Source organism: Megalops cyprinoides, chromosome 7, assembly GCF_013368585.1.
Source record: "Megalops cyprinoides isolate fMegCyp1 chromosome 7, fMegCyp1.pri, whole genome shotgun sequence".
In the NCBI taxonomy this organism is placed as follows: domain Eukaryota; kingdom Metazoa; phylum Chordata; class Actinopteri; order Elopiformes; family Megalopidae; genus Megalops; species Megalops cyprinoides.
In genome coordinates this window covers 39,791,677-39,863,765 of record NC_050589.1, presented here as the reverse complement: position 1 = coordinate 39,863,765, position 72,089 = coordinate 39,791,677, and the positions used below count along the sequence as shown (strand labels likewise).

Below are 72,089 nucleotides of genomic sequence, written 5' to 3'. Positions count from 1 at the left end.
GGACAGCGCCCGCAGGCGGCAAAAAGGGATGAGAAATTCACATGCAAAAGGAGGTGAGATATGTCAGTGTTAAGTTGCCCAAATTCAATAAGTTAAAAAGTTGTTTATAATCTATTATAATACATCAAATCATGTTTTCATTGCTAAAGGGGGTATACCTTTGGACAGATGATTAGATTTATAATAGATTATAATTAGCCAGTATATGTTAGTAAAAAGTTGTATTTAATGTAGAAAGGGACAGCAGCAGACAAAGGAGTCCAGAGTGAGTGCAACTGTATGCCGTCAGATTTATGTCAAAAGTCACAAGTGTATAAAACATTCTCGTGAGCACAGGAAATGCTGCGAGCTTATAAAACGTTCTTGTGAGTGCAGAAAACATTCTCGCGCACAAAGCAGCCACCACGCACGAGACTGTTTCTGCTTGGCGAGCACTGGAGGGCATACGCGCTCGAGCTGGTTAACTTTGCTCATGCGATGATGCCTGTTGTTTGCCCACTATTTGCACTTTTGTACGTCGCTTTGGATAAAAGTGTCTGCTAAATGAATAAATGTAAATGTAAAATAACAAGCCTCTGGCCAAACAGTGTCTGCCTGTTGTTCAGTTAATGGAAGCTGTCAATCAAGGTTCAATGAGGTTGTGTGGGTGTGATTGCGTTGAAAGTGACCAATCATAAGAGGGCCAGTGCCTCCCTTGGTTTCCGCCCCCAAATTGTCAAAACTCAGGTCGATTCGCGCGAGTAGAGTTAACCCGCGCGAGCGCGTATGCCCTCCAGCGCTCGCCAAGCAGAAATTCTCTCGCGCATGGTGGCTGCTTTGTGCACGAGAATGTTTTCTGCGCTCGCGACTTTTGACATAAATCTGACGCCATACAACTGCGTCAGGGAGTGTGTCTGCGTCAGAACAAATATAGGTAATTCTGACCATACACTAGAAAACTTTGACAAGACTCTGAAAAGAGTCTTGCCAAAAAAAAAATCATCTTGAGTGTCCTGGTTTTTCACAAATCAAAGATGGCAAACTTAGCTGTCAATAGGTAGCTAGTTAATAGTTGACATTAGCTATCACTAGCTCTTTAGCTAGATAACATTTTCACTGTTTGTCAACCAACGTTAGCTAGCTAGTATTGTCAAATAGCTATCAGTCAATCCAATATAGTGATGATATATTGAAGGCTTATTTTGTTGTTTAAAAGGGGAGGACCTATCCAATAAAAGTTTTTAAAATGGTAGCTAAATGACGGGAAATACTCCGTTAAATGAATCCCCGTCTGTTCTTCAAATTTAACATCGATCTAGCAAGTTGAACATTAAAAAATCAGAATGATTCAACTTTTTACGTTGTTGCTGGATATTTTTTGTTCAGATTATACCTCAAAGAAAGGCCAACGCTGCTTGTGACTAGCCACTATTAGGAACTATTCAAGCCTTTGGGACTTCATCCAAAAATCACCGGACTTAAATAGCATGGTGATTAACCTGTTTGCGTCCCAGAAAGGTTGTCGATGTGAGCTTCTCTTCAAATAAGGTAGGCCCAAGCCTATAGACCTCTCAAAAGACCATCACACGTTTCCTTTAGCTTTCCTGTCTACATATTGCCTCTCTCTCTTCTATAATGACCACTGTGTTTGCTGTGGTTACCAAATTGTTTTATTCGGGACATGATGTTTGACACAATGTCTTGCAAAATGGTTGTGATAAAAACAGTTGCAGTATCTATTGGCAGTCGTTACAGTTGGAACACCTTTTTTGTAGTGCATCCCTAGGTGGACCCTTTTCTGACATTGTAGGCTACATGACAGAGCATTCTGTTCTATCATGTAGCCTATCATTCCATCAGTCTTGCATATTTTGTTTTTGTTAAAAATGGCATGTGCTAATGTGTACAGAGAAATAGTCAAATGGTGTGTGTGTGTGTGAGAGAGAGAGAGAGAGAGAGAAAGACAGATACAGATACACATAAACATCTTCCTAAACACATCCCATAGAATGATCTAGCACTTGTGTTTGGATTGATAGACAATGAATTATTTACTTGAGGGTATGCATTGGGTGCCTAGAAGTTTGGAACTGAGTGACAACATGTTGCTATGAAAAATACGGAGTGTGTTGAGTTGCCTTACCCAGAATTCTGGTTAATTTGAGGGTATAAATTATTAAACTGTGGATATAGATTGGAACATTGAGGGCACAAATTACTACATCATGGCTACACTACATTTGTAGCAGCAATTTAACATTAGAATCTAATAATATTTGTTAAGTCGGGTGCCATTAAATGAAGGAGACAACAGCAGCATTAATGCTCAGGAACTGTTTACTCTGGAGAACTGGATAGCTTACATGCTTTAGTTTGTGTCAAGCAACAATGACATACTGTATATCTTGAACCTCTTGACTACAGTAGCCAGTATATATCACCTTTTAGAACACTGCGATTCTCGACTAACTATGGTGGCCGGCACATGCCATCTTTCAGAAAGACCCAATACATAACAATATTTAAACATCGAAATTATTATTCTGATACACCTGAACACCGCTAAGACATTTTTCAAGGTGATGACTGTAATTAAGTAATGTAATTGGTAGGCATCTTTTACATCTACATTTTCATCATTTACCCACCAGACACTTTCATCCAGAGTAAGGAGGGCAGTTTCAATGCTATGCTTTAAGTGTATTGAACAAATTGAAACTGAAATGTTTGAAAAGATTATATCTAAGAAGAACAGCACCTGTTTTGCAACCACTTTCTCTAAAATTTTACAAAGAAAAGGAAGCTAAAGGTAATATAGAGAATACAAGCTCTAATCTCATAATTTTTCATCAGATGATGAAATTGCACACTCCAGTGTCACAGGGAAATGCTGCCATGCTGCATGATTGGAGATCAACTTGGACAGACACACTTCTTTTCTCTTATGATGGAAGTCACTGTGGATAAAAGTGCCTGCTAAATGAATGTAATGTAATGTGATGTAATCAAAGAAAACAAAGAAACAAATGTCCATGAAGACTGCAAGATTGTAGAACCAGTCAACTCAGGTGAAACAAATCATTGATATAATTTTAAAACATGCTTACCTGGTTTGCATAATCTGGTCCTTTGTATAATCCATATTTTTACAAATTTAGTCGCCTCGAATTGACACACAATTCACACCCACACATGTCTGTGCTAAAAGCAAGGCTCCAGAGACATGTTTCTGCAGTACAAAAAACTCGTCTCCCAGTATTTACCATTCTAAAAGGATGCAATTTGGGCCATAGGCCTAGATTGCTTGTTTCCTGCAAAAAGCAGTAAACAAACACGAGAGTTTAGGGGAAACTCAAATTCAAGCCCTGAGTGGTCAATATAGACCCAATGACCTGAGAAGTGTAAGCTTCTATTTATGGCATTTTTTTCTAGGTGTCTTCCATATAAAGCATACAGACCACGTTGCTGTCCTTTTGAACTGGGAGCTCTCTCTCTCTCAAGTCAGCTGATTGTGACACTTTTGATAATTTCTGGCCATGCCCAATAAAATGTATTCGCTGTATGTAGTACTATTAGCTCTATAAATAATTTCTTTTCAAAACTTGTGTCTGCCATGTTCCCCGTTTGCTGCTCTAAGATTCATTTGTCATGCCAGAGATCTGGCACCTCTTGTGAGGTAAGCTTGTCAATATCTGGCATCATGTCTTGTTTGGAGGAAATCATCAGTGTAGAGTGTAGGTGGTATTCAATCAGTTGTGATCTCTGGGAAGATCTGTTGATCTTCATGAAAGAAAGCAGATGTTCACACATTTATGTGCTCCCACACATGAAGAGAATTTGAGCATCGTGAAGGTGGAGCTGTCGCACGGTAAAAGGGAGGAATAGGTAAAATTCTGCAACACCAGCTGTTTCAAATTTTGCATCGACAGCACTACTGCATTCCAGTTCAGTCAGACCCATTAGAATATTCTTTGCTTGAAATGGAATTGCTGTTTGCTGAAATAGGAAAACCGGCTTTAGAAATTCAGCATGTAGTGGGTTGAGTTTTGTAGTGAATGCTGTGCTTTAGACAGCTGAACTTGTGAACACTTTCTCACCTTTTGACAAGACAGGAAATGGGCAAGGTTCTCCTGTTGTGTGTCTTTATCTCCAATAAATGCAATTTTAGCTGAAATGCTGTCACTGCATCATATATCACAGTTACATCACAAGATACAGTTATATCACAAGATACAAACAAAATATATTTTAAAACAATATATTTTTAAGTGAAAGTTATGGAACCTCTTGTTATAAGGATTTCTAAAATAAATGACAAAACTCAGCTTTTAAAAAACAGATGCCCACATTCAGACTGTGCCCATGTTCTTTTCAGTGCAAGCCATAAATATGGTTAAACAAGATTGAAAACGTTTACTCCTTTTTGCGCCCCTGCTGTTCAGACAATATACTTAAAACTGAAGTGACTGCATTTATGGATTCTGTACAATTGTACACTGAATTAAGCACTTCAACTACATGTGCACATACAAGAGAACCTCCTTACAAGGACCTCACATTTCCCAGACAAATATCATAATATGAAAAGTTTACTTAGAGTTTTAAAACTGTAGCAAGGTGTGATGTTCTTATATTCTAACCTATGAGTAACATTTTTAAAAACATGTTTCTATTAATAACAGTACTATACATACTTTCTTAGCTTATATTGAAGAAATTTCAAATACTTGGCAAAGAAAATGTGGCATAATAATAATGTAGGTCTTTTTGTTAAAGGTTTAATTTACTTTACTGCAAGAATGAGAATAATGAGATCTGCATGTGGTATGGGAAAATTGGGTGCAGTGTAGGTGAGTTTAAATAAATGCATCATCTACACCATTCATATGTGTGTTGGAGTAATTTAAACTTTTAGCAAAGCAGTTGACAGTTCCATTGTTGTTGTTCAGTCAGGCAAACATTCTAAAATCCCCGTTGTTGAGACATGGCACACCCACATACAAGTGACCCTAAAATGTAATGACATAAAGAATTTAGTTTGAGTGCTTGAACCTTATCATAATACTCCAGATTTGAAAGGCTTGATACTAATTTGAACCGAGGTTGATTCTCCCATCACTCGGGCTGCCCACAGTGTGAAGGGTGGGAGGAATGGGCGGTGGGCTGCTCCTGGTGCAGGGGCAACCAGCAATAGATAAATGTGGGTCAGGAATGCACTACACGTAAATAATGATTAAAGATTTATGATCATCTCTGCTCTTAGTCCAACATTTTATTAAGGCTGTATTGAATGCTATTTTTTGCCATTCGAATTTTAGCCAACCTTTTTCGAATAAAGCTTCGAATGTCTGTGACATGATGTCATCGTTTTGGCCTGTTGTTTCGGCATTTCGTAAGTGACCAAATGAATGTAACAAACAGTTCTGTCTACGAAAGATCAACCAGCATTTGCTTTAGTGTACGGAATTATTACTGTGCGATTTCGTGACACATAATTCATTCCGTAAACTGCTGACTCACGAAACGTATTGGACCAAAGCCCTTTCGTGCACATCATACCTTCAGTAATATAGCCTATGAACGTAATTAATTTTGTACTTAAGCAAAACACTGATGCCTACGAAAGTTCAAGCAGCTTTTGCTTTCGTGGACGGAATGCCTTCTGTAACTGTGGAGTCACAGATTATATTTTGCTAAATTCAGATCATACTTTCAGTAATAGCCTATAGCAAAACAGTTAAGTGGACAAAATGAACATTCACAATGATGATGATAATGATGCGCATTCTGCATTTTGTGCCACAAAAGCATAAATGCTGGCCTAGGACATTACGTGGATAGAATTACTTTTGTCTACAAAATGAGTTTTTTTTTTTTTTTTGTCCACAAAAAGAAAAGCACAATGGTCAATTCAGTGCATGACTGGAATCATCCGTTTTGTTTTCTGTGCACGAAAGTATTGTGCTCTCTTCAGTATTTCGTGGACACAATGTTAACGCGTTTGTGTTTTTCGTGGACAAAACGTGTTACGGTGTTACATGGTTTCGTAATGAATTTATGCGTTTCGTAGCAGAGAAGGCATTCTGTCTACGAAAAAAGGTGTTACACTTGACGCCCCACCGTTTATTGGCTAAATTTCTTATATTACAGTAGCAATAACCTTAAAACTGCAACTGAGCACCCATCCTAATAATCGAATACTTAATTGCACAATCAAATGCCAATTAAATGAACGAAGCTACGAATTTTTCAGTACAGCCCTACATTTTATATGTACTTTTGTGAGTCCCTCTGGACAAGAGGCTTGGCCAAGGGGCTAAATGTAATGTAAATGTAATAAATCTGGGGTTCCCCTATTATAACAAAGCAGACCTTGGAATTTACCAAGCTGGAACTAAATCCAGACCTGGGGGGATGTGTAGCATTAATGATTAGACTAATTTTATCTAGCAAATGTAAACTCAACAACATCCTCATTTTGAATTACCATTAGCTTGCCACTAACATTAGCTTGAACATGAAAAGAACTGGACTGTTAGCTACTAGCCATAAGGTCAATTAACTTGTGAGTGACCTAAAACATTGTTTTCTATTTTGTTGTGTTTAACTATGAAAAGCCTTGACTACAAACTTTGTTGATCTAGCAAATGAAAGTATATGTAAAAACATTTAATTTAGCTCAGTAAATATTTTATCAGTTTTGTCATTGCAATAATTGAATCTTTTTTTATATTTGATCAAGTTTCAGTGCTGATGTGGCAAACTACTGGAATGTGAAATGATACAAACTCATTCCAAGGAGTGAGCTGGACAATTAGCTTCCTCACTTGTACTGGTTTGAGAAGACTGAATAAAATGATATTCCTGACATAATTATTGTTATTTTTTAAACTGAATTATGGGTGAACTGGTTACTTTATGAACTGAAACCTTACTCATTTTCAAAACCTGAGCTTATACTGATACATGGAATGTGCTGTGATATATGACCTTTATGGTGTTGTTAGTCACCTCCTGGAGGAGCGAAATGAGTTATTTTGACAAAGAGGCAGAACCGATATTTGTAGCAAAAGACAGGTAGGTTTATTTGCACAGCTGGCTGTGGGAACATCAGCATTGAGCAGAAGTTCAACTAGTATAACATTTCGTTCTTTTTTTATACAGTTAATAGCAGGCACATTTACATATGAGTTATGATGACCAGCGGGGGTGCTGTTTCTGATTGGTTTTGTGGAGCTGTGCATAGCTAATCATCTCCCTCTCTCATTGGGTATTTCCTGAGCCCTGTAACCTAATTGGCTCTGTAGGGTTCACAAGAACCGTTTGGCTCCGGTCGGATGTAGTGGCATCGCTTTGTATTCGAATTGTTACGGACAGGCCATTTCCTGTGAGATCTAAAATGACCCTTGAGAGTGCCAGGAGATCTTATTAGTCCCCAGATGAGCCTGTTATTATTATTGATACCCGTTTTGTCAGATTTATGAGTAAATTTCATTGTTAGTATTAGTGGGTCCCTAAAACACTTCGGCTTGCTTGGTACAATATGAAAAGAGGGTTGGCGTTGCTTAATTAATGAGTGGTTTGACCCTATCACCCGGGGCGATACGTGGAATGAGGCTATTTCCGGTGGGGTTGCGCATGCACCGGTGTGGCTGCCACTGTGGACCAATGTGGACTGCTGAAGCTGGCCTCCCGCGGGAAAACTGAATACCCTACTGCAGTTTATGACCGACCACTCTACCGCGACGTTTTCTATGTGTTAAGTCCTGGGAAGGCGACCAACCGAAGAGCGTTAACAAGCATAGCGCAACAGAAGTGAACGGGGACCTTTTAGATATTAAAACTGAACGACGCAAACGCAAGAAAGCCAGCGAACGCTACTCTCTCTTCGCTACACCAAGGCCGGGCTGTCCGTCGCGGGGCGACTGGTGCGAGCTGGCCACGGAAAGGGCGAAGCTTTGGCGTCCGTGTCCGAAACTGTAGGTAACGTCAATCTTTCATTTCTTTCTGTTGTATTTAAGCAAGCCGAATGTGTACTAGCTGCACGCCGCCCTGAGAGGTTTCGGGGATAGTGTGATAACCCCTTAAGACAACGACATTGCCTGGCGTATCTGTAGGAAGGTAGACCGCCAAGGCTGACAGGCTTGCAATATCCCTGCTCAGGGAGGGCGTGACAGAATACACATTGCTTGTCTCCAGCGTTTGTATTCGAATACACATCTCGTGGCTCCGGATCAAACGCTGTGCTGTTCCACAGAACTGTCTCCTAACAGTGGTCACTGAGTGTATATATGTCACTGTGACTTAACAGTGCCTTGAGCAGATAGCCAAGAGAGGTTGTACTACTAATCCACCAAGGTGATGAAGGCCTGGAGCTGTTTTTCGTTCAAGAGAAGTTAGGTGGGAGGCGGTTGGAATCTCAGGGATAAAGGTGCTCTGCAGGAGTCAGTAAATTGAATTGTGTCCACTCTTCTGTAGCTTTAGAGTACTGTATCTAGGTTGTCAAGGAAGCTGAAGTACAGCTATTCATAGAAACTAATGTTTCTAACCTCAGGGCAGAGCCAGCCCTGACCAATTTGGTGCCCTAGGCAAGATTTTAGCTGATGCCCCTTGCATCGCAGCCAGTTCCACCACCACAGTTAATCGTGGTTTTAAACTATTCTTTATGGTCAGAACATGACAAACACTTGCCAAACAGTGTTCACAAATCTGAGGTAGAACATTCAAAACAATTATAATGATGAAATCTTTTTCAACATCAAAATATGCATGAGTAAAATTAAGTAAAATCCTTTTTCAGTCCTTTTTCCTCAACAAAATAAATATCTTAATAGAAAAATTAAGTGCTGCAGTGCGATACAGCACACATGTAAGATGGTTCAGACTGCAAAGTTTAAAAGTGTTTTGAAGGATAATGTCAATAAAAAGACAAATAAATCTTAATTCTGGTCAGCAGGCCAAACCCTTTGTACAGACGGTTTGAAACATTTTGTAAGTGTTTTAGCTGACAATGTAAACAAAATAAATAGACAAAAGAAAAATCTCAACCGTGGTCAGTATCTACTGTACAAGTTTTAAACAAGCAAAGCCATTACCCCACAAGTTACGGACAAGAAAGACAAGTCTGTCTACAGTCTCAGGTTTTAAAGCTGCCCTGTGACAGCTGATAAACTTCTTGAATCCCTCATTTTCGACAGTGCAAATGGGAAGCATGTCTTTTGCAATGCAATATGCGATTGCATTTTTGATGTCGTTGGGTCTTTTCATTTTTTTTTTTTAGCCGTAAGGCACTGTGCTGGAAAATCCTGATACGATCGTTTGCTGCTAGGTAGTTGCACTGGGCACGGGCCTGGTGCTTGTCGAGGGTCCACTAACACTTGTTTGGGACTGTAATTTCTTACTTTCTGCATGTTCTAATGGGTGATATTTTTTCAAATGATGAAACAGGTTTGTGGTGTTGCCTGTGTTTGATGGCACGTGTCTTTGGCACAGTTTGCAGTGCCCACTGCTCTGTTGTTTGTCGGATTGTAAATAGCCAAAATATCTCCAAACTGTTGAAGTTGAGTGACCCTTCTTGTCAGCGATGTCTTCATCCTTCGAGCTGGTCATGGGCACTACTTTTTCTTCGGTGTCGCTCATTTTGCTTATTTTGATTATTCCGCTCCAACTATATGGAAATTAATTATATCGATTATATCGTTTTACAGTTCAGCCCTACGTTGCAACTATTAATTACAAAAGGGGATGGAAAAGGAAAAGCATTTTAATTCACTATTGCAAGCAGGGCTAACGTTGGCTGACTAGACGAAGATGTCAATAAAAACGTATGCCTGGTTTCTTGAGGCAGACAGTGGATGGTTTGTGCAGCACACTTAAAAGAAAAAGTGTATTTCTCAAAATTATGTTGTAGATTATTCCCCAAACACCTGAATAGTATTTCCAACTTTCCCTAATGAATTTAATTTAACTGCGTTCAAAGTAAGCTAGTAACACTCTGCTCCAGCGATAACTACTATGCAATGGATAAACTATTCATTCATTACATTACCTCTGTCTGCTTCCCATTTTTCCTCCTCTTCTTCTTTTTCTTCCCTAGGCACCAGAGGGCTTTGGTCTTTTGACATGATATATATATTTGAATTAGGCTACTGATGTTAATCGTATCATGTTTCACGGTCAGTGAAAGTCAGGTAGGTCTAACGGGGGTGGACGGTGCCCCTAGCATTCGCCTATACCACCTGTGTCACGGGCCAGCTCTGCCTCAGGGTGACTGTCAGTTCAATGTCAATGAAAAACTGAAATATGGGTTTGTAGATGGGGGCACAGAACTACACAGTTCTACACAGGGACAGTGATGTTTTTGAACATAAGAACATATGATGACGAGAACAGGCCATTCGGCCCAACTAAGCTCGCCATTTCTTAATTAAAGAGTATCCAAAACTGCATCAAGTCTAGACTTGAACACAGCAAGGGTCTCTGCCTCAACTACATGACCTGGCAACCTATTCCATGTATTGATAATTCTTTGTGTGAAATATTTCCTTATATCAGTGCGGAACTTACTCTTAACTAGTTTCCATTTATGTCCTCTTGTTTTACAGTCTGAACTCACCCTAAAGAATCTATTATAGTTAACCTTATTGATTCCTTATATAAATTTAAATACCTCAATTAAATCACCCCTAAGCCTCCTCTTGCTTAGTCTAAATAGGTTAAGTAACTTGAAGCTTTCCTCGTAGCTTTTATATTTCATGCCAGGAACTAATTTAGTTGCCCTTCTTTGAACCTTTTCAAGAACTTCGATATCTTTTTTATCGTGCGGTGCCCAGAACTGCACACAGTATTCCAAGTGAGGTCTGACTAAGGCATTGTATAATTTCAATATAACCTCTTTATATTTATACTCAATACTTTTGGCTATATATCCCAGCATCCTGTTGGCATTTTTTACTGCTACAGCACACTGCCTAGATCCTGTTAAGCTTGGGTCAACTATTACTCCCAAGTCTTTTTCAAATTGAGCACATTCTAGTTTTTTTTCCACCCATGAAGTAGTCTTGTCTAAGGTTCTTATTTCCCACATGCAAGACTTTACATTTATCTAAATTGAATGTCATCTGCCAGGTAACTGCCCACTTTTGGATGCTGTTTAGGTCTTCCTGTATTACCTTAGTTGATTCTATACTGTTGGCTAGACCCCCTAGTTTTGTGTCATCTGCAAATTTTACTATTTTACTACTAACCTCTGTATCAAGATCATTTATGTATATAAGAAATAGCAAAGGCCCCAACACCGATCCCTGCGGGACTCCACTTCGTACAGGACCCTGCTCTGACACAATTCCTCCCACAGTTACAGTCTGCTTTCTATTAGACAACCAACTTCGAACCCAGTCGGTGATAGCTCCTATAATTCCCGCAGATGTCATTTTCAATATGAGTCTCTCGTGCGGAACTTTGTCAAATGCCTTTTGAAAGTCCAAATAGATAATATCATAAGCTTGGTTTGAGTCCAGACATGCTGTAGCTTCCTCAAAGAAGTCCAGGAGGTTTGTTAAGAATGACCTCCCTCTGCGAAAACCGTGTTGGCTATCATTTAGAACACCATTTCATTCCAGGAATAATTCCAAATTATCCCTAATGATGGATTCCAGTATTTTGCATGCAATACAAGTTACGCTGACAGGCCTGTAATTTCCTGGTTCAGTCCGGTCTCCTTTCTTGTAGATAGGTACTACACTGCCATGTTTCCAGTCATCTGGCATTTCTCCAGTTTTAAGGGATTTCTTAAAAATAACTGTCAGAGGCTTGTAAACCACCTCTGCTAGTTCTCTGAGAACTCTTGGATATATTCCATCAGGGCCTGCTGCCTTATGTGTTTTAAGTTTTTGAAGTTTATCTAGTACTTCTGCATCATTTAAATCAATTTCCTCTATAAGTCTCTGAGAACTGACTGCACCTGAAGGCATATGCAATATAGTGAAACTCTCCACAAAGTAACTGTTTAGTGTATCAGCAATAGCTTTGTTATTGTAAACCATAACCCCATCCTTATTTTTTATACCTCTTATTTCATCCTTAACTATCCTTTTTTGACCATAATATTGAAAAAAAAAGAGTTGCTCTTTGCGTCTAGTGCAATCTGTCTTTCATAACACCTTTTGGCTACCCTTATTTTTTTTTAATTTGAGCTTGCATATTACTGTATTCAATCTTATTACTATCTGAGCTCTCCAACTTGTATTTTCTAAATAATTTCCTTTTTTGTTTTAAACTGTTCCGAAGCGACTTATTCATCCAATGTGGATGCTTCTTTTTCAGCTTCCCTTTTCTCACTTGCGGAATGAATTTACACTGTCCATCCAGAATAATCGTTTTAAATATGCACCACATTTCTTTCACAGTTTTACCTCCTAGAAGAGGTACCCAGTTTTTATTCCTTGTATAATCACGCATCTTAATAAAGTCAGCTTGCCTAAAGTTGAATACTCTAGCATTGGAGAATGCAGACTTAACTTGCCAAAAAGCTTCAAATGTAATTGAACTATGGTCACTTGTACCGAGTGGTTCCCCTACCTCAATACTGCCGATTCTATCAGGATTATTACACAGAACCAGATCTAGGATTGTGTTCTCTCTCGTGGGTTGAGTAACAGACTGTATCAAAAAACAGTCAATTACAAGATCCAAAAACTCTTCCTCACATTTACCTTGACCTGACACAGCTTCCCAATTAATTGAAGAGTAATTGAAGTCCCCCATTACTATTGTCTCACCCTCCTGACATGCTAGTTTAATGTTATCAAAGGGCATACTACTGACATTGCTGTCTGAGGCTGGTGGCCTATAGCATACTCCAACATTCACGCCTTTTTCATTTTCCCCCAATATCTTAATCCATATGTCTTCACTAACACCAGGGGGCTCCATTCCTGGTATTTCCTGAGTATTAAGATTATCCTTTACATACAGAGCTACGCCTCCTCCTCTTCTATTGATTCTATCTTTTCTTAGCAGCTTGTATCCCTCTACGTTGTACTCATCCCCATCCCCTGCACCAAGCCACGTTACCATGTTACATGGCCTCTCCTAGTGGCTTCCCTCCTCAAAAGCTGTAGATAGACTCCTTTGTCTTTGTATGACTTAGTCTTTATTGGACCAGACTGTCACTTGCACAGCTGCTGCTCTGCAGGCAAGCCCAGTTTAATGGCCCACTTGCTGAATGAGCCTGAGCAAGGAGCCCAAACTTTCAGTAGCAGGGAAAACAAGAGTCAGGATTTAGGTTATTAACAAAATTTTATTCAAACATGACAAGAAATAAATGCCAAATCCAAAATATGTAAACGCCATGAGCGAATTAAATAAAAAACTTAATATGGGTCTTTACTTTGATTTGCCATTTAGTTAATCCTTTACCTGTAATTCCATTACTGAAAATCAACAAATGTTTTCTTGTGAAAAAACATCCAGCCTACAAACTGGGTAATATATAAAAGTAAGCATATTAGTAAAAATTAGTAGAGAAAGGATTTTGAACAATTATGTAGCCTTTTCATTTCTTGTGGGTGTGTTACTAGTAACAGAGTTTCTTGACATAAGGATGTGAATAGTTTTAGTATTTTGGCTTCTTGAAATCTTCATTTTAGTTGAAGTTACTCAATTCTTATGTCACAGAAGTGATTTGATTAATAGCTAATGATAATATAACTAAAACTTGATTAGTATTTATTTGGATTTGGGCACCATCAGCCGGTGGTGTCTGTGGTAATATTTCAGGAGGCAAGGGTGCAATGAATGAAGGCATTTATTCAGCCATTGTGAAATGAACATGGAAAAGGTCTTTTAGCATATATTAAAAGAAACAGAAAACAAATATTGACAATACAACTCTCTACAAATTTGCAGAGCTAGATGGATCTTTAAGAAGATCCTGTCAGCCTGTCCTGAGATTGACCATGGCTGACACTCATCACACATACTGTTTCCATTGTACAGAAGCCCAGCAGCAACTGATGGCAGATTCAGCCACAAAAGCATTGGTAAAATGATACTGTATTTTTGCTTTTGTCTTTGTATACATTCATTCACTATAATATAGAAATGCCATAGAATATAAATGCACTGTGAATAATAGTGAAATCCTCTGAAAGTTGAAGTTGTCACAATCATTTGATAGGTAACATATTAGCTGAAAGTTAGTTCTCAGACTTATACTTCAACAGTTCTAATGCATTTTGGCTCCTATGGTATATGCCTCTATGACAGGTATATACACTCAGTGACCACTTTATTAGGTACACTTCTGTAATACTGGGTAGGACGCCCCTTGGCTCCCAGAACAGGCTGAATTCTTGGTGGCATGGATTCAACAGGGGGCTGGAAGCATTCCTTAGAGATTCTGCTCCATGTTGACATGAGAGCATCACACAGTTGCTGCAGATTTGTCGGCTGCACATTCATGCTGCGAATGTCCCAGTCCACCACATCCCAAAGGTGCTCTATTGGATTGACATCTGGTGACTGAGGAGGCCATTGGAGTACACTGAACTCATTGTTTTGTTCCTGGCACCAGCTGACATTACGTGTGCTTTGTGGCATGGCATGTTATCCTGCTGGAAGTAGCCATTAGAAGATGGGTAGACCGTGGTCATGAAGGGATGCACATGGTCAGCAACAATACTCAGGTAGGCTGTGGCATTTAAACGATGTTCATTTGGTATTAAGGTGCCTAATGTAATTTATTGTATTATTTTTCTCTGCGCATCTGTAACTCTGTTACCATGTAACTCCTTTATCGTTTTGGACCATCAGCATTTTCATCATGAAATAATACACTAAATGATACCAAACGTAGAGTGCATTTATTGTCTACTAAATGTTTTATCAGATGATATTTAAACTTAAAGGTTTGCAACCAAATGGATGTTATACAGGTTTGTTAACACACCTCAAACATAGATATGAAAAGGTTGTAACCCCATCAGAAGGCGCTGATCACTGATCACTGAGTTTTTTGGCATGAAAGGTAGATTTGAACAATTAGTAAACAATTAGCAAGTTTATTAAATGATGGCACTAACAACTACCTACAAATACATGTATAGGATTAAGGGTGTACTCTGTTTTCAAAAAAAGTTAAAGCCATTTTTAGTGGAAGTGCAACATCATCATAATGTATGTCACTAGGGTCAATGTGTCTCAGTTTTAGTGTGTCAGTGGGTCACAGGCTTTACAAATGAGTTCCTTGCATATCCTGTAAAATAGAGAAAAGGAGGCATTGAATTTAGTAAGACCAAGGAGGGAGAGAGGAAGGTGGGTTTGATGTATTTCACAAATGTTTATCATGTTGCAAACAATGTATGACAGTCTACATGTTGTGAGAATAAACTCAACTAAAAACACAGAATGATGTACCTGCATTGTCATGATGCATCACTCTAAGCTATTAGTCAGTTCAATTCCTAAGCTTCAAATTTAGGAATGTACTGAAGTAATTCATTCATTCATTGCTGTAACTAACCAAATTTAAAAAAAAATTGATAGTGAATAACTCTACACTTCCAAACTTTTGACACATTCAGACATTTATTTTTAAAACGTATGTCACACTTTGGTTTGGTGGAGGGTACAGGGACATGGAATCTGTTCAAATACCAAAGCCCATCAGCCAATCAGCAAATGCTATAGGCTGCACAATGCTATATTGCTAGGTTCCACAGTCTACCCAAGCCCACTCCTTTTGACATGTGCTCCCATTGGACATCAACTACATATATTTTTAAAAACACTTACCTGGCTCACCTGATCAATGGAGTGTAGAATATATTTCTGACAATGGAGTACAGCATCATGCACCGAGCAGAAAAGAAAAGCCTTTGTTACTTTTTCACTGAAGAATCCCCCTCTTTCCAGGTTTTCCACAACACAGTCTGTACAGAGAGAGAGATTGAGGATTTCCCCATTTTAGCTTCTCACTTGCCTGTTATGTTGAATGAACTGTAGTCTGTTGTCACTGTAGTCAATCTGATCTTGAAAGCTCTTGATGAAACCAATGCTGCATCAGTGTGTCACCTGGATCTGTTTACATGATTTCACAATAGATTTTCTTTGCGACCAGAAGGTTTTTTTTAATGTATAGTGCCATTCTGGAGATTATCCAAAACTATGAGGTGCCAAATGCAACATGAAATATGTTTGTTTTAACATGTATTTTACCCCACATGAGCTTAATATTATTTATATACAATTCTCCAAAAATGCATTTTTCCATTTTATAAATTAAATTCTGTAAAATATTACATTAAATATGCTATTTGTTTAATTTAGATTTAAATATTTACATTTTTAAAAATATGTATTTAAAAATATACATTTAAATGAAATGTATGTTTCATTTAAACATATTATCTAGTGCTTGTCAGCATTTAGTGAATTTATTAAATGTTCACATACACAGTGCCACCCATGTTTCTCCATAAATGCTGGATATACTGCATTTCTGTGTAAAAATGTACAAAATGGTATGCTTTGATCTGAATAGCATTGCGTGGAGCACAGAGGAAATTTACAAAAATAATGAATATGTGGAGCACATTTATTCACATCCCTGTAATATATGTATATTATATGTATATATATGTATCTGAAAATTAATGGGAGTCCATTGCACACAATTTCCAATTGCCTTCAATCTGCAGGGGTAGGGTGGATTATACTGGTCCCCAAGTCCCGCCACTCATCAGGACCAAAAGTAGCTCATAAGATGCCAGCTATTCACTCAACACCAGTGGAAATGCATCTGTTCTACTGTTGACATTTGCTGCATTGTGAGGTACTTTGGACCTAGCATGAAAAGCCTTAGCAATTAGTGAGTGTATCAAAGGACTAAGAAAAGTTGTATATTTCAATACGTTTTGTTCCATGTCTGGAATATTTAGTTAAGAACAGCCCTAAAAATTGCTACTTCAGAATTCTACCCTGGATTTATTGATGCTGAATAACTTCAGAGTAGTTTCAAGTTCTAATTATCTTTTCTCAGTAAATTTATGGAGAAAGTGCTCTGAAAGCAACTTGCTCTAGAGCTAATTACAGCACATAGAGTGCTGTAATAAAGGTAAACAAATGACCTTCATTTAACTGTTGATGCTCTTAATGTAGCTGTTTTTGTTGTATGGTGTAACTTCTCTGGTCTAACAGCAGCATTTGACACTATAAACCATAACATTTTAATTCATTCATTCATTTTTTAATTCATCATCTTGAGAATTCTTTCTCTAGCACTCTATTAAGCTGGTAGACAGTGCTTCATACCAAGCCAAATTACATGTGAATTTCCTCAGGGATCCACTTTATTTGGCCCTCTAGTTTTTTTTTGGCCCTTTGCATTCTACATGCTGCTCCTTGGCACAATTATTTGTAAACAGAATGCCAAAACAAGTCATTCATCAAGATAACTGGCAAAAGACATACAATTGGTGAACACTCACCCTGACACCCAGAAAAGAACACTTCCACACCCACCTCCCTGTAGTCATGTTGAATCTGAAGCGGCAACACACTAAGGTCAGTTGGAAAAAATGAATCACATCAAACAGAGCAACAGACCAACTGTCAGAGGAACAGACTGTCAGAATATATGACATGAATATATGGCTCTTACATTGCGCAGTGTTTTCACTCCCACAGTGTCCAAGAAGTTGACAGGACTCAGATCCAGGATGATGGCATGTGGAAAGGCTGGGTAAGGTTGAGGGTCCTCCTCCACCGTCATTTCATCTTTACACTTATTCTGTGGTGCCTCCGCCTAGACAGGGCACACAATATTGTAAACTATCAGCTGGAATTCAATATAAGGCTGTGAACTGTGTGTTTTATATTGTTAGCAAAAAATAGGTATACGTAATCCAAATAACAGAAATACAAACGCAAAAAATGTGTCCATTAGCATGCACAGGAATATAGACAGAGAGACACACAAAGACCCTCCCTCACTCCTCACTTTACTCCTCACCATTCCTCCACCTGCCTCTGGGCTTCTCTTACCTCTCTGCCCAGATTTTTGGCATCCTGATTCTCCTTCCTTAGCTTCTGGGCTTCTTTCTTCCTCTTGTGTGACAGCATCTTTGCAATGTCAATACCACTCTGCACCCCCCAGGCAAACAGTGGAGTGTGAGAACATTTCACCAAACATTACTTCTACCATACTATCCAGTACACAAAAACTCCAAGTCTTGGCTTACAATATGGTACACGCAAATCTAGTGGAACTATTTCGTTTAGTGGTCATTACATTTGCATTTTGTCATTAAACAGATGCTCATATCCAGAGTGACCCAGCGTGTACAAAAGCATGTACAAAAAGGTTAGCCTCAGAGCAGAGGTGATGTGTTGAATGTATGAATGTCTGAATCATGTTATCAAGGGTAATGGAGAGATCCTTGATGGGGGGCATTTGGCAAGATTGTGTCTGAGATGCAGCTGATCATTCAACTCAAATGTCATTGAGACAAGCTTTGATGTGTAAGACAATATGCACATCATGGGTGGGAAGGAGAAAAACAGATGTGTGTTAACCGCATAACAGTGATAGGAGAAGCCATGGGCTAAAATTATTGAGCCAAGTGATTCTACGTACAAGGAAATCCAGAGGGTTATAAGAGCATACCCCTAGGGGACTCCTGTGGTAAGGCTGTGGGACTTTGAGAGAGAAGCATGCCAAGTTTCTTGGCTTGCCTGAGCTGCACGGTTTTGACAAGGTTGCCAAAGGACCTGATGGTCAAGTATAGAATGCCACAAAGAAATCAATCAATGGGTATTTCTGTTACAGAGAGGAGAGCCATCGCACTTGATTGGCTGGCCTTAAAGGCAGACAATGTAGCACCTTTCATCCAACAATTGCTGCTCAGAGCACTTTACAAAAAATATATAAAATGAGAGAACACAATGAAAGTAACAGTGTATGGAACTATTTTGTTCAATGTGAATGATGTACATGACATAACATAACAACTTATCATACACACAAACATATCTCATCCCCCAACCACCTGCTTAACAACGCAGCATGCATCTAAAACACCAATCCCAGTTGCCACTTTTGTGGTGCACTGTGGGGGAAAATATACCTTTATTTGTGGGACTTCATTGTACTTTTCCTACTTCACAGATAATACCAGAATTATAGATTAACTTTTTAAAATTGTTTGCCTTATATGTAGCCTAAACATTGACTTACAGGTTTATTCACTATCACCTGCTACATTCAGCAAAAACTGGAACTGTGCTACCATATGGTCTAGAGTAATGTAGTGTAGTGTGATGTCATGTGGTGCAGTGCAGTGTGGCTTACTATAATGTAATGAACTGTTGTGTAGCATAGTGTGATGCAGCATTACCTTTTCTGCTAGGGCATCTGCATACATTTCAGCATTTGCAAAGTAGAGAGTAGCAGAAGACCGGAAAATGACCAAGCCTGGCACCTGTGTCACCTAGGGGAACACACATACCTTACCCATACCCTGCTACATGTGAAATATCCAAAACACCTCTTGCCAATACAAAGCTGCACCTGTGATAGTAGCACATATATATAATGTGTGTGTGTGTGTGTGTGAGTGTTGCCATGGTTACCTGTTTGTATCCTTCTACAGGTTTGTAGATATCAGTTCCTTGGACCTGTCCAAGGATGGAATACTGAGGCCTGAAGACAGACAGACATGGATTGCATGAGTTGATGAGTAGATTATTTTCTATTACAGATGTTTGGATCAAATGTGGAATCGAGGCTTATAAACAACACTGTCTGCAGATATGTAGACCTGCTTTTTGTGGGGATGGTGGGCAGGTATTTAGGTATTTAGAAATTTGCATTTCTGATTTGTTGTTTGTTGCCCCTGGGTAATTTCTGTTCTCACAGCTGAGTCCTGAAGATGACAGTGAAGATTGAGAAGGCAATGGAGGCAGCCAGGCCAAGGTCAGGGTTGAGTAGCAAAGTTACAATCAGAGTCACCACCCACACCAACTAGAGAGGAAGGAAAGTCTCTGCATTAGAAGTATATACAAAACACCTCCCTGACAACTCCTCTCCTTTTCAATCTTACTTTTTGCATTCCCTGCCTCCTCTCCCCTCCTACTCTCTCTTCATACTCCTCCTACTCTTTCTCAACATGTCTCCCATCACTTCTCACATCTCTTGCCCCTTCCTGCACCCTCACTCAAGACTTTTTCCCATCACCTCACCATGTACACTCAGTACTTTCTCTTCCTTACCATGTCCACTCGGTTACTCCTCCAGAGTAATCTGATGTCAGCAAACTGCTTCATCATCCCATGCAGGTTCACATAGATGATAGCTGCGAGCATAGCCTGGAAATAGACCACTTCCATCAGCATTTTCATGCAATTAGTATCCAATCAGATGATACATTACAGTAGGACATTTTACAGTCCTTTTGCACTGTATAGGCATATATAATAGACGTATAAGTTTTTCTCACCTGTGGCATTAATGAAAACATCTCAACCCACAAATTAAACAATTATTCAATTGCTTTCAATTTTGGCAACTCTATATGTTTTCATTTAGATGCTAAAATACTTATGGTACATTATTGATTGACAGAAATATTGATAGCTATCACAGAAGGGAATGCTTGTCTCCTCCCCTCAAGATACAGATATTACATTCATAGTACTAAGTACAGTTGTTTATGGTGCAAATTGAATTTCTTGTTTAGTGAATATATTTGTTTTTTTTTTTTTTTTTTTTTTTTTTTTTTTGACTACACTTTCTGTCTCTGGAAAGTTGTTTGGGCCATTTTGCCCAAAATTAAATGATATTGTGATGTTCAGCTTGCTAAGTATTTATTGTCTCAACATATTTCATGCCACTGACAAGTAGTAAATCTCTATTTGCAAAACAAATAGCATATGGAGAATCAACTAATCTTCTGCATCTGTGGACTTATCCATGATGAAAATTACACTGCCAGCAGACGATACAATCCCTTTTATTTACTTTCTGTGTGATTCGGTTGCTTTAGGTAAATGCTTCTTTCTCATGACAAACCATAGGAACTGCCCCAACATTACTGGCATGCTTATTCAGAAAAGCTTGAGGTTTTTGAGGTTTTTTCCAGTGAAGTATTTCTCTAAAAAGCATGAATTCAATAATTATGTTGATGTTCTGATTGGAATTTGGAGCACTTTTTTATCATATTATCAAGTGACTTTGACCTTGACCTTGTCCTTAGCGAGATACACCAGGCCACCGCTCCCATCAATCATCCTCACAAATCTGAGAGCCTATATAAGGTACTGTTCAGACTTTCGGGAGGCATCATTATTATGCTTTACGGAAAGCTGGTTACACTCTTCAGTGCCGGACTCCGCTTGTGAAATCGAGGGTTACACCCTGGCTGAAAACTTTCGCAGATGAGCTTGTACCTGTGTGGCAGCCTATTTTTCAGTGTTCTTTTGATGCTCACATAATTCCAGAAATGTGGAAGACTTCACATATAGTGCCTTTACCAAAGAAAACTTGTCCTAAGGAACCCGGTGATTATCGTCCCGTGGCCTTGACTTCTGTTCTTATGAAAACTTTAGAAAGAATCTTGGTTCAACATCTTACCCAGTCTATGGATGACAAACTGGACATTTTCCAGTTTGCGTATAAGAAAAATTGCAGCAGAGGATGCTGTTGTAGCATTAATACATCTAATTCTGAAACATCTATACAAGCTCAAATCTATAGCTAGGGCTCTCTTTTTGGATTTTACATCGGCATTCAACACAATAAAACCAGATCTCTTACTAACAAAGATGCTTCACTGGTACCATTCATTTCTTACAAAAAGAAAACAGTTAAAATTAATCAGACATTCTCGACTTCAATTGTTACTAATATAGGAGCACCACAGGGCTGTGTGAGCTCACCCTTACTTTTCACACTTCACACAAACACTCCGAACACATTTATTTTTAAATTGACACTACACTGTTTACTTTGTTAAACCCTGAAGACGATCCCACTATTCATCAGTGCCCTACTGACAGATTAGTGGAGTGGTGCAAAAATAATTCACTTATTATTAATCCAAAGAAAACAAAAGAAATGATTTTTGGTTTACCAGTGAACTCTTATCCACCAGTGGTCATTGTACAGAACACAGAGATTGAACAAGTCTCGGAGTATAAATATTTGGGCATTTATGTAGATACTTCTTTATCCTGGAGTGCACATATTGACTACATTTGTGGCAAGGTACAGCAATGTATTTATTTTCTTAGAAGATTACGGTCATTTGGAGCAAACAAACAGATTTTGTTATAATTTTTTCAGTCTATAATACAGAGTGTTGTGCAATATGGCATAAGTGCTTGGTATAGTTGTCTTTCTGTGCAGCTTAAAACCCAACTGGCTAGAATGCTGCGTATTTGTTCAAAGATTGTGGGTCAAACACTTGAGCCATATTTTCATGCAGCATATATCAAACAAATGCTGTCTCTGGCAAGTAATATTACATCTGACCCCTCCCATATTTTGTTTGAAGAATATCAGCTTCTGCCATCAAATAGAAGATTCAGACTGCCACAGGCTCGACTCAACAGACTGAGGAACTCTTTTGTTCCTCAGTCTGTAAAATTATTAAATCAGCATCTGGGCTATAAGTAAGCCGTAAGGTTCATGGATAGACTGAGCATGGGGTATTGAAGGTGAAAATTTTCATGAAATTGACCAAGTGATGCACTACAGCCACTTTAGGATGTTTTAATGTGGCAGTATTTGTTGTTGTTATGTTTAAATGTTATGTTTTTGTTATATATGTCTGTTATCTATGTCAAAGTTTTGATGCCATGGGATGCAAGGAGAATTTCTGAAATCTGACAATTAAGTGAAATCTTAATCTTAATCTTAATATGGACAAAAGTATTAGGACGCCTGACCATTACATTGTAATGACATTGTATTTAAATACATATACTTTAATATGAGTATGGTTTGAATCAGCTGTGTTGGAGCCGGGAGAGATCTAAAACATGCAGGACAAGGGGTCCTCCAGGAGAGGTTTGGGAAATGCTGCTTTAGGACATTACCTACCAGAAGGATGATCACAAACACTTCATGCATGCACACACATGATACCTGGCAATTGAAGTACCTTAGGCAGTTGCTGGAAGAGCTCCCCAATCTTCAACAAGATGACCAAAATAACCAGAGCTGAGAGGGCACTGGCCACCTAGAGAAACTCACAGACAGAAAAATATCATTAAAATACAATATTTGTTTTAATGTTTTAGACTATTTTAATTCAAATTGGAATAATGGCTTATTCTAAAAACTACATAATATATATATACATCTAGTATCTAGTATAACACTTCAAAATCTTCGGCATCTCCTAACTTGATAATATATGATCAAAAATGACTCCTTTTAGCAGATGGCCATGTTCTGTAGCTATACTGTAGGAATACTGAAAGAATAAAGAAAAAGCCACACCTGAGTTTTCCCACCAGTGCTTTCTTGGACCATACTGCGGGACATGGAGCAGCTTATAGCAAAGCACTGAAATATCCCCCCAACTGAGTTACTGAGGCCCAAAGCCAACAGTTCCTGGATTAGGGAGAGAGTACTCAAACAATTGGAATGGAAGGACAATTGACTCATGGCCTGGCATTCAATCACATACACAATCCTACTTAGACAGAAGTATCAACACATGGATAAAACACTTCATTTCCCACCTGATTGCTATCCACTTTGTAGCTGTATTTTAGGGCAAAAATTCGGCCCAAGGAGATGGCAATGCCATAGCCCACCACAGCCAGTGCAAATGCATCACCAAGCACATCTCCAAAAAGCGATACTGCAGGAAAGATGGGAGCCTGGAGGCTGAGGAAAAGACAGTTATGATATTTTGAATTTGTGCTGTTGCTTGGTTCTTTTGTCATGTAGGTGGGATCAGTCACAATGCTCTCACCCTGAAGGGATCTCTCCCACCACCTCCACACCATACTGTGAGTCCAGATTGAACTGCCAGGAAATAACTGTGGCTATGATGATCTGAGAAAACACACAAGCACTCCCATTCAGTTTCACTGTCTGCATTTTCTGAATAATATTTTATCATATTCATTTTACTCTAGCTAATGGATTTCCCACCCTTCCATTCCTTCCTGCTTCTATGTTTCGGTTTTGGTCAAATCAGGGTTGGTCATAATGTCAGACTCACAGCTAGTAGCTCAACAGGGATGGGGACAGGAAGCTTGCGGGTGAGCAAGGTGTTGACTTCCTTGAGGGCGATGAGGGCAATCACTGATACAGCACTTACTACCAGAGTCCCTATGTTTGTCTCTGGCAGAAGATAACATACCTCCATCACTGTCTAAAAAGATTAGAAAAAAGAGAATATGTGATTGTGCATAGAACTTCTGGGCAAATTGTTGGTCATGGACGAAGCCCAGACAGCTACATTACACACCTAAACAGGGTGAATATATATATATATATATTACAGGACAGGACATGTAACAAGATTAGTAGCATTTTGAACCATAATGCAGGACTTCTCTTATCATTGTATTAGTTAAGCAGCATTCCCAGCAAAAAACAGGAACTATGCATTTTTTAATCAGAATATCACAAGTCACTCAGATTAAAGGTGTTAATACTCCCCTTCATGGTCTTGCATGAATGCACTGAGCAGAGGGTGCGATTTGCTCTTTGCAAATACTTTCATTACATTATGAGCTATATAGTAAAACTGACCCCAGACTAGAAAGGCTCAGTGGAGCGACAGTATAAAACATGCTTAAAAAACTTAAACCAAATAACCGCTGTAGAGACCTCTATGAAAGCAAAAATCCATTTTCTTTCAGAAACAAAAAGCAACACATTTACAATTTCACCATTTAAAATTTAGCTACATTTAGCTGCAGGTTTTCTTCCTAGCAGCATATATTAAAAATATTCTATAATCAACTGAAATACGCACCAGGTATGGCCCTACTTGGATTACCCAATAACAGAGAAATAGGGTTGTATTGTATAAGTTGTATTAAAGATCCTTTTAATGTTACGATACATCTTAAACCAGTAGTTCTGAATTTTTGGGCAGGAACAAATACAATGTAATACCCAGATGAGAGTGGGAATATTCTGGAATCAATTTTATCTCATATACTAAGTGAATATATAAGTGCATATTAGAACATTAAGAAAAAAAGAAATAATATGTATGAAAATTTCTCTCTCTGAAGTATGTTTTGTGCCTTAAGCATCTACTTTGGCTATATATTTGAAAAATATTGTAGAAGCAGCAAATGGCATAAAATTTTTATTGGTAGCCAGGGCTTTTATTTGATTAGAACTCCAATTAGTTCTGGCACCTGTAAGAGACTAGCTACTGTTGGACAGGCTTTTAAATGTCCCATTAAAACGATGAATAGAAAAAAAATCTTGATGGGTACAATATTGGCAGGCCTATTTTTTTTTTTTTTTGAGAAGAAAGCATGAACCTGCCAATGTTGTTTTCTCTTCAGTGCAAGAGCTGTGCTTTTCCTTGTATCACTTCATTTCACAACAACAGTGCATTCCTCCCCAACTCCTCCTCATCATCCTCTTCCACCCCAACAACTGCTAGAGAGCAACTCAGCCCCAGAAGCACATGGCTCTCCCTCCCTGAAGCAATGGATGAGCTAGTCTTCATTGCCATCCTGTGCCACTGTAAGCTTACACAGTGTGAACGACTTCCTGATAAGATGGTCCTTTTAAGGTTCCTTCTGGGAATGTGTATGCTGTGTACACTTTATGTCATGCTCATTGTGCAATAGCTGTATATAACACAGTGCTTATTGTGCAGTAGCTGTTCATATTTATTTTTTATGTACTTCACTCATTCTGTCCTTACGCCATTCCATTTATTTGTCCTGCACTACCTTTGTTGTCTGTTGTTCCACTACAGTTGGATGGTATTTGTTGTTGTCACCTTGTAAATCATTGTGTGAACAAAGAGACACTGGAACTGGAGTCAAGTTCCTTGCATGTGGCCAATAAAGTCTGATTCTGATTGCGATTCATTTCTGATGCCACTTACATATGTGACGAAAGAGATGAGCTTGTCAGAGAAGTGCCTTGCATCCTTTTGAGCTAGGGTGGTGTGGCGACACAGGGAAACCCACTCCTCATAAGGAAATTATTCAGCCATGCAGAACTTGCCCTACAGTCACTGTTGCCAGTCCTGTTAGTAACAGTGAAGAAAACCTCTTTGGCCTCTTGCCTGTCCATCTCTCTTGATACTAAGTGCTGCTGTCGCATAGAGCGAATCCAGTTGCATACCTTCTCTTCTAACTCTTAACTAGTTTTCTTTTTGCTGCCTCTGTCCATCCTTGAACACTGCTGTTGTTCAGCCTGTGGGGTGTTTAGAAACCACTTTTTCTGCTGCTTCCATTCACAAACTTGTTTTGGGTTCACATTGAAGTGCATTGGTGATGAATTTGTGCTACCCAGTTACGATTAGAAGGTTTATTCTCTAAAATGTTTTTCCACCCAGCCACTAAAGGGTCCAGTGTTTGTTAGAGGCTTGACATTTAGTGGATGTTTTACAGTATGTTCATTAAAATGTATAAATAGGAGCATCTGATCAAATGGAGATGGTGCATTATCTATCACAGGTGATGGAGATGGTGCATTCCTCTATAACAAAATCCCCAACCCCTTTGGGTACCCAAGCTGGGAGCTGGGCAGATTATACTTCAGATATAGTTTGCTGGAATACATTGAGGAAGAACCTTCAAAGAGGCTACTCAACTTCGTTATACCATTGGTATATCAAATATTAACTCAAATATTAAATCAAATCCACTGCTCATTTTCCCTGGCAAGAAATTTAGATTTCCTTGGGTAGCAGTGATGGGGAGATCAGTTTTGATCTACCTTCCAACTGTCAAAATATAAACTATACTTTAAGGTTACCTCTGTCTGGTGGCTCTTTTGTATTGGGCAGGATAAATTGATTAACCAGTTCATGTGAACTAGAGTTAACTTTTACATTTTACATTTTCTGTGAACAAGACTTACGGAGTGATGTAGCTACAAAGCTAGTTGTGATAATCAACATAAACATGCTTGCTCTCCACACCTTCTGGTTGTTTGCCAGCACTTAGGTTGCTTGAATGAGTGTTGAACAGCTTTCTATTTTTACCAATATTCCTATACAGAAATAAAAGAATATATATCCAAGAATATATTGATATATACAAATACATTTCAAATATATTTATGCAAGGCATTTCAACAATTAACAATCAATAAATACATTTTTAGGAAAAGATAGCAATTATCAAGGCACTTCTCTTCACCTTCAGCACAGAACTGCTCCTTCCTTATCAGTCCACACAAGTGCTCTGTTCCCAACATGGCTGCTATTTGGTACTTCCTAACATATTTGGTACTTCATAACATACATAACAATAGGTTACAGTTTTATCCATACAGCTGGATATTTACTAAGGCAATTGTGGGTTAAGTACCTTGCCCAAGTGTTGCAGAGCTGAAATGAGTAGGCTGTGTTAATCCTGCATAAAGCCAGCAGGGTAGCAGGTAGCAGAGCGGTTTGCTTGTGTGAGTCCTGCGTAAAGCCAGCAGGGTAGCGGGTAGCAGGTTGCACAGCAGCTTCAGTAGGTACGTCACTCCCTGAGACTTGGTTAGTTAGCCACCAGCCGTAGGGTTTGGCAGTGAGCAGCGAGAACCCCGGATCGAAATTTTGAAACTTGTTCGCTCGCTGACCTACGTAACATCCATGCAAAAACACAACGCAGTCTACACCCGCTACACAAGGGTAGAGCAGCCTTTTGGTTACATGCCTTGCTCCTTATCACTGTTGTCCTACAGTTGAGTTACACAGAACTCACTATATATGTGTTTAGCATGGCTTGGGGTTTTGGAAGCACTGGTACTGGAATTGAAATGTAACTGTAAAAGAGTTCAGTCTGGAAGTGGGATTAAATTTAAAACCTTAATTGAATTAACATTGTAAACATTGCATACCTTGGAACTTTGGAATTGTCAGTTTAAATCAATTCATGGAATTAATGTACATTTTGTTTAAATTTGACTGTTAGACTATTAGAGTGCATCTTTACAATAAAGATTGTCACACAGCACTGAACAAGCACTTAGTGCAAGAACATAATGCATTTTGTTAAAAAAAAAAAAAACTTAAAACCCAGGGCCAATCGAGAAAAATGGAAAATTATTCGCTGACCTCTGGAAAAGCGTGGATGATACTTGTAAGGTGTGTGTGTGTGTGTGGGGCTGACATTCAACAGAATGAATAATCCGCAGTGTACTGTATACTACATCTTTTAGTATGTAACAATAAGTATACAAGTTCATCTCATACATCAATAATGAGCATATCTCTGTGACATTAGCTACAGTAGAGTCTAGCTAGTTAGGTGTGGTATTTTGCTTTCATAAGTACAGCTGGCATGTTAAGCTATGCAACAGTATGTCAAATGATTGAAGTTCACTGGCACAAACTAGGCAGAAACATTCAAATTGTCTGCCATTTTTCCCATTTGTAAGCAAGCCATAAGCTCCTTTTATTTTGAAATTAGTTCTGAGATAGGAAATGTGAAACGTGTCCAGGACACTGCAGTACTCATACACGGCAGAGAGAGGGTGCTGCTATACTGACACACAACATGGAGAGGGTGATGTATTTTTCAAACATTGCAGGAGGAAGGCAGTACTTACACACAGCACACAGCAAACAGGGTGCAGCAGTACTCAAACAGCTGGGAGAAGACAATACTCACATACAGCAATGAGAAGGGGCCACTGTAACGCTTGGGAGAGATGCCAAAGGTGTATTTCAGTTGGGAGACAATAACATGGATGGCAGCTCCAGTTGTGTATCCTCGAACCAAGGGCTCCGACAGGTAGGTGACCACAAACCCAAACTGCACCAGGCCCAGAAGCATCTACACAGGTATGTGTGCATGAGCACACACATTCAGTGAATTTTCTTGAAGTCACATTGAATTGAAGAATTGTGTGACTCCTTGTTGTCATTGTTACTGTGTTTGAGTCACATTGGTATCAGTGTGTAAGGAGATATTGACTATTTTTACATGCATGCAATAATACAATTAGTCAATACTCTGATTAAAAATAGTTCCATCTGGATACTTACATGTCTCTGCAAAAAGAGGCATTTCCCAAATACTTCCATTTACATGCAAATAATGGATAATTTGATTAAACTCCTATCTATCTATCTATCTATCTATCTATCTAAACCAGGGGTGGGCAACATTTTTTTTCCAGAGGGCCATACTTACTTTGATAAAGTAAGCCGAGGGCCACACATTGGACGATTGAAATGAAACATGAAACGCATAGTGCTGTTATGTTAAATGACATGAATTTGATTTACATGACAGATTACTTTACAGTAGCCTATTTGCCAGCCTACTCAAAGGCCTGACATTTTTTACAGCTTTATGTCAATCTGGTGTACTCTGCAGTTACAATAAAAAGATTTACTTTCATAAAACAATCCAATCGGATGCCCTTTTTGACAATTCAGCAGTCAACTCTTCATCAATGACTTCCACATGCCGAGTAACTGCGACGCGACAGACTCACGTTTTCAAACTGACTTTTCTTGTCAGGGCACAGTATGCTAACTGCCTCTACCATACAGTCTTTTAAGAACTCACCACTGAAAATGGCTTGCTGTGTTTTGCAATTTTGTGTGACAGCATGTAGCTAGCTTTCTTTTTTTTTTTTTTTTTTGCCAATTCCTGGACTGTAGACTGCTTTGTAAAAATATTCTGCCTGGCAATTAAGTTGGAAGACAACTTCAGGGCTTTTTCTTCTTTTTCCCACGAAAGAGGCATAGTTAGCATGCTTAGTACTGATATGTCTATTAATGTTGTATTCTTTGAATACTGCAACATCTTCGCGATACAAAATGGCGAGAAGGAGGCAACTGGCTCTCGTTCAAGGTCAGTTAAAAACATGGTAGTTACGTGAGGCTTTGGTACTTTTTCTGTGGCGAAACACCATTTGAGTAGATAACGTACATTGTTAGCGATCTAGCTGGCTATACATTGTTGCAGAGCTAACGTTAGTTAACAGGCTAGTTTTGCTAATGAAAACACAAACACCAGAAACTCCTAGGATCTGTCCAATGTGACTCCAAACGGCCTCTTTATGATGAATGTTATGATACAGTTTAACTGCCATGTTGTACAGTTCACTGTGCTCAGAAACTAGCACAATTAACGTCACTGCAACCTTCTCCATTTTTTGTGGTTGTTATGGGAAACGACAGGTCTCACTACTCCGCTTGTGATTGGTCAGCTGTCAAAAAAGCGCTTGACGTAGGCGTTTTTTTCTGAGAAGTTGAACTTTTTTTCAATTAAAAAAAAAATGCTCAGGACGCTTTTGAAAACACGGTCTACTCCATAGGATTATTATGTAAAACAGACGCTAACAGCTTCAAAAAAGACGCTACCTGTGAACACAGCCCAACGCAGGATTTTTTTCGTAGTTTTTTCCCTCGAAGGTGTTGCGGGCCGGATTAAAACAGTATGTGGGCCGGATGTTACCCATGTGTGATCTAAACAATGGGAGATGTAGCTGTAATAACTGTGCTACTTTATTATCACACATTTGTCTTTGATGTAGGCCTACTGCTTTTGCAAAATGCTTTTCTCTAGGTTGGAAAGCAGAGGATGACAGCATGAAGGGCTTCACTGGTGACATATTTGGTTAGCTAGGTCCTTCCTCTTCTCTCAGACATGCACAGTCTTAATACAAACCAAAGTGTTATGAAGGTGTGGATCTTACTGTGTTATGTTTACTGCAACCAAGAGCTTAACATTATTAAAATAATCAAAGTAAGGTGTTAACATGACCTCAGAGAATTATCTTAATTGCATACATGTAAACATGGCCACTGTTTACCTGAAAGAGGCCTGATAGAAAGGTGACAGCAGCAGCAACTTTGACCCTCTCAGCATCCCGGGATAGTATGTCTACCACGCTCCCATTTGTCTCATTATTCCATACCAAGAAGTTGGAGTCTGGGGCCAAGCGTTCCGTCACCCCCCCAATCATTACACTCATCACCGCATAAGTGCCTGGGGAGTGTCAGGGGAATGGAGCAAGCAGTTGTCATGACACCAAGTGGAAGTGGTCGAGGAAGCAGTGTGCAGCAGGGGGCCAGGGCAACAAGGTAGAACAACAGTCAGGATGACAGTGTGGCCCCGTGGTAGTGCAGACAGACACAAAGTTTGAGGGTGAGATGGGAATACAGGGGAAACTCACCTACTGAGATGTGACGAGATGTTCCAAAGATGAAGTAGACCAGGATGGGATAGAAAGAGGAGTACAGACCAAATACAGGAGGAACTGCAGCCAGCAGAGCATATGCCATTCCTGCAGACCGAGCACAGTCATACATATATAAATATTATAAAAAGACATCAACATGTCATGGCAACTGTGCATCCTGCTTCAATGAAAGAACTAAAGCTGAAATACAAAGAAGGTGTAAAGAAGCAAAAATCAAATACATCTCTGGATCTCTAAATACATACATACATGTTATATGTGACAGAAACAACAGAAAAACAAGAAGTCTTTTTCAGTAGCAGTGATTAAGTATTCCCTCAGTTAGCTAACTACAAATATAGTACTGTATCAGAATGATGTTGTGATTGATACTTTTGCACAACTTGCAAGCTATTAATGTGAAATTTGTCCATAATTGTTTTGGGGACTCTAAATTACTAAAAAGTCCCCTTGGGCAGCATGGTGGCTCAGTGGTTAGCACTGTTGCCTCACAGCAAGAAGGGCATGAGTTCAAATCCTGGCTGTCCTAAATCTTTTCTGTGTGGAGTTTGCATGTTCTCCCCATTTGCGTGGGTTTCCACTGGGTGCTCCCACCATCAAAAGACATGCATGTTTAGGGTTAATACTCCTCTCAGCGCCCTTGACCAAGGCAATGGAAAAAGAATTGGAGTTGGTCCCCGGGTGCCACACTGTGGCTGCCTACTGCTCCTAGCTCCTGGTGTGTGTGTGTGTGCTCACTGCTGGTGTGTGTGTGCCCCTGGTGGGCTCCTGGTGTGTGTGTGCTCACTGCTCACTGTGTGTGTAGGATGGGTCAAATGTAGAAGACGAATTTTCCCATGGGGGATCAATAAAGTATACGATTATTATTATTAGTCTCTATTAATGATGACAACACAATATTCCCAAACATCATTTTACACACTGAAAGCCTAATGGGTGGGTTTGACAAACACTATCTGACCAGTGAATAGATTCAACTACCATCCAGTACACAATAATGCTAAGCTCCTTCCTGCCCAGAAGTGTCAAAAACTACTGCACAATACATTGGGATCATGATCATTAATCGGTTTTGAATCTTGTTTTTTTGTAATTTCTAGGAAACAAGTCCATGTATTAATCAACATGTTAGCATGACAGTTTATGTTATCTCACATTATCAAAATAAGGTAAGCATGGCACTGTAGCGTCTGTATGCTTTTCACACATCTTGACACCCTGTATTCCCTTGAATGCAAAGGACCCTAATTTTGTGCGAGCACTAGGTAGCCAAATGAGACAGTGAGAGACAGATGAGATGATAATGATATTTACTATTACATATTAATTAAAAAGAGAAAGAGTGTTTTGTTATTACTTAGATATTTTAAACTGTGTTCTTGGTATGGCTATTGTCTTTTCCGCTGTAATAATAATAATGATAACTAGAATAGTGTATTTCCTGAAAAAAAGCAGAGTGTGATTGCTACCCGGCAGCAAAAATGTGCTAATGTATATGAGACGATCGCTAGGATGTGGCTAAGTGGTTGCTAGGGTATTGCTAGGTGGTTGCTAGGTTGTTGCTAGATGGTTGCCAGGGCGTTACTAGGTGGTTGCTAAGCTAGCAAATTGATGTCAATGGGAGGATGGAGGGAGGAGTTAACGACAAAAACACAAGTGCAGGTCAGTATGGCTGTCAATGAGTGTTGGGTGGCATGACCTGAGCCAGCATATGTGGTACGGCTAGCTATGACTGTCGGGCCAAAGGTGACCAAGCGGTAAGAATTTGAACAATGAATTGAAGTCAATGGGAGGATGGAGGGATGAATAAACAAGTAAAAGACGAGTGTGGGTCAGTATAGATTTCAGTGAGTGTTGGATGGCGTGACCTGAGCCAGCATATGAGGGATGTTTGTTGATGGCCTAAGTGTGACCGTGTGATAGGGCTTTGATAAATGAATTGAAGTCAATGGCAGGATGGAGAGATGAATAAATGAGTAAAAACACTGATGAAAAAAATGACAAAATGATGAGTGTGGGTCAAGACGGTCTTGAATGAGTGTTGGGTGATTTGTCCCGAGGCAACATATCAGGTATGGTGGCTATGGGATGAAAAGGAACCGAGTGGGAAGGCCATGAAGTGTGAGGGGGGTGATTTTGAAAATGAATGGGAGTCTATGGGAAAAAAGGGATGAAAAACAACAAAAACTGGAGAACCAGAGCGGGTAAAACTTCGGATAACAATAGTTGTGCTTGCAATCGGATAACAATAATATGATTGCTTCACAATAGTGTGTTTGCAAAGCAATAACACTAATAAAACTATCGGAAACAATAGTGTGCTTGTGAAGCTTTGTTTCGCAATCACTCCAATAAAACTATTGCATAACAATAGGCTGTTTATCAACACCAAGAACGCTAAGAACGTATTTGTGTTCTTGAGAAGAAAGTTCTTGCCAAGTGTCCTTTTTTTATATATTTAACAACAACAACAACAACAACTACAAAAAAAAGGAAAAGGAAAAACAAAAAACAAAAAAAAAACAAAACTCATAATAACATTTAATAAATACATAAATAAAATGAATACATCATTCTTTCTATATATGTATTTACGTTTAAAGATTGAGGCATAAAGCATAACAAGACTGACAAGACGTGATGGGGCAGGACAGACAAGACCAGACTGGTGGGAAAAACTGCACACTGTGTTTTCATGTAGGTTTGTTGGAACGGAAAGAAAAGAGAAAAGGGGACCAGTTATCTTCATAGGATTTAATGTTGTTTTTCAAAGATGCGGTAAGTTTTTCTAGATTTGAATGGTCTATTAGTAGATTGAGCCAGTGAGCTATGGATATCTTGGTTCTGTCTTTCCAGTTCAGTAATATGGTCTTTTTGGCGATGGTTAGTGATATTAATATGAATGATTTGAGATGTTTCGGTGTATATAGTGTAGAGACATCGCCAAGTAAAGCTATGATGGGGCATAAGGGGATGCTGAGGCTAAGGATCTCAGATAGCCTGCTCAAGTGTCCTTAACTTAGATTGCCAAGTGTCCTTGATGAGAACCGTCATGCAAGATCGTGAGGACAGAGAACGCACCTATCAGAGATTGAGATGCTGTGTACTTGTGTACTTGCTATTGCACAATACCCTGGGCGCAAGCAGTGATATGACAACACTGGCATTATCAGCGCAACATTTGATAAACTTTTGTTTTATTGTTTGTGTATAACATTTGTGTCTTGCCATAGTATAGGCTGCTACTGTGTTCATATAATAAAGTTAAAGACAAACTCAAAACCCGTGTTTGTCATTTCACTCACATGTTAGGATGAGTACTAAAATGTTATTTAACAAGTGTTATGATGCCCCTGCCCCAAGCCAAATGGCCGTGAATGGCCTCTAAAATGAACAAAGTATCTTAGTAGCTAAGTGGTTGATTGACCAGGGGGTGGGGTTGGCTGTATAAAGGACGGAAAGTAACTGTAAATTGTTTTAAGTACAATTTTGAGGTACTTGTACTTGGCATGAGTGTGATATATATATATATATGTGTGTGTAACCATGAGATCTGTGGAGGCTGTTCAAACCTACTACGCCACCCTGGGATTGCGACCAGGGAAAATAGTTTTATGGGTGGGTCTTAGACCCCTATGCTACAGGATAAAGAACCCCCGGAGTTCGATACAGAGACGAAGCCAGAGACGTGATTCCAGCTGAAATAATTTATTGAAAATGCTTTACAATACTTAACGACCATTTATTATTAAAAAGTTAAGAGTTTAACATGTTAGAAGAGGGATAAAAGTATGCACCACTGGGATTAGATGTTTCCAATTAAAAACACATTAAAAGTGGGCGAAGAGCTGTCTGGGGAGAAGGTATACTACTCACCGCTAAGGATTCCACCCGTGTGAACAATACTCACCACTCCGTGCGCAGCCTCACTCGGTCAACACAGCAAACATGAACTTCAATGTGCTGGTGCAGATCGCTAAACATGCAGGTGAAGGGAGACTCCACTACAAACTAAACCCCCTCCACCAGACAGCCTGAGCCCACTGCATTCAGGTGCGCTACCCTAATCAAACAAAGATTTAAAACACGCTAAAACCAGTTAGTTTGGTCACACATCACAGAATATGCAAGGAAGGCATATATGATCTTAAAAGCTAGACAGACTTAACTATCATGCCATGCTGCTAGCTTAAAATAAGAATTGAGACCATAAAGCAAAACAGCAGCTAGCGTCGCCGACTGCCCCTGATGTAACCACACAGACTATAAATCAAACGATTCCGGTGGAGTAGCCCTCAGACCCGACTGGACTATCCCGGCCTACAATCTGCGATCGGCGACCGCAACACGGGTTACCTCAGCCGAACCGGTTTTCGTTAGAAATACAGGAAGCAGTGGCGATCACTAGCCAAACAGGAAGCGGAACAAGGGAGGAGGCGGACTCGGAAGCGGAAAACGGGTCGCATAACAGGTACAAGGGGTTTAAATAGACGAGAACATAGCAGGCTGCAACCACCTGGGCGGCGACCATCACACCCCCAATTATCTGACCCCTATGGGAAGCGAGGTAACCTATCCTGTCACAATCACTTTCATATATTTATACTTTTATTATATTTATATATATATATATATATATATATATATATATATTTTTTTTTTTTTTTTTTTTTTTTTTTTTTTTTTCTTTTTTGAGTTCAGTCCAACTTCTAAGAAGATATTCTGGTGGAAAATTTCTGACTAAGTGTATACCCCATGTGTAATTGTAAGCATTACCACTTTCACCCCACCAGAGAAAAGCAGAGCTTGACGTGGTACAATTAAGCTTATTGGAGATACATTATTGCCAGCAAACGTCATAAGCATTGCCAATAGATGTTAGTTTTTGATTTTAACCGCAGTTATTGATATATTAACTGAAGTCATTGACATATCAGCCATTTACTCTATTAATTAAACAACCTAACACTATAAGCCTTAAATAAATAATAATGTATCCTATTATACTTTGTATGCCTGTGAGAAACTAGAAAGAAGGGTCAAGAGAGTACAGGAGACTGTGGGAAGGGTATGCACCTGTGAGATACCTGTATGCCAAGTAAGGCCTGTTGTGGGGCTGCTAATGAGAGTTGGACACTGTCCGAGCGCTGCTCGGAGGATGGACCTTGAGTGTAAGATAAGAGTTGGACTCTAAAAAATGGGGTCGCAAACAGGGATTCTTTATGGAATACAGCCAAGGCAGAGCAGGTCAAGAAGGGATAGTTATTTTTTATAGATTAGATATGCGCGGTCTTGGAGATAATAGTGTACAGCCTAGGCAGGGTAATTATTTTTAATTAGACAGGGGTGAGCTTGGAAACAATAGTGTACAGAAAATGTTATGAAACTGAAGGAGGGGGTCTGAGTCTAAGCTTCAGGAGGAGCTAAGGGAATAAGCATAAAAAGGGAGATGCATTTGGGGATTTGGCTGACTTCTTGGGGGGGGCTGCTTGGGGGACTGCTTGGGGATATGACTGATGACATTACTGCTCCGCGGATCATCCCGGTTTAATGTATGTGATTTGCGCACATAAACAATAAACCAATTACAACAGACTCTTAGTATATTTGTTCTTTATTGAGCACTGGAATTTACTTTCTGAAATTATTATGAAACGGTATATATTGGTTATGCAACTTGGTGAATTATCGTGCGGGTGTGGAGGGAGCCCCCGGTCTATTCAGCCCAGACTAGAAGGGGTTTTTCCTACCACAATATATTCCTTTATAACGCAAGGTCAGTTCTTTGAAAGCTTAATTCTTTATGGTAAGAATGTTTGAATTAGTACTTCCCTTGATTTTTTCTAAGAGGAAAAAGCATTATAGTTTGGGTAGTTTAACCGATGTGCGTAATAGAAAAGAAATGTCACTCAACATCCAATGACTCAAACTTCTGGAGGTCACAATGGGGAAACGATATATGGTTAGCACATGGATCAGAACATTCAGCTGGGGTAGGAATCTTTAAACACAACTTTAATGGGAATATTTTAGAGACCAGTATAGATTCCTCTGGTCACTTTATCATAATGATATTAGCCATAAATAACCTTCGAATAATTATTATTAACATCTACGGATACAACTCTTCTGTGGAGAATAACATTCTCTTTGATACTTAAGAAAAAATCTCATACTGGTTAACCAAATACCCCAATGGGAGGGGATTTTAACATAGTAATGAACATGTTAGACAGATGGCCACCAAGGAGATCTGTGTCTCGCAACTCAGCTTTGAATTGCTTCATGGATAAATTTGACCTGATTGATATTTGGAGGAAACTGTTTCCAAATGACCGGCAATTCACTTGGTCCAATAAGGACTGCTCAAGACAATCTAGAATTGACTACTGGTCAATTACTAGGTTATTGAACTACTATCTAGGTTCCTGATAAACAATAACATTTCAGTTAATATCAGTAACACTCCATTGACTGGTTATAAAGCAACCTATATTTCAATAACCTTGTCCATACGAAGAGGTTATTGTGCAGCTAGCCTCTTTCTCAACTGGAGGCCCTGTCTGCTGGGGAGAGATGTGAATATACTAAATTACAAAATAAATTGAATGACATATAAATCAAAAGCTAAAGGAGGGTACGTTCGATCTAGAACAAAATGGATAGAAGAGGGTGAGCAAAACTCAGCCTACTTCTTTAGATTGGAAAAAATAAAACTTTATATGCCACAATTGATCAGCTTAAAGTGAATGACAAAGTAATTGATGATCTCAGAGAAACAGCTGCCTTTTGCCACAACTTCTATAGCAAGCTATACACATCTAAATATTGTGAAGTAACAGCCAACTCATTTATAGACTCAATCAGCCATTGTTATCTTATCTTATCTTGTTATATCCAAGTTATATCTTCAGAAGATAAATGACATATTGCAAGCAATATTAGATTGGTATTGGATTTATTAAATTATAATGATCTTGTTAATGACAATACTTTCAGTTTGTTTCTTGATTTTTATAAAGCTTTTGATTCGCTTGGACATGGTTTCATTTTAAAAGCTCTTGTAAAATTTGGTTTTGGAGATTTTTTTTTTTTTGCAAAACTGTTAGAACCCTATATAAGAATGGCAGCAGCTCAGTCAAATTAAAATTTGGTACGTCCCCTAGATTCAGTGTATGACGTGGCATTAAACAAGGTTGCCCAATTTCTTCCTATTTATTTTTAATCGCCTCTCAACTCCTAGCTCTCCATATATCTAATAGTGCTTTACAAGGGATTTCAGTACCTGATAGACACATTAGTCAATTGGCTGATGACACCACCCAAATTCCTCCTGCTATAGAGCTGATTAAGCCTTTTTCGAAAGCTTCTGGTCTCAATTTAAACTTATGAAAATGTGACCTAATGGCCATAAAAGAATGTTATGTTCCCTCATTATGTGATATCCCTGTGAGGGATCAGGTAACACACCTGGGAGCAACTATCACCAAAGACCAAAACACAAGGTGGCCATTAAATTTTAACCCAATCATTGAAAAAACACAAAAGAAATTAATTTCATGGTTACAAAGGTTATCCTTGAGAGGAAGAATCTTACTCTCAAAAGCTGAGGGCATATCCAGACTTACTTGAGTGGCTCTCTCTTTGGATGTTGATAGCGTATTATCCAAAAGAATCAACAATATGTTGTTAAATTTTGTGTGGGAAAACATAATTTACTTTCTGAAAAAATCAGTAATAATGAATACAAATCAATGTGGGGGTTTGAATTTTCTGAACTTCACAACTCTAAACAATACATTCAGAATTAATTGGCTTAGACAATTAATTGATAACTCATGATCTACATGGAATTTTATCTCAAATTATGTGTCTTCCAAAGTTGGTGGCCTGAAGTTTCCATTATTGTGCAATTATAATATTAGCAAAATCCCAATCAAATTCAAGTCAAAGTCAAACTTTTATAAGCAGATGCTTTTGGCTTGGTCTCTCATATTTAAACATAACTTCTCACCACATAGGTATTACACTTGGAACAATAAGGACATTCTCTACAAAAATAAGTATTTATTTTTTGAAAATTGGTTTATAAATAATATCATACTTGTTGGTAAACTATTTGACTTGAATGGTAGGCTGTACGACTACTCAGATTTTTTGAGGAACTATCAAATTCCCATAACAGTTAAGGAATATGCAGTCGTTTTCGATGCAATTCCTTCTGGAATCATGATGCTGCTGGGGGGTACTAATTTCCCATGGCCGCTTACTCACACTGTCAACTTATCTGATACTGCTGTGGGTGGTTTGTGCTTCTCAGCAGGGCATCAGAATAATAACAGAACAATTCGAGCTTTATTCCAAAAATTGTTACTATTCCTTACATAATCCCATTTTGGAATGGTATAATAGAGAATGTGCCTTGGAGAAAAGTGTGGTCCTTGCCTCTCAAGTACTTTCTTACTAATGAAGTGAAAGAAGTTTCGTTTAAATTAATTCACAGGTTCTGCCCTGCAAAATTTTTCCTTAAGTGATATAAACGGGACATTGAGTCTGACTGCTCATTTTGTTATAATTCAGATGAATCTGTTTTGGAATTGTTCTCATACAGAGAAATTTTGGTCAGACGTGCTAGAGTTCATCCATACCAGTGGCGGCTGGTGAGCTGTAAACAGGGGAGGCTGAAACATTACCTTTAAATCCATCATTACTTTCAACCTGTTCCCCTTTATCTTCCTTGATTAACAATAAAGCAAATAATTCACAGAATAATTGACACCAATCGCGTAAATGGAGTAAATGATTATGCTCGCGAAACAGCGCAGATTGTCTGTAGTTTGTGGGCTGGCGAAAGCTACAACGTGAGGTTGTTTAATTAACAAGGATGGCATTTATCGATGTAAATTTTGTTAAATGCTCATGACACATCACAGCTTTTGTGAGGTCTGTGTTCTAAACATTGTTCTTTGCACTCAACCTAACATAAACGTTTATTCTCAGTAATTTAAATCGATCTTACTAAATTTAGCTCCATTTTGTAATTTGAATTTTGTAACACAAGAAAGCTATAATGTGAAACATTTAAGAGAAAGCTTTGGAATTAATTGCCACTTAATTGTTCAAATTGCTAATGGTGGCAATATCTGCTTTTCTTTGTGTGGTCTGTGCCTTGTGATGTCCATTGGAACAAAATGTCATTAAAATCTAAGTACATGGACACATGGGTGTTTAAACCTGTTTTTCAGTATAGCACCCCAAAGCGGCCAAATTTCACTAAACTTGCTGTGTGGCACCCAGGCCTCATTGTAAGCATGTGTATTGACTTTTATGCCAATGAACAAAAGCATTGCAGAGATATGGCCACTCTTCCTTTATGGAGACTTCACGGGCGAATTTTTGGGTACACTGCGGCCACATTGTTCAACCTGGCAACTACCCTTTAACAACTGCTGATGATAATGGTCCAAAGAGGTAATACACACCAGCTCATTGTGCCATAACTCTAGGAGGAGGTGGTTAAATGTGTTGTTGACAAAATCAAAGATGGATGAAACACAAAATGGCTGATGCGGAGGTTTCATAAGTTCCCAGTTAGGATCCTTAACTTTGATGAGGCGCAAGAAAGGACTAGTTCGCAAAAGTAGGTTTTTTGAAAAATTGAACATATGATTTTTTTTTCAATAATCCATTACAGTGGCTGAGTCTATTCAATTCATCCTGACCCAGGGATTCAGCGGAAATAAGGATCACAACAACACGGTTCAAAAGTTATAAGCAAAAATGTATTCTGAAATTTGGCCTGTTGGTGGCGCCACAGGGATTGATGGATTCACTCCAAATTTGGTGCCTGGATACCTTTGACTGTGCTCTCTGAGGTGCCAGATTCCACCAACATCCACCTAGGGCTCCTATGGCACGCCATAGAAAACCATTGCAAAAATGATAATACCAAGATGGCTGAGAAACAAAATGGCCGACACACAGGTTTCAAGCTTTCCCAGCTAGGGTCCTTCACTGTGATGATGCACAAGAAATTTGGTTGAACATGGTCTGTAGATGATACGCACCAAATTTGGTGGTGATAGGATCAACGGCCTAGGACTAGTTAGCAAAAGTAGGTTTTTTTTTTCGAAAAATTCAAAATGATGGAAAATCCAATATGGCGGACTTTAAGGTCAATGGGTGCATTCAAATCGTCATGACACAAGGATTCAGGGGGAAAAAAGATCACAACTCTAGGACAAACGGTTCAAAACTTATAAACAAAAATGTACCTTGACGTTTGGCCTGTTGGTGGCGCTCCAGAGATGGATGGATTGACCCCAAATTTGAGGCCTGGATACTTTGGACTGTCCTCTATCAATGTCCCAAATTTCATAAAAATCCACCAAGGGGTTCTATGGACTGCCATAGACTCCCAGAGGAGAAAGTATAATAATAATAGTGAAAAATTCTAACAATTATAATAGGTGCCTAGCACCAAAGTGTGAGGTGGGTGATTTTGAAAATTAATGGGAGTCTATGGGGGAAAAGGGATGAAAAAATGACAAAAACCAGAGAATGAGTGCGGGTACAGCTTAGCTGTATACAAGCACACACAGTTGGTTTGGGGTCGATCTCTCGAAAACTGTGGGAGGAGAAGCGGAACAAAATTTGGTGGAATAAGAAGAAGAAGAATAAAACTATCGGATAACAATATTTGTGCTTGCAATGCTTCGCAGTGCAATCACACTAATAAACAGTGTTGGGCAAGCTACTTGGAAAGTGTAGTGAGGTAAGCTATCAAGTTACTCTACATTAAATGAAGCTTCACTACACTGAAGCTACCCCCAGAGAAATGTAGCAAGCTAAGCTACACCAATATGGCAAAAGTAGTTTACTACATCAGAAGCTACTTTTTTTATTTATTTTTTTAAATTGAACCAACTTCATGCCAAGTCAATGCTATCTCAGTGATCACTTTAACTGTCAGTCAAACAGATACGCAGTTAAAAACAAAATGTTCAGTTCAATTTTTTATTAAATAATAACGGGTGATCGTTACGCTCACTGCTCCAAAACCAATTTGGCAACAGAAACAAATATAAAAAAAATGTGCTCCACATAATAACAAAAAAGTGTCGAGTTCAGTTAAACACATGTATTTCTCAAGGTATGGCCTCTCTGTCCTCAGCGTTACAGGTTCCCTCTGCCATCTTTCCACCAAGTAAACTCAAGCTTGTATGTCTGTTAGGGATGTGCATCTCCATCACTGAGGCCAATGCGATACACATCTCGATGCATTGCCAACGATCTGATACATTAAAGATACATATGAAGCAACTACTAATGCCATACGATACGATTTGACACGATTTGATTCAACACAATGCAATTCAACGCGATACAATGCAATGCAAAATAATATGATGCTATGCAATTCAATATGGTACAGATAGTTTGATTTTATTTCTTTGGTTCTTCTTAAGCAGACAGCAAATCACAAATTAACTAAAAAAGTGCCATTTTTACTTCACATATTTGTCTCTCTAGTGCTGCAACTCAGTAAGCATCTCATTTATGCTGTTTCTTTTTGACTTTTTTGTACTTTATAATGGCATATTTTGCAAATTGCATGTGTCTTGTCAAATTGTCCGTATCTCTTGAATAATCCGAAGTATCGCCAAACAATATGATTTGTAGTAATTCGGTGGAACGTGTGACTCTTTCTCCTCCATGATAATCTGTGACTTGCCTGGACACACTTCCAACTTGCGCGAGACTTGACTAATAGACTTGACAAGAATTGGCCACTGATAGCAGTGGAGATGAGGGAGCGCGCTTGAGAAACAGTTTAGAGCGGAGGAATTCATCTAAATATAAAATTATTGGTCACGTTTTTAAATAATAAAGGCATAGGGCCTCTACTAATAATTATATATAAATAAATCGGATTTTACCGATGCAATGATGTTAGAAACAATGCATCACGGGTTCATCCCAAATTGTATCCGGTGCACACTTTTTTAATCGGGGCAATCGCATCGTGAACTTTTATGCCGGAGCACCGATGCGATTTGGTGAATCTTACCATCCCTAATGTCTGTATTCCCTTACTCCCCTGTCGTAGGCATTATCCCAAGGATTTGTACGTCATGTCACATGATGTCGTACGGAAGTGCTTCTGAGCTTCTGTGGATACGTCCGTGTATGGAGGTGGTGTCATGTACTGGTCCTAGTTTTATTTCAGACCGCAGCAGAAAGATCCAAAGAGGGTTCTGGAAAGATCCGCTGTGCCTGAGCTTCAGAAATGCTAGGGAAAATGTAGCTTGTGTGGACGCTACTGCACTACTTGATCAATAAAAGAGCTTCGCTACTGAAAAACTATATGGTTCAGAAAACAGCAACGTTAACACCACACTACTGAGAAATGTAGTTAAACTAGTAACGCTGTGACTTGTAGCGACGCTACTGCCCAACACTGCTAATAAAACTATCGGATAACAATAGTTGTGCTTGCAATGCTTTGCATTCTAACAATTACAATAGGTGCCTAGCACCTTCAGGGCTTGGCCCCTACTAATAATAATAATAATAATTGTATACTTTATTGATCCCCCATGGGGAAATTCATCCTCTGCATTTGGCCCATCCTACACACACACCAGCAGTTAGCACACACACACATACACCAGGAACTAGGAGCAGTGGGCAGCCGCAGTGCAGCACCCGGGGACAACCTCCAGTTCTTTTGCCAGTGCCTTGGTCAAGGGCATTGATAGGAATATCAACCCTAAACATGCATGTCTTCTGATGGTGGCCCAACGGAAACTCACGCAACCACAGCGAGAACATGCAAACTCCACACAGAAAGGACCTGGGATAGCTGGGATTCAAACCTAGGACTTTCTTGCTGTGAGGCAACAGTGCTAACCACTTAGCCACCATGCTGCCCAGTAGGTAGGGCTTAATACAAGAATTGGCAATACTAAATTTCACCAATTTCTCTGACAGTTCCTGAGCAGTATTTAAGCATTTTATTGCTAAGTTACGATTGCCACCAAGTCATGTGACCATCATTTTTGCACTTATTGTGGTCATAGAGAGAAAGGTGAAGTAGTGGTGAAGTTTCAGGCCTCATCTTTTGTTTTGTAGCAACGGAACATTTAAAATACACCATAAAATGTAATGTGGCTCAAACTGGTTTGACATCTGTATATGACAGATTTTGAAAATACAACACCAAAACAAAATGGTGTACAAAACATGTGACTTTGTAGAGAGGCTGTCCATAAACCTTTACATGCTTGACAAATTTCATAAGATTTGGATCCACCATGTGAGATTTACAGCCAATTGAAAACCAAGTTTTTTCCATTGTGCAAGAAATTGCCCATTTTGTCCTGGTGCACCTTGATTCACATACGAATACAAGTAATTAGATGTGGCATTTTTATCACAATGTAGTTGGATTACCCTGTAATGACTATAGGGACACAGAGTCTCAGGCTGTGACATCTATCAATTCATGAGGATTTGGTTTTTGGGTATTTTATACAATATTTATACAATACTGCAAAATGGTGAAAAATCACACCTTGGAACAACATGTGGCTGAGGGCCCATGTGAGAAAACAGAGGTGCACTAAGGCCATACATCTCCCAAACCCTGTGTTCAAATCCTATGTGCCACCAAGATCACTGCGCTCTGCATGCATGGGGCAATTGACTGTTCCATTCCAATGGGGTCGCTCCTCTCAAACACATTGCCTGTCTGTACTGGTCCTTCAGTGGTGGAATGAACTCCCCATGGGGGTCAAAACAGCAGAACCACTGGCTATCCTCTGAGGCAGACTGATGACTGGCCATCTTCTGAAGCAGACTGCATCTTGGTTCCACCTCAATCCCTGCCCCCTAACACCTGCTACTTGCAGTACTTGTATTTAACTTTATGTGTTGTATTGCCATGTGTTTTGAATTATGTGATGTAGTGACTGATGTATGGTAGTCTACTTGGTTTCCCTTGTCTAGTCATGTTGCACTGTTAATTTAGGGTAGGGCTTAAATAGTATTATGCTCACACTCACAGGTCTGGGAGTATTGTTAGCCTGTTCTGACACTGTTGCACGTTCAACTGAAATGGACACACTTATGTCCTATTGTGCTGGAAGTTGTACTGGCTAAGAGTGTCTGCTAAATGACTGTAATGTAATGTAAATCAAGATTGTCTGAACTTGTGCACATTTTCAGAATCTTCAAGATAAAGTACATAGTATTCTTTATTGCCCTTATGCATGTGTTATTTGCAAGTTACAAATGTGGGGCAAATTCATTAGCCTATATCAGGCATATTTTTCATGCATTAACTATTCCGTCAAATTAGATTTAGCCAACTAAGACATTGGAGAAAGTTTCATGAGAAGAAATTGTTTTCAGTAATGTGCCAATAACCTTTGGTGTCCAAAAATCTCTAGGACTGTCTGTTCCTGAATTAAAACCCAAAATGAATTAAGACCCAACATGGTGGGCCAAACATGACCTCATTTTTATGTTGAGGAATAATAAGAATAATTCCGTATACTAAAGCAAATACTGGTTGAACTTTTTTTTGTCCACGGAAAGAAAACTAGCTGTTATGACACTCGATACATTTTGTAAGTGACCAAATGAATGTAACAAACAGTTCTGTCTACAAAAGCTCAACCAGCATTTGCTTTAGTGTACAGAATTATTCCTGTGCGATTTCATGACACATAATTAATTCTGTAAACTGCTGACTCACAGAATGTATTGGACCAAAGCCCTTTCGTGCACATCATACCTTCAGTAATATAGCCTATGAACATAATTAATTTTGTACTTTAGCAAAACACTGATGTCTACGAAAGTTCAATGAGCCCTTGCTTTGATGGATGGAATGCCTTCTGTAACTGCGGAGTCACAGATTATATTGTGCTAAATCCCTTTCGTGCACATCATACTTTCAGTAATATAGCAAAACAGTTAAGTGGAGAAAATGAACATATGATGGCATGGAATGATCATAGTACAGCGTGCATTTCATGCCATCATAACGCATAAATGCTGGTCTATGACATCTATTACGTGGGCAGAATTACTTTTGTCTACAAAATGAGTTTCTTTTGTCCACAAAGTGCAAAGTGCTTTCAGCCTTTTGTCCACAAAATGAAAAGCACAACAGTCAATTCAGTGCACGACAGGAATCATCCCTTTTGTTTTCTGTGTACGAAGGCATTCTGTCTACGAAAAAAGATCTGTTCCACTTGGTGCCCCATACTGTAAGTGTGTATTGATTGAGATGCCACATCCGTGATATTTCATGTAGCAACTTCACAATTTAAATTAAGTACCCTACACAAGGACTATTTGTACCAATTTTCATTTCATAAAACCAATTAGTTCATGAGTAGTTCATTTTTGAACCCTTTATACAAAACTGCAAAATGCCATATTTGCCCATGTGGCAAAAGGGCATCATTTATCATTGTCTATGCCTGACTACAAACTTGCACAGTGACAACTTTCTACCTGTGACACAAAGTGGTCCTGGGCACTTATATGTAGCACTCACAAACTATCACCTGTCACTCAACTTTACTTGCCTGTGGCAGCCATGTTTTTCAAGGTAGTGATTATTCCTTTGCAATTTAGGTTGACATGAATCTACTTAACAGATCAGTGAAAGTTTTTTACCCCACCGGTTCATGAGAGCTAACATGCTAAATATGCAAATGACCTCAAAATCAAATATAGCAGACACTAATAGGCATGGACAATCGGAGTATGCCAGAATTGCTTTCATACTGTATATCTATGATGTACAGATAATAAGTTATGGTCATTTGAAAATCCAATTTTTCAATCAATATGGCAGTCATACCAGATGACCTTGTGGTACAAGTTATGTAGGTGGTAGTATCAGACGTTTTTTTGGTCAATGGCAATGTTTGCCTAGCCCATACATGAAAAGATAGCTTCAGGATTTTATCTGACAATTGTGTGATCTGTCAAAATGTGGCTTCTGAAGTACTATTCTAAGCCAAATACATAGCATCTGGTAGGGAGTCTCAGAAGGAATAGAGCCAGGAGGGATGGTCAGGGTAGCTGCAAATGGAGCAATGTGAAAATGTAAAATGTGGAAAAGTTGCATTACTTTCCTGAAATGTACAGAAAATTTAGATTTCTGTTTATTTGTATAATGATGATTTTGTTCTTAAACTAGATGCTTGTGGATGTTTTATGCTATGAATGTGTTTACTCGTGCTAATAGCAAGCACTATTTTCACTTGCTGTTAACACAAGTAAGTAACACCCCAACAATATCATACAAGGTTATTATGACTTCCAAGTTACAGGTATAGCTGAAATATTGCTGAAAGGGAAAAATGGAATCTATTTTCTTTGAATCAGAGATCAGAGAAACAACAAAAAATAAAAAGAAAGAAAACAATTTAACACGTGCTTCATAGTGTGAGCAATGGAGTGTTTGGGAAAGTCAGTAAATCACTGGCTGAAATAAACACATGTTTGGAAGGACTCCAAAGTCTAAACAAAAAGTCTAAACTTGTCCTTATGTGGTCTTGTCTGAAAATGAAATTTGTATCCACCACACAGAAGGTATGTCAGGGTAGACATTACAGATCTAAACCAGGAGTAAAAAGGCGTACAGTTATGTAATTCAAACCATAATTCAAAGAGGCTACATTAATTCTATGCAAGCCTCAATCATAGCCCTATTCTCAAGAGTGATTAGGGCATAGGGTCCTCTTTTTGCCGATCATCTGCTGGCTTATGAATGTCATGTTTAATGGTCAGATTGTGAAGGACACGGGAGAACAATGTGATCTTGCACACCTTTTCAGGTATGTACAATAATGTGCTGCCTGCTTTGTCCACAAATATCCACTGGCCTTCTAGCACAGCAATTACACACTCCATCGCCAACTGAGTGTACACATGTACATGGCAGTATGTTATCTCCCATGTTGTTTTTGGGTTGGCAAGCAGTGTCATCAGCCTAGTGTTAAGCACATATACCCTATCACCTCTAGTATAGATAGATTCACAATTACAATTTGGCGAATAAGTTAATTATAAGCCAACTGATTAGATTAGTTAGGTAAGTATATGACAAAGGTGTAAGGTCCAAAGGTCACAAAGCTGAAGGAGACGAAGCTAGCAAAACGTTGCTTCATTTGAGTAATAGCTTTGACAATGTTTCTATGGCTAAGTATGGTATCTATGGTTAAACTGATAGTTTTGAATTTATAAACCTACTATAAGCAATAAAGGGCAAACAGATTTAATTGTTTAGCATGAAGGAGACAATATAAATGGTTGTCTGTTAACATTACAAGAGTCCATTCAACAGTGAACAAAAAACTGACAATAACAGGGTTGGGAAAGTAAGTAAGGTGATATTAACTACATTCACATTATTCTACAGTGAAGACAGAGTGCAAAGGTCGGTATAGCCAGTTCATAGTACACTCAGGCACTATGACAGGAATAATATAGCAAGTGACGCTCTGCATTGCTGTTGTCAGAAACAAAGTACCTCACATGTATTATCACAAAATATCTCACATGTATTATTAAGCGCAATGCTTAGAGAACCAAATTGCAATTTGAAAGATGATATTCTTTTAAATTTATTTGGCTAGAACTTGCATACTTTTTTGGCCACAGCTTCACTCATATCTAAGTATTATCAGTAAGGCCCGAGGAACACACATTGAGTGAGAGAAGGCTAGATGGAAAGAAAATGTTGTGAGACAGGAGGATTCATTTAGATTCAACGTTTCAGGTATACAGGTGTGAGACAGGAGAGCAGGCGTGCAGTCTTACCCTGGGGCAGGTGCATGATGCCAACACTGAGGCCAGACACCAGGTCCCCTGCAGCACAGTCTCGAAAGGAGTAGCGGGGCAGCCAGGAGAGAACAGGAACACACCTCAACACACATTGCTGCAGCCTGGGACCTGAACACCTGAGAGGTACCAACACTGCATCTCACTAAAACATAGTAAAACATACTGATACTAAGTTAAAATGAGAGTGGAAGATATTGAGACCCTGGTACCAAGACTCACGTACATTTAGACACACTACAATTCTCAACACTGACACCCACTGATCCCAAAACTCACTAAAACTGACACTAAAACACAACAATGAGACACAGTGAAATATATTGGTACAAAAATTCACTGACACTGAGACATTGGTTCATAAATATTACACTAATGTGAACTAAGACTTCTGAATGAAATGCACAAAAATGTTTTCATGGCCTGGTCTTACCGCAGTGAATCATGGAGTTTGTCTGAGAGTGATGTTTTACTGTTACATTTCTCTGCCACGTCCTCAACACTCAGCTCATCAAACACCTCCCTTTGAACTTCGTAGCCCACACCTTGTCTCTCTGCCATGGTTATACCTTAGATAGGGCCAGCCCTTCTATTTAAAACTGAGTATGTGAGTACCTCTCTTCCTCCTCCCCTTCTCACTCAACATCCCAGTGTGCTGTTGGTAGCTCAGTCTCTGAAGGTGGAGTCTGAGTTAAATATTCCATATGAAGTTAGCAGGGATAGGATTAGAGAAAACTGCTAAATGCCGAATGTAATACGTACAGACATATATCAAAAAGGGCGCTCCCGAGAGGGTCAGACAGTAAAAGTGCTTGTTTGTCTAAAACTGCAGGCTGAGCCTGCTCCTCTATGCTTGGTGCAGATGTGTCAGCCAGGATCCTCTCATCTCTCCACTCTCAATGCCCTGTGACTTATGTACTCAGATAGTACATAGTGTCAGAAACATGCGCCTGTCCTCCAATAGCATTTTGGGCACTGTGGGGACACAGTGTGAAAAATGGTCACGGTTGGTGTGCATAGCAAAGGATTGCACACAACTCACCTTGCACTCCTCCATGGGTTCAACAAATGTCTTTGTGGTGGTAATGAACTTAAAAATGCATATTTGGTGACTATTAAAGGGTGAAAAATAAATTAATTAAATGATACAAAGAAAACATTACCAATCATTGACTTTTTACGAATTAACTAATTCAATTGTAAGAAACCTGTTAAAATGTGTACTGAAATAAGGCATGAAGATCAGAAATTGCTCAGATCGACCCAGATGAAAGCTGGCTCGTACTCTGCTACAAATATACAAGCCAGCTCCAAGACCAAGAGAATGTATTGCATATCTCCTTGATTACTTTCCCTGAGCCTTTCTTAACAGGTCAGGTCCAGTTTATTCATTCTAAACAAAATGTTTGGGTTTGTAATTCATCAGCACATTTGTAAAGAATTACTGATAAAAACTAAAAAAGTGCATTGCCTGAAGAAAATGCAGAGTGTGATTGCCACCCGGCAGCGAAAACGTGCTAATGTATATAAGACGATCTCTAGGATGTGGCTAAGTGGTTGCTAGGGTGCTGCTAAGTGGTTCCTAGGGTTTTGCTGGGTGGTTGCTAAGCTGTTGCTATGTGGTTGCTAGGGCGTTGTTGGGTGGTTGCCAGAGTGTTGCTAAGTGGTTGCTAGGTGGTTGCTAGGGTAAACAATATGGTCGCTGGGGCATTGCTAGGGTATTGCTGGGTGGTTGCCAGGGTGTTGCTAAGTGGTTGCTAGGGTAAACAATATGGTCAATGGGCACTGCTATGGCGTTGCTGGGTGGTTGCCAAAGTGTTGCGAAGTGGTTGCTATGTGGTTGGTAGCATGTTGCTAGGCGGATGCTAGGGTGTTGCTAAGTGGTTGCTAAGCTATTGCTAGGGTAAACAGCATGGTTGCTGGGGACGCACCCACCTTTGATGAATGTTGGGTCACATGACCCAAAGCAGTATACCAGGTCCCGTGTCTATTGGTCAAATGGTGACCAAGCAGTAAGACTTTGAAAACTGAATTGAAGTGGGTCAGTATGGCTTTCAATGAGTGTTGGGTGATTTGACCCAAGGCAGCATATGTGGTACGATGGCTGTGACCGAGCAGTAAGACTTTGAAAAATGAATTGAGGTCAATTGGAGGATGGAAGGATGAGTTAACGACAAAAAGACGAGTGCGGGTCAGTATGGATTTCAGTGAGCGTTGGATGGCGTGACCTGAGCCAGCATATGAGGGACGTTTGCTGATGGCCTAAGTGTGACCGTGTGATAGGGCTTAATTGAAGTCAATGGCAGGATGGAGAGATGAATAAATGAGTAAAAAAACTGATTAAAAAAGTGACAAAAAGACAAGTGCAGGTCAAGACGGTCTTGGATGAGTGTTGGGTGATTTGTCCCAAGGCAACAGTTGTGGTATGGTGGCTATGGGGTGAAAAGTGACCGAATGGGAAGGCCATGAAGTGTGAGGGGGTGATTTTGAAAATGAATGGGAGTCTATGGGAAAAAAGGGATGAAAAAATGACAAAAACCAGAGAACACGTGCAGGTACGACTTAGCTGTACACAAGCACACTGATCATGGTCAGAGTGGTTGGGTTACAGTTGGTTTGGGGTTGATATCTCGAAAACTGTGGGAGGAGAAGCGGGACAAAATTTGGTGGAATAAGAAGAAGAAGAAGAAGAAGAAGAAAACTATCGGAGAACAACAGTTGTGCTTGCAATGCTTCGCATTGCAATCACACTAATAAAATTATTGGATAACAATAGTTTGTTTGCTTTGCAATCACACTAACTAGAAAAGTGCATTTCCTGAAGAAAATGCAGAGTGTGATTGCAACCCAGCAGTGAAAACATGCTAACGCATATGAGACAATATACGTTGTTAATGTGTAATGACATTAAAAAGTCTAGTTCTCCCATGTAAGACAACCCCACTTTTCAGACGTAGACGTTTCAGAAGTAGAAAAAAACCCTGTCTTATATTCTGGCCAATATGGAAAGTCCAAGTGTTTCTTCTACACTATTTATTCTTCTACATTATTAGTTGTGGCAGTATGTCAAAAGGTGCAGGAGATGTGCCTATTTTAAGTGCTACAATCCGATTGTTTCTTAGCAACCATGCCATTTGGACATTGATGTCCAAATGTGTTCATTTCCCAGTTAGGACCTGACATGTAATGACGTAATGATCTACAAAAATTGGTTGCAATATCTGATTTTCTTTGTGTGGTCTGTGCCTTTTGATGTCCATTGGAATAAAATGTCATTAAAATCTAAGTACACGGAAACATGGGTGTTTAAACCTGTTTTTCAGTATAGCACCCCAAAGTGGCCAAATTTCACTAAACTTGCTGTGTTCCACCCAGGCCTCATGGTAAGCATGTGTACCGAGTTTTATGCCAATGAACAAAAGCATTGCAGAGATATGGCCACTCTTCCTTTATGGCACCTTCACGGGCAAATTTGTGGGTACACTGCAGCCACATTGTTCAACCTGGCAACTATCCTTTAACGACTCTTTAAGACAATGGTCCAAAGAGGTAATACACAAAACCTCATTGTGCCATAACTCTAGGAGGAGGTGGTTAAATGTGTTGTTGACAAAATCAAAGATGGATGAAACACAAAATGGCTGATGCGGAGGTTTCATAAGTTCCCAGTTAGGATCCTTAACTTTGATGAAGCACAAGAAATTTAGCTGAAATATCTGCTTTTCTGCCAGAGTAAACGGGATTTAATTTTTTTAATGATATAATGCCCTCAAGTGGCCAAGTTTCATGAAACTTGGTGCATACCCAGTATTCCAACAAAGTGTACCAAGTTGATGGTGGTGATAAGATCCACAGTCTAGGACTAGTTCACAAAAGTACCTGTAAATCAGCTCCTGAAAAAAAATATAACAGGAAATGGGCAGTATAGGTGCAGAATATTTGGTTATTTTATATAAGAAATGGCTAATTTGTAAGTTTGCTCCGACTTTCATCGTTTAGCTAGCGTTATTCAGTTCAGTGGAGACGGTAGCCTAGTTAACGTTAGCTAAGTTAGCGTAGGATTCAGAAAACGTAACTTGAGGGACGAGTCATATGATCAATATGACATTTGAAAAGTGCGATCAAGTACAAAGCTAAAAATCTGTCCCTCATGTTACGTTGCCCACTGATTTACAGGTACTTTTCTTACTTGAAATAAGAAAAGTAAAAAGAAAAGTAGCAGCCTATACTATGACAAAACACAAATGTAAAACACAAACACAAAAGATAAATAAAACAAAAGTTTATCAAATGTTGTGCTTATAATTCCGGTGTTGTCATATCACTGCTTAAATGAGCTGCACCCAGGGTAATGCTCAATAGCAAGTACTCAAGTACACAGCATCTCAATCTCTGATAGGTTGCATTCTCTGTCCTCACAATCTTACAAGACTGTTCTCGTCAAGGACACTTGGCAAGAATGTTCTTCTCAAGAACACAAGTACGTTCTTGGCGTTCTTGGTATTGATAAACAGGCATGAAATTTGGTTGAAACATCTTCTTTGGTTCCAAAGTGATAGGCATTTGAATTTTTTTCTCTGTTTTTCTGGTATAGCACCCCCACGTGGCCAAATTTCATGAAACTGGTGGGTACCCAATATTCCCCCTGGCAATTAAGTATACCAAGCAAGCATTGTTGACATAGGCAATGGGTGCACTCGAATCGCCATGACCCAAGGATTCAGGGGAAAAAAGATTACAACCCTAGGACAAATGGTTCAAAGGTTATAAGCAAAAATGTACCTTGAAATTCGGCCTGTTGATGGCACTACAGAGATGGATGGATTGACCCCAAATTTGATGCCTGGATATTTTTGACTGTCCTCTATCAATGTGCCAGATTTCATAAAAATCTATCAAGGGGTTCTGTGGGCTGCCATAGACTCCCATTGCAGAAAGCATAATGTCGGGCGGTGGTTCGGGCAGCCCGGGGAGTTGCGTGTGGGCAGGGCACAGTGTTTATTGAATAATAGAATAACGAGCAAGTGATGCTAGGCACCTGTGAGTGGGGTGTGTAGGGGAGCTTTGCAGCCTTTTAAAAGGCAGCGGGTTGGGGTGGAAAGGGGAACAGCTGCCTGGAGGAAAGCAGAAGGAGTGTGTGGGGAAGTGCTCTGTCTTGGTGTGTGTTAGGTTGCTTTTTGAGGTTTTTTTTTTGTATTAGTTTCTTGGGGGGTTTTCTTTTGGTTTTTGTTTGCGTGTTGGTGTTCATGTTGGACTTCTGCAGGGCAGAGCGTCTCTGGAGCAGAGCTTCGGGGAAGAGGAAGACTGATGACCACAGACCTGTCACGGAGAAGCTGCAGCCCAGCTGGTCGACTGGTGCAAACAGCAGGAGCGTCCGCCCTGCTAACCGTAAGGAAAGTATTGCATTCCGTCCTGCATGAGGCGTGTGTGTGTGTGTGTGACCAGGAGTGGCTCCGTTGGGCTTCAGTTCCCTCTTCACGTTTGCAGGAGTTGCAGAGGGCGGTGAGGGAACAGATCAGGGAGGCAGCATAATTCCACCCAGCAGCACGACTACATGGAGCCTGGTGTCCAGACAACAAAGGACTCTTCTGGGACACGAGGGTGTTTTGGGGGGTTCTTTTTCTTTTGTTATTTGTAAGATTTGTGTGTGTGTGTTTGGTTTTTTTTTTTTTTTTTTTTTTTTTTTTTTTTTTTTTTTTTTTTTGTGTTCCTGCTTGGGGGGGAAAGTGACCAGCAGCCTGTTCTGTTCTGTAAAACAGCCTGTTCTGTGTGTGCATGTATGTGTGAGCGCTCCCGATGGCAGCCTGTGACCCCCACCTGCGGGACTGGCTCACCTTGGCCAGAGGGAGGTGCCAACTGCAGCTTGTGAGGGGGAATTGCAGTGCTTTCTGCCAGAGTGTGAGAGTGTGAGGGTGTGAGGGGACCACTACTGTGCGCTGTGGCTTTGGAGTGTGCACTTGGCACCCCCCACAGGTATCCTTTGGGAGGGAGGGGCTATGTTTCCGCCAGGGCTTACAGTGGGAAGAGCAGGCAAAGGGGGTGACTCCAGGGTGTGTTGTCATTGAGTTTTATAAGTGTAAGATTTTTAACCCTAACTTTTATAAAGTTTGGTTTGCTACCTACCTGGTCTCACATTGTGGTGGGCTGACAGTGGTCGGGGTAGTTCGGTGTCCGGGTCTGCTAACCCGTGACATAATGGTGGAAAAATTCTAACAATTACAATAGGTGCCTAGCACCTTCAGTGCTTGGCCCATAATAAAGCATAACAGATAACAATAGTGTGTTTGCTTTACAATCACACTAATTAGGAGGAAAAAATGGAACTTACAAGTTATGAGAAAGATGACAAATAGTCATTGAAGTGAAAATTAAGGCCCAACTGGCATTAACATGTATCCCCACATGCGTCTCCAGTGACCACTTGTGATCGGATCTCACTTCCCTGCTCTATATGCAAATAAACATGTAAATTTCCGTATGTAGGCTACGTGTTTATTTGCAAATGTAAGTTTACACATCATTTAACGGTCTGCTTGAACGAATCTTGTTATGACTGTCGTTATGAAATAATGCGTGTTGTATCTGTAAATGAAAACCTAGTTGACTAGCAAGCTAGATTCCATTCATCACTGAAATTAAATACCATTAACTCAGTCGCACCTGATATTCTGTTTCTTTGAAAAAGGCATAAAAGCTAGATTAGAACATTTTGAACTTCACTGTATTTGTCTGGCACCTTGCCAGTATGGTTGAATTAAATAGTCTAAGAAAGATATTGTTTCCAAAGTTAATCACTGAAATGAAAATTTCATAATATAGTTTATCAAAGGGTGTTTGCTGTTTTGCTAGTGTTGTGAATACATCTATGAATTACTTTTCTAAAACCGTAGTGCACTTGTTATGGAAGAAGGGACATTCTAAAATGCTTAACCTGAAAGGGCTTAATGTGGCTTAATGTTTCAAAACATCGATCAATGACCACCAAATTTCTGACATCGCTTGTCATAAACACTTCCACCTGTCAAAAAATCAAAACTGAAATCCTATGAGTATGGACGCTTTTTTGATAGGAGATCGTGTTAAGCCACAATAAGCTTTTTCCTTATAATGGACGTCAATGGAGAGGAAAACGTAGTGAGATAACGACCATACTCATAGGATTTCGGTTTTGATTTTTTTGACACGAAAAACGGACAGATGTCCAAGAGAAATTTGGTGATCATTGATCGCAGTTTTGAAACATTAAGCCACGTTAAGTGTTTTAGAATGTCCCCTTGATATCCACGATCGTTGTTGTTGTTGCATGTTATCGCACTAAAACGCTTTAGCACGTAACTTATTTTTCATGCTATGTAGTGCACAATATAGCATTTGCTATAATTTTAACGTTAAATCGCTGTTCCCTCAAAGCTAAAATTAGCTAGAATTTTTCCAATCTCGTGTTCTAATCGCACCGGTTTTAGCTTACGTGCTAAACAGCTAATCACACCGGTGTGAACGTCATTGGTGCGCGAGTGAGTCCGTACTTCCGCTTAAGCAGAGGATGTCAGTTGAGTAGGCGGTCCTTCAATGTGGCCTAGGACGCGTTTGTGTTCACACTTGTGGTGTTCAAAACAATTCTTTTTAGTGATTCTGTTCTTTACGTTCAGTTCAATAAAATGATTTGAATCTTTGACTCACTGATTCATTCATTTCTATATCCATTCGGGCGGCATACACAAATCTATAAATAGTTTTATTGCATTTTAAAAGTTACTCTACATTGTTACAAACATCATGTCCATTATTAGCCTGCTCTACAGCAAAACAGCACGTGTGAAACCAAATGTCAATGAAATTAATAATTAAATCGTAATATTCATTACGTGAAATTGCACCATGCTATTCAAACAATCATGCAGCCGCAAAGTATACTTCGTCTTTAGGAAGGTAATAGAACCCCACATTTTAACGCGTATAATAGCCTAAGTACATGTAATTTGCGAAAACTAAAAAAAAGCACTGAGGAAACAAGAGCCACGCTTATATCTGAAGCGAATAACTTAGTTTTACAAGTTTTGAACTAACCCAGCCCAAACATTTTAATATATTTGTAGGCCTAGTCAGTGATGATGTATTTTTATTTGTTGTTAATGTAGACATAGTATGCTACAAATGTGATGCATAGGCTTATGCATCACACTTCTATTTTGTTTTGTAGCCTACTATGTTGATTTGTCAGTATTGATTAATAAGGACTTTATTCACGTTAAAAGGAAATGTGATGTCAACATTAAATACATCGTAGCCTACATAAAATTGCAGTTGTGATAAACAAGAACTGCGATACATTGTGCACACCTAAAATATGCTACTGCTGAAAATATAAATATAAAATAATATTGGAGGTAGATGAGCAAAATAATATTTAATATTGTTTTTAATCCCTATAATAATGTCACGGAAGTGCTCTGATTCCTTTTGCATCGTCACAGTCAATGGCGGATGTAGCCCAAGCCTGCTATACTGAGAACTAGAGATTCTGGCAACACGTAATCAACAGGTCTTCATAGTCAGTGAATCTTTGGAGTCCGAACAAACTGGTGAACTGAGGACTCACAGTTCCTTTGAGTCCAAACAAACTGGTGAACTGAGGAACTTGTCAACAGTTCATCAGGTCAGTAGGTGGAGTTTAGAGTCTTCATAGTCACTGGATCTTTTGCATTGTCCCACATCGTCAGCTGTGCCGAGATGGCCAGTGGGAGATGCTTCGAGAGTTTTAGCATTTCAGCCATTGGCTAGTTGTTGTCATGAATGTACTGCTGATACAGTTCTGTGATAGGCTGCTTTGTGGACAGACCACATATCTAATATCCACTGGAGGGAGAGTTACAGCTGCTATGTCAGCTAATCAGCGCGCATGTTTGCAAAGAGGAAAGAACGAATCTTTTAGACTAGGGATTCAGTACACTCAGTTCACCTCAAAGATTCATTCAAAAGGATTCGTTTGTTCACGAACTGCACATCACTAGTTCACACTGCTAAAAGAATGTGGCCATATGCGTCCCAGACCACCTCCAAAAGTGGTTTGAGAGATCGGATCTCAATGTGTCCTAAATGCGTCTTTGGTGCGTTCACACCTGTACTTAGTGCTGTCCACTTGTGATCGGATCACCCAAGATGCATGTTAATACCAGGTGTGAACAGGGCCTACATGTTCCTGAGGAAAACAGAAGTACAATGAGTATCAATAGATTAAACAAATTTTATTAGTTATAGCACATTTTTACAATCAATTTTGTCACAAACCCCTGTACATGTAGCATAGTGCTGTGTCCTGAGACAAAAAAACAGACAACCCAGGCCAATTGGGAAAAAACTGGAAAATTCTTCCCTGACCCTGATAAATGCCAGGCCTCTGGAAAGACCCCTGGAAAATAATGGAAATGTTAACATTGGCATAACACATAAAGGGCATCAGTCCATCACAGCAGTTCCATTTCACAGCTAATGAGGTGGATAGGGGATTTAATGTTGGCCTCTGGCAGGTATGAGTGGGAACCCTCCTTCTGAGTCTGGATGGTGCAACAGTGGTCCAGGCATCATGTTTATTATGGATGGCTAATATAGCTGGTAACAGTGCTATCGAAGTGCTTGTTGCTCAGATGGAAGGGGAGACAGAGGAAGAGAGAGCGAAAGAGAGTGAATGCAATGGCTAGAATGGGATGACCACAGAATTTAGGTCCAGTAAGTCATGAGACAGTGTAACATTAGGTAGCCTTAGCAGAGATAAACTACTGTAACATGCAAGGGGGTTGTCAGCAGAAAGGTTAACATCTGATGCTGTCCAAGCTCAATTCAGAGCAGGAACCAGCTAAAAGCAAGGGACAGTCCAGGTGGAAATGAGGTGAAAGTGAAGACAGTTCATAGCATCTGAAGTTTTTCTATAGCCATGGGCCACTCTCCACCTCAGTACCCAATGTGATTATAATTTAGCATAAGGGTAGGTTTTTGGTTTACACTTAAAAACTGGGCCCAATTCCTGAACATAAACTGTGCAAAAGACTCTACCACCAGATTTCTGTCTACTTTTAGAGACCATTTGCATCATCATTTCTTTCTGCTTTTCTTATTGTTAATGGCATTTTAACCAGCATTCAGGAAAATGTTGCAAGTACAACAAAAAAGGAATCTGATGTCAAGGAATGAGAAATCTGCTTGTATGCACTCTCACACACTGAGTAGCTGGACCACTTTTTCACTTGCTTACCCAACACATCTGAAATAACAGTGAAACTGAGGGGGCAGTTTGACCCGTGCAATAGGTTCAGGCTAAGGTTGCTGTCGTAGTGGGGTGTCAGTGAGGACACAGGAGTCAGGTTTCTGGTTCAGAACTTTATTGAGGGATTTGCGTGGGGTTTAGTGTTTGTAGTGGGTGGTTTCCTAGGCACAGATACACACTAATACTCTGTCCCCAAGGGTTTGGTCTCCCCAGGTCTTCACCCCACAGGTATTGGTGCAGTACTGAGTTGGGGGTGGTCACCACTACTTTTATATTGTCCCTATCCTTGGTCCTGTTGGGGTTCCTGTTGGTGGCCAAAGGATATGGACAGGTCAGAGGGCAAATGGTGACCTGGGGGCTGTCCTTGGGAATGCGCCTGTGCCTCGGGTTATCTGTGGGGGTCCTGCTGATAAGGGGAGCAGCAGGACCGGTTTGGGCAGGTTACTGAGTTGTAAATAAAGGGTCTGTGAGAGGTGGGGGTTGTGTGCACAGAAGCAAAGGAATGTGGCCCTTTTCTACAAACAGGGTTGCATTTTAATAGACCCCTAATAAGCTTTAAACTTTGAACTCTTCCACTCTAGTGAAGCGCTGAGCCTGTACTATTTATCAGCTCCTATCTGGGTGCTGTGTCACAAGCCTCCGCCCCCAAGCTCAGTAGACACACAAGTAGCGTGTAGATGTTTTTCTGTGCTCTTTTGTGCTATAGGTAGAAAACAAGTCAACATAAAAGAGCTATAAATCACTGTGATCCATACAAATTAAGTCATCAGTCTCTGTTTTGCACAAACACATTTCCCATACACACACACACACGCACACACACACAGGGTAAATCCACACATAAATAAGCAATGCCAAGGAAAAAATCTTCAAAATTTATATTCACATTGTATTCTTCTACTGAAAAAAGACATGACTTTTGTGGAAAGCATAATTTAATATGATGGTACGGTCATACTTAAGGATGGAACACAGTAACTATGAATTAAGATTTGCCAGAGTAGCCAAATTGATTTGTGCATCACAGAGATTGCTATGTACATGTTAGAGTGCACCAGCAGCTGAAGGCTTTGAAAGAGTGGCTGAGACACAGTAGTCATCAGTGATCTATTTACAGTTGACTATTTACAATGAGTCATGACTAACAATAAAGCTAAAAAAACAAAAACAGTAAAACAAGAACTGGATATAGGCTGGATACCCAACATCCTATATATCCAACAAACACAAGTCTATCTCCTTCCAACGTTCCCCCAGAGAGGCTCTGCCCCAGTCAGACTGTAGCCCCTCCCCCGGAACATGCAACACATAAGTGTAAATAAATAATAAAACAGTATAAGGAAAAACAAGGCGCAATTCCAATCTTCATGTCAAAGATTTCTTTATTTACAGGAATGGCAGTTGTCAGAAACATGTGAAACACACTCTGGGTTCAGTCAAATTGAACCCTGAGCACTCAGTGAAAGCATTCTTTATACTGACAATAATTAGCATACATGTGGTGAAATACAGGAGGTCTGGTAATTAGATTATCTTCCCTAGTAAGAACAGTTCTCAATCACCCATCACCGGTTTCACATCACATATATCACAATCTTTTCTCGCTGGCGTGATATTATTAGACTGTCAGATATGTTTGCATATTACCAGCTTCCATGCTCTTCTGCGTGTGATAAGTCTGGCTCCGGTCCATGACAGTAAACCTGCTCTGTTTGTTGGAAAGGCTTGTTTTTGCCAATGACTCTTGTGGGGTCTGCCAGATTTTCAATAACATTCAAGCACATGCACACGCACGTATGTGCACAGGCTTTTATTTTATTTTATTTGTGTACACAACTATATGTTGACACATTATTTATTTGTTCTTGAAATCTAACAGGATTATTGGTCAGGCAGAGGTCTACACAGTTCACACACACACAACTGGTTTGCTGAAAACGTGCTAGGTTAATAGGAGACGTGCATAGCATCACCTGCATTATGTAAGTTGTACTGGTAAAATTGCTGCCTGGAGCATGGTACCTAGGTAGGTGGCTGGAGCCAGTTATCTCTCACATTACATGCAAAAATTGTGAACCATTTGTGTCCTCTAATAGAGTCTGATGTTATTATGATCCATAATGTCAAAGCTCCTCTGAGTCCTTTGAGAATGGAGAATGGAACAACTTATCTGGAATCCATCAAAGTAAAAGCTTCCGGGTGATGCAGATGTCGGTGTAAAAATTAGGTTTGCTTGTTGTTTATAGAAAAAACAATGTTATGTATTTAATAAAAATAAAAACCATTGTAACTAAAAATGTAAGCAACTAAAGTATGTTTCAAGAATGCCTACTCTAGTAGCTAGTTAGCGAGCTAGTTAACCTGTTGACTCACTGAGGTCCTGTTGCTGGGTAAACATAACACACTCTTTGTCCATACTTTGTCCATAGCTGCTAGGTCTAAATGGCGGCACAGATAACTTCGCTAGCTAGCTGCATAACTTCTCAGTTTTATAAAAATGGTTTTGCACACCATTAAAGGCAGTTTTTGGAATACAAGTCCAGGTCCTGGCCATCTTTCTCCAGCATTTCCTGTTCTCAAACAGCTTCCGGTAGCCTTGGGATGATCTCCCTGGTTTGTTACTGAGAGAATAAGTGCATTTGCAGTTTTATGTAAACTATAAATGTCCCTTCTTTTTACATATGTAACATTAATACGTTAGTCTTAACTGACAGTTATAAAACCCAAAAACAAAACCTAATGAAACTAATTAACAACAACAACAACAACAACAACAACCAAAACAAGTAACTATCTCTGTTTGGGAAACTGCAGAGATAGTTTACATAGAATCATAGTTGCGCACCCACAGCCCTGACAATCTCCAAGTCACACAAGATGATTTACTGGTGCACATAGCACAGTGAAACAAAAGCAAGCTTAAAAATGATGCTAGTAGCTACATGAAGCATCATGAGTATTAGCTGGCCTAGGTGCCTTGTAAACATGTAACCCGCGTAAGGCGTAATTGCCACCAACAGTTAAAACTAGACTGCGCCACTCCCAGTTATACGGGTGGGAGACCCTCTAACTATAATGACCAGATTCCCCGCCCATAGGGTGTTCCGTTGAAAGAACGAACAGAGGTATCAAAGGGTCAAAATTTTATTGTACAAAAAGAAATCACTAAAAACAGACTTTATGACAGGACACAGTAGTAGTCGATATGGCATCACACTTCATTTGACCTAAGTTTACACGCAATTATTCCCACCCAAACAACCTGTCCATCACTGCTATTACAGTCAAAGTACAATCTAGGCCTGATGGTAAACCGTGTCTAGTGCATACTACTGACTAGGGTAAACAAAAGCAAGAAAAAACCCACAATACATACAATGCAAACAAAAAAAAACAATGAGAAATGAACCCCACTATGAAATAAATCCAGCAAAGCCACTCCAGTAAGGGCAACAAAAGGAAATATCAATCCAACTAATACAAAAAAAAAAAATGTAGCCCAGAAGGACAAGAACAGAATGTTATTTTAAATCAGGGGTGTCCAAACCTCACCTGGAAGGCCACTTGTCCTGCATGTTTTAGATCTCTCCCTGCTCCAACACAGCTGATTCAAATGATCAATTCGTTATGAACTCCTGAAGCTAATGAATAACAAACTGATCATTTGAATCAGCTGTGTTGGAGCAGGGAGAGATCTAAAACATGCAGGACAAGTAGCCCTCCAGGAGAGGTTTGGACACGCCTGTTTTAAATTGTAAAACCTACCGTGTTTCTTTCAGCCGACACACATGGCAAACTGCGCAGGTGTAATCTAAGTGTGAGTATCTAATAGGGGTGGGCGGATCGATCCAAATATCGATAGTATCAATACCAACGTTGGTATCACTATCTGATCGATACTAGCGTGATGAGATTAATTCTTTTGTTCCAGTTTCTCTTCTATGTTCAGTACGTTACTCCCATTTCATCAAAAAGTAGACTCATGTGTGTAAAGCACAGCTCCCTTTACGTCTTACTTGCTCACTCTGCTCCCCCTCCCCTCCCTGCTCTACTGTTTTGCTGTAACGTGACTCAGCGCCTAGCAAACACTGTTAGTTGCTCTGAGCGAGAGCATGACAGAGAGAAAGAGGGGCGCTGTTTGGAGTTATTTTACAAACGAAAATGAAAATATTGCGAAATGCGATGTGTGTAAGAGAGCTGTTCGTTACTGTGGCAACACCACCAATTTATACAAACATATAAAAAATCACGAAGAAGAGAACGCCGAGTTGCAACAAAAAAGACGAGAGGAGGAGAGAAATCCCCCAGGCAGACCGCTGTCGGCACAGAGACAAAAGTCGCTGGCAGAATCTTTTCTGCGAGTCAAAGAATGTCCAGGTAGCTCCTACACAGCAGTGAAACTAATATTTTAGTCATGTCGGATGTTCAGTTTTAGTTAATGTTCATTTTCAAAGTGATACTCGTCGTCATAGTTGTTACTTTAGCAGACTGATTAAATATAGACCATTTTAAGACATTCAAATAACACTGACAGCTCATTACAATGTGTTATCTAAATTAATTATTTCATTGGAAGTAAAAAAGATTTTAAAACTGAAATATGAAAATGGCAGAATAAAATAATCCTTTAGTGTTGTAAAAGGGGCACTGGGATGTATTTAGGCTACATTTAGATATAGATATATCTACATATAGATATATTTGCACCTTATTTACTTTAGTTTTCTCAAACATTTGTGTGTACTTTGTTTATAAAAACTAAAGAAATTTTTATTTTATGATATTGTTTCTGAACAAAAACGGAATACAAAGTCTAATTGAAAAAGAGGAATTTAAGTTTTACATATTCTCCAGTAATAATTTTGTAACTTTAATAACATTGTTTATTTTTTTCAAAAAAGCCAGAGAAGAAGTGCAATGTTATTATATTTTTGTTTTTGAACAAAACCTCTAACTGGGAAGGAAGAATTTGACTTTTTTAAACATTTGTTCCCTAGTAATAGTTTTGTGCACTTTGTTCTTTAAAAAAGTCAGAGAAGTGTAAATAAAGGGAAAATTGTTTTGTTATTATATAGTTATTTCTGAACAAAAACCTCAGACTGAAGGGAAAAGGAATGTAAATTTTCGATATTGATTTTTCTTTTGTGCAGATTTTATGTTAATAAATATATATTTTTTATTTGCCTAACTTTGCTTAAAATCTGTTCTGGATTTTAACATGCACATAATTAATTAACAGTGGAAAGCAAAAATCACAAACTCATTTAATGGTCAGAAAATGTATTCAGATTTAACATATGATGACACACTGCTTGCCCCTACATGAAAGCACATAAGCTGCTTGTTTAAGTACAAAGTATCAGTATCGTATCGGCAATACTGGCCCTGTATTTACTTGGTATTGGATTGGTAAAAAATTTGCAGTATCGCACACCCCTATAGTATCTAACGCCGGATGTACGCTGCGACCTATAACCTCGCGGTAGCGATGGAATCTTGCCGACACGGTCCTAGTGTCCTACCTGCCAGAAACATACTGCAAAAGCTTCCCAAAATCAAATTAGTAAAATCACACAAGCCTGATTAACCCTGATTAATTCTGTCACCAACTAGCCAAGCAGCATGTTGTTCAGATATGACATTGTAGCTAGCTCACATGGCTAGCTAACCCTAGTTGACCGGCACTCCCATCTGTTTCCATCTCCAATGTCTGCTCCATAGACAATAAACTGGACTACATAAGACTGCTCTTGAAGGAGAAGAGACACTGGTGTTCTCTCATCTTCACTGAGACGTGGCTGCATGAGCATATCTCTGACTCTGCCATTCAGCTGGATGGGCTAACCGCTTTCTGGTCAAACAGGATAGCTACTTTGGCCAGTAAGATCCGGGGTGGTGGCCTGTGTGTTTACATCAACAAGGAATGGTGTACAAACGTGGCGATTGACTCTGCGCAGTGCTCAGCACTCATTGAGGTCCGTGGAGGATGTAGACCTTTCTACCTCCCAAGAGAGTTCACAACCATAATTATTACTGCTGTTTACATCCACCCTAGTGCTACTGCCAGCTGAGCCCTGGGTGAACTCTACAGATGGCTCACCCCCAACAGCTTCTTCATTGTCGCTGGGGACTACCCAAAATTCCACCAGCACATAGACTTTGCCACACAGGGGAAAACATGCACAAACACAGTGCATACAATGCCGCACCTTGCCCACCACCTTGGACACTCAGACCACATCTCCATTCTACTGACTCCAGCTTACAGACCCATACAAAAACATGTCAGACCAGCCCCGAAAGAGGTCAGAATCTGGTCTCAGGGAGCCACATCAGCACTCCCAGACTGTTTTGACAACACAAACTGGGTGGGACATTTTCAGAGAAGCTGCCACCTATGGCACTCAGTAGACCTGGAGGAGCACACAGCCCCAGTGACTGGTTACATTAGCAAGTGCATTGAGGATGTTACTGTCACCACACAAGCAAACCATAAACCCTGGTTCTCTGTGCTTTGAGAGGCTGGTACTGAGGCACATGAAGGCCCATCTCCCAGACCACTTTGACCCACTGCAGTTTGCCTACCACTCCAACTGGACTACTGATGTTGCCATCTCTACTGCTCTCCACCTTACATTTTCGCACCTGGACAGAAAGGACAATTATGCCAGATTGCTGGTCATAGACTTGTACAGCTCAGCATTCAATACAGTAATTCTGCAGAGGTTGGTAAGGAAATTGAGCCTACTGGGCATAAACACCTCCCTTTGTAACTGGATCCTGGAGTTCCTGACTGACAGGCCTCAGTATCAGTATAAGGAAGAAAACCTCCAGGGTCGTCAAGCTGAGTACTGCCCCCCCTCACTAACAACAGTGAGTCCACATACAGAGCAGAGGTCAGTTGGCTGGTGGACTGGTGTTGAGACAACAATCTGACTCTTAATGTTGAGAAAACAAAAGACATGGTTGTTGACTTCAGGAACAGGCCCTGCTATTCATACTCCTTTGAACATCAACGGCTCTGCTGTGGAGACAGTCAGCAGCGTCAAGTTCCTGGGAGTGCACATAGAGGATCACCACCACCAAAAGTAAAAATAGAATAGAATAGAATAGTCTTTATTGTCATTATATGCAGGTACAATGAAATTTCGCAGGGCTTCCCCCAATGTAGTAAAATAAAACAGATAAACAAATAACTACAACAAATAAATAAATAAAAGCAGTGCCAGTAAGACAGTAGTAGTAACAGCAAGATAGCAGTAATAGCAGCAGAATTTAGAATACACAGAATTGCAAAGAATTGTGTCTGTGTGGTAGCAGTTCTGGGTGTGGGGGTCGGTGTGTGTGCGTGCGTGTGTGTGTCACAGTCTTTGATGTGTGAGTGTGTGCGTGACACTGTCCTGTGTGTGTGTATCACAGTCCTGATGTGTGAGTGCGTGTATGTGCACTCACACTTCCTGTATTCCATTCTGTGGTTAGGCAGGGAGGGGTGTGATGGAGGCCACAGCTCTGGGAAAGAAGCTATTCCTCAGTCTATTGGTGCAGAATTTTATTGCCTTGAACCATTTGCCGGACTGCAGCGGTCCACACAGAGAGTGGCCAGGGTGTGTGGTGTCCCTGATGATGCTGCTCGCTTTCTTCCTCAGTTGGCTGGCGTAGATGGTGTCCAGTTTTGGGAGCTCCATCCCTACAATGCACTGGGCCACCTTCACCACCCGATGCAGGCCCTTTCGCTCAGCAGCTGTGCAGCTGGCATACCACACAGTGATGCAGTTGGTCAGGATGCTCTCGATTGTGCTCCTGTAGAAATATAGCAGCAGTTTCTGTGGGAGCTGGGCCTGTCTCAGCTTCCTGAGGAAGAAGAGCCTTTGTTGGGCCTTTTTGACCAGGTGTGAAGTGTTGGTAGTCCATGTCAGCTGTCATGTCATGTCAGGAATTCTAGGTTTTCTACGCTTTCCACTGCTTTTCCATGTATGTGGAGGGGGAGGTGGACTCTCTCCTTTGTTCTCCAAAAGCCAGCCTCCCTCCTCCCATCCTCACCACCTTCTACCAAGGGATCACCGTCTGGTTTGGCAATTACAACGTTGCTGACTGCAAGTCTCTACAGTGGATAGTGAGGAAAGCTGAGCGGATCATCGGGGTCTCTCTCCCAACCATGAACAAACTCTTTAATAAACACTGCCTCCAGCATGCAACCTGCATTGCCACAGACTGCTCCCACCCCTCTCATGGACTGTTCAACCCCCTGCCGCCTGGCAGAAGGGACGGTAACATCCGTACCGTCACTGCCAGACACTGAAACAGATTTTTCCCTCAGGGAGTCAGGCTCCTCAACTGCCTGCTGCCCCCTCCTCCCCTCCTGTGCCTGAACAAGAACTGACCCACACAGCATGCCCCCATCCTCTCCCCTGGACTGGACACCCCAAAAAATTTTAATGCACACAGCCACTTTACAAAATGTGTAATTTTGTTTACAATTTCCACTTGCACACATCTGCCTGCCACTTTGTCCATTTTTGTCTTGTTATTTTGTCTACTTATTGTCCTGTTGTATTTATTTTACCTATAGTCTTGTCATTTACTGATTTTTATGCCTTGCACCTTATGCTGTCTTTGTCCTTCACTGTCTGAATGTAGCACCATAGGTCCCAGGGAAATGTTATTTTAACCCTATTGTATACTTGTAAATGGATGGACTGACAATAAAAGCTGTCTTTTGAGATGCCTATTGATAGGATAGTAGCCTGCCAGCGTATAAGCAGAGCTTATAAAGCTAATTCAATGTTGAGGGAAAATATTAAATCAACATGAAGTTCAGTCAGCAAATAGAGAGTCAGAGAGACCTATACAATCTCAGTTTTCATGGGGAGGCTAGGGCTCCACAGCATCTTAGGACTTGTGACTGCCCTCACCATTGCTGCTTGAGCACTTGGAGAAACTGACTGCTCCAAATGAGAGACATTGTTATACCAGTGGAATTTATTACGATCATAATTATTAATTACTTTCACTAAATGTTAAAATAAACATGGGACCCTCAAGCTTAAAAATTTCTTTCTTTTAGGTGGTCCCGGATGCCCCCCCCCCAGACCCCCGTCAACAGTATATTCATTGTTCATGAGGCTACCATCAGGCAGGTGTGATTAGGAACAAAGTTTTTAACAAAAACATTTATTTAATATAGCAGATTTGTCAGAGATTTTCCAGATGATATGAAAATAAACATAAGCAATCTTCAAAAAACATAAAATTATTCCCTGACCCCTAAGAAACAGATAATTGATTAAAACTCCTGGAAAAGGTTTCATTACAAAATAAATACCACACACATATACTGTAAGTGAAGTATGTGTATGTCATCTAAAATGAATATGCAATCTGTTAGATGGTCAGCAACAGGTGTTGGGAATCTCTTGTTCATTGTTGTGGTGGTTTTCAGGATAGCTATGGCTTGTGTATGTTGAATGTCTCATTTTGTAGTGGTCATCAAAGTTGTAGGTGACTTCATCTGAACATTGTGGTGGGCTAATGACATATCAGCATCTGAACGTCCTGGCAGCATAGCAATTTCAGGCTACAAGTCTCAGGGCAGGCTTACGTCTCAAAACAAACAATCTAACACATATTGCTTCTGTAGATGATTGGATAGAAGGGAACAGACAAAATGTATACTTGTAGTTAGAGCACAGCCAGCAGAATATTTTAGAGCAATGAAATACATGAAAGCATAGAGACAGCAACAAGGACAAAAATCTCATCCAGTTATAAACTATAGCAGCCTATCTACTTAAGCAGACTGGAGTTCTTCAGACATATTATGCAGTTTCAAGATTTGATTCATTTGCTGAGACAGAGCTTTCTCAAGAAAGGTGGATAGAACGGGAGGATTAGAGATAGACTTGTAGTTCTCCCTAAACAGGAATAGGTTCTTTTATAAGATTTGTTGGTATAGGGTCAAGCAAGCAGGTAGAGATGGCATAAACAATATATTTAGTTCATCCTCAAGAGGAGTACCATCATGATCCTATATTGTCCGAGCACTACAGAGTTTGGTTAGCTGGGGAAGAAAAGAATTACTTGGAGCTGTAGCCAGTTTTGTAATCTGGTTTCTGATCATTTTTATCTTTTCAGGGGGACTAGTTGTCACTGTAACTGTGGTTGATTAACATGATGCGTGGACCATTGCTGCACCATCCATTCTTAGAAGGAGGGTTCCCACTTATACCTGCCAGAGGCTAACATTTAATCCCATTTCCACCTCATTAGCTGTGGAGTGGAACTGCTGTGATGAACTGATGCCCTTTATGTGTTATGCCAATGTTAACAATTGGCATATGTCTCTCAGACACCTTTCCCAGGGTCAGGAAATAATTTTAGTTTTTTTGGAAAATGCACTATGCTACATCTACCGCACTTGTTGACAAACTTTATTGTAAAATGTGTTATTAAATATAAATTTAATCAATTGAAAAACTCGATCTAAGGTGTGATATAAGGTGTGGCAGTGAGAAGGCCCAAACACATTTTGGACAATGGCTACAGAATCAAGATGTCAATCACAGTGGAAGAGCCTCACACAGTCCTCTATTTATTCTATTAAATTTTATAAGAATCTATTTTTCAAAAATATTTCATTTTCTTGTGTTATGTATGTACAAAATGATATGTATTTTTAACATTAACACATGTATATGCATACAATATTTATATGACAATACATATTATTCATCTTAGACCACGTAAGGTTAAACCGGTGTGATTAGAACACTGATTGGAAAAATTCTAGCTGATGTTAGCTTTGAGGAAATGGTGATTTAACATTAAAAAGTATAGCAAATGCAGCAGTGAAAATATGAGAACCTTAATAACGCTAATGAAAACATAAAGAAACATGTAACATAACATGCGCGCCCCATAGCATAAAATAAGTCACGTGCAACAGAGTTATTGTGCGTGCAGGTAGGCCAGCCAAGACAGCATTGCAGTAACCCAGTCTTGAGATGACCAGTGCCTGGACAAGGAGCTGCACAGCATACTCAGAAAGGTAGGGCCTGATTTTCCTGATGTTATACAGGGCAAATCTGCATGATCTGGCAGTCATCACAATGTGATTGGTAAATTTTAGCTGGTGATCAGTCATACCCCCAGGTTCCTTGCAGACCTGGACAGAGTTAGTGTTGTTGAGCTGAGCTGTACTGTGATGTTGTGCTGGAACAACAGGCTGGCTGGGATGACTAGGAGGTCAGTCTTGAAGCCATGCACCTGAATGATCAGGCCCAATGTATTTATGTATAGTGAGAAGAGGAGGCAGCCAAGCACCGAGAAAAATGCGAAAAACCTGGCCAATCCTGCCCAAAGCCAATTTATTCCACCACTGTGGTCTCCTGAGATGTAACAGTATGTGCCTGTTACTACATGTAATGGTTGTTTGAAATGACAAGCCTCTGGCCAAACAGTGTCTGCCTGTCGTTCAGTTAACGGAAGCTGTCAATCAAGGTTCAATGAGGTCGTGTGGGTGTTGCGTTGAAAGTGACCAATCAAGAGCAAGAGAGCCAGTGACTCCCTTGGTTTCCATCCCCAAATTGTCAAAACTCAGGTCAATTCGCGTGAGCAAAGTTAACCCGCGCGAGCACGTATGCTCTCAAGCGCTCACCAAGCAGAAACAGTCTCGCGTGTGGTGGCTGCTTTGTGCACGAGAATGTTTTCTGCGCTTGCAAGAATGTTTTGTACGCTCGCAGCATGTTTCCTGCGCTCACGAGAATGTTTTATACGCTCGCGAGCATGTTTCCTGCACTCGCGACTTTTGACATAAATCTGACGCCATAGAGAACCCTCAGTTATTCTTGACCGTGTGACTCATAGGGATTTCAACCTGCATTTAAATCATTATCCTCCAGGTGTTGCTGTAGGCACTCTATCAGTAGTCTTATACAACCAGTTGTCAGTTGTGACATTCTTAAAAAAATAATCATTTTACCTAACAGGGAGAAGGAAGTAAAGGAGCCATGGAAGGAACATCAAAAATATCCACAAGAAAGAACTTAATTCACATGAAAATCACATGAAAAAGACAAAATAGACAAACATTTTAAATCACAGAAATATATGTCTGAAATTGGTGGAGCAGATGAGGAATCATCTGTCAGCAAATGCAGGGGAAAGCACAGTCTTAAGTGGCAGATGGATGTCATTCATTATTTCACAGATGCATTCCTAAATACTAAAAGGTGGGGCAATTCAATCAGCCAATCAACTTTTGACAAAATTATCTTTCACAGCAAATCTGCATAAAAACAAATTAAAATAACTTATAAACATCTGACAGTGTATAGTCACAGACAGATAGGAAAGACCATTATGTTTCACATATTTTATTTGTTCTGCAAGGAAAACCACTTTTTTAAAATTTACCAGTTTTATATTTTTGTGCTTTTTGGAAGAGTGTGGGTTTATATTCTCATTTGACAGATAATCTCATGTCACCCCACACTGACACCTGGATTTGGTCACAGGTCCAGCCAATGTGGCAAAAGAACAAGATGACATCACGGCAGCAAGCTGAGCTGGCAACACTTCCACACACCAAAAACGAAGCTAGGAGGTCAAAAT

General features: G+C 39.8%; 1 protein-coding gene across 1 annotated transcript; it reads right to left on the bottom strand.

Moving 5' to 3' along the window:
- Positions 1–15,541: 15,541 nt before the first annotated feature.
- Positions 15,542–49,780, bottom strand: LOC118780462 (solute carrier family 26 member 6-like). The gene is made up of 18 exons (XM_036532947.1): positions 49,653–49,780; positions 49,199–49,338; positions 31,325–31,435; positions 30,962–31,137; positions 28,804–28,968; positions 24,216–24,368; positions 23,964–24,046; positions 23,728–23,875; positions 23,483–23,596; positions 23,142–23,219; positions 20,251–20,346; positions 19,896–20,002; positions 19,612–19,681; positions 19,377–19,469; positions 18,004–18,123; positions 17,642–17,785; positions 17,469–17,523; positions 15,542–15,911 (listed from the first exon to the last, which is right to left on the bottom strand). The coding sequence occupies exons 1-18, from the start codon at positions 49,778–49,780 to the stop codon at positions 15,745–15,747; spliced, it is 2,148 nt and encodes a 715-aa protein (XP_036388840.1). The 3' UTR covers positions 15,542–15,744.
- Positions 49,781–72,089: the final 22,309 nt, after the last annotated feature.

What these genes read in the sequence shown, in the direction of transcription:
- LOC118780462 (XM_036532947.1), bottom strand. Translation starts at nt 49,780, where the DNA reads ATGGCAGAGAGACAAGGTGTGGGCTACGAAGTTCAAAGGGAGGTGTTT. An exon ending in AAACTCCATGATTCACTGCG is followed by an intron (nt 49,339 to 49,652) that starts GTAAGACCAGGC and finishes GGTACCTCTCAG; the next exon opens with GTGTTCAGGTCCCAGGCTGC. An exon ending in GTCATCTTCAGGACTCAGCT is followed by an intron (nt 19,682 to 19,895) that starts GTGAGAACAGAA and finishes GTCTGTCTTCAG; the next exon opens with GCCTCAGTATTCCATCCTTG.